Below are 72089 nucleotides of genomic sequence, written 5' to 3'. Positions count from 1 at the left end.
TACTGATAACAATGCAGCCTTCTAAAGGGCTAGTATTTGGCTGGGTGCAGTGGCTCACACCTGCAATCCCAGCATTTTGGGAGGCCAAAGTGGGTGGATCACATGAGGCCAGGAGTTCAAGATCAGCCTGGCCAACATGGTGGAACCCTGTCTCTACTAAAAGTACAAAAATTAGCCAGGTGTGGTGGTGATTGTCTGTAATCCCAGCTACTCAGGTGGCTGAGGCACAAGAATTTCTTGAACCCAGGAGGCAGTGAGCCAAGATTGTGCCACTGCCCTTCAAGCTAGGCAACAGAGCAAGACCATGTCTCAAAAAAAAATTAAATTAAAATAAAAGGCTAGGATTCATCCAGCTAGAATGGGGACATGGGAGTGAGGGTTTCTGCAGCACAACTGAAGTCCAGTGACTCAGTAGCACTGGGTTGGTATAAAAGTGCTCATTGCCTTGATTTATTGAGTGTCAGACAGGGTGGTACCTGCCTTCATACAGTATTGCTAGTTGTCACAACAGCCATGCAGACTGCTAATTCCTTATCCTGTGATCTTAGGGTATGTAGGAAGTTTCCAGATCTCTAACCCTGCTACCAGTGAGAGCCCACAATGTGCCACCTCCTGTACCAGCTGTTAACAAGTGGTACTTCTAATATTGCCCAATCTCATGGCTGCCAAACTGTAGTCTTACAAATGAGGAGAATAAAATGGAGCCGATATTAACTGTGTTGCTAATGAATGGCTACTGTAGAGGAAAGTGGACCCTTCTATTTTTTCAAATCAGTAATTACAGGGCACACATTTTAAAGGAAATAAACTAATATGAATGACTTCCAAATATGATTGGTAAAATAGACAATTCTTTCTAAGAAAATATGTATTTTGTAATCTTGGCTTTTTAAAACAGCTTTAGCAATATATGTATGCTATACTTTAGCAAAGTATATTTTACATATAAAATTTATACATTTCTGGTGTATAATTCAGTGCATTTTTAGTAAATTTATAGAGTTGTACAACAATCACCATAAAGCAATTTTACGAGGTTTTCAATATGATCCCTTGTGCCAACTTAAAATTAATCTCCATTCCCACCCCAGCCCCAGGCAGCTACCAATATATTTTCTTTCTCTATAAATTTGAATCTTGGCTGTTCTTTAATGCAGTTCTTGGCCTCTGTGTTTTCATTTGTCCAACTGAAGATTAGACAAGAGACAGCATGGGGTGGTGGATAAATCATGGACCAGGAACAAAGCAAAGACCTGCTCACCTGGGACACTCACCAGGTAAGTGAGATTGAGAAGGGACTCCTTTTGGACCTTTGTTTCTTCACTGACTAGCAGGCATTGCAAGACCAGTTTTGCAAGGCTGCTGAGAGTCAACTGTGCAAATATGCTGTGAACTAGGTAAGTGGCATCATCCTTACTTACAGACAAGGCAACCAAGGCTTAGCAGGTTAAGTAATAGTCCCAATGTCACTCAAGTAGAAAGTGATGGTGTTCATGGAATACTATGCAGGCATAAAAAAGGATGAGTTTGTGTCCTTTGTAGGGACATGGATGCAGCTGGAAACCATCATTCTCAGCAAACTATCGCAAGAACAGAAAACCAAACACCGCATGTTCTCACTCACAGGTGGGAACTGAACAATGAGATCACTTGGACTCGGGAAGGGAAACATCACACACCAGGGCCTATCACGGGGAGGGGGGAGGAGAGAGGGATTGCACTGGGAGTTATACCTGATGTAAATGACGAGTTGATGGATGCTGACGAGTTGATGGGTGCAGCACACCAACATGGCACAAGTATACATATGTAACAAACCTGCACGTTATGCACATGTACCCTAGAACTCAAAGTATAATAATAATAAAAAAAAAAAAAAGAAAGAAAGTGATGCTGTTGGGATACACACTCAGTCTTTCTAGCCTTGAAGCTCATGTGTTTTCTAGTATACCTCACTGGTCCCCAAAACTCAATCCAATATTGAGCTGAGTGAGTTTTCTCAAGTCTCGCAGCTGTATGCAGTAATTCTCCCTGAGCTTACTTACAGTCAATTTTCAGTATGAACCAGAGGCTTCTGCCTCCTCAGCAGCTCTCATTGGCATTACCCCTGGAGATGCACGTATGCAGACAGCAAGCGCTTTGAGTCTCTTCCAGGTTTACAGCTTCATCTGTGGGTTCTCTAGGGTCCTAGGTGTGTAGCTGCAGACCAGGCATCCAAGCTGCCTCTCATTCAGCGTGTTTCTTCCCATCACTTGGAATTTCCATTTCAAAGTGGGTTCATGGCAACTGTTCCTAATCAAGGAGTGTCACTATTCTCATCTTTGACTCTCCAGCTCTGTTATCCAAACATACAGGACTCACCTTCCCACAAGCACAGGCAACTCTCCTAAGAGACAGACTCACAGCCTGAATTCTGACCTTGATAATCAGACTCTAAAGTTGTTCTGCTAATAGTCATTTGCCAAGGAGTCAATCAACAGATTCTGCCCTAGGAAACAAAGGGGCATGGATTTGAAACCTCCAAAATGACTATTTGGCTCAGTTCATTTTCCAAAATAGTTACCTGAAAAATATTAAAAGCCCTAGACTCAAGGTCTCCGTGAAATTCTGAACTTGCCTGCAAGGAGTAAGGTAGGAGGTGCTGAATTCTGCTGTTGGTTCTATACTAATGCACACTTCCTTGCAAAATAAGTTTGGTCAGGTCGGTTTTTGTTATTTTGCTTTGTTTAAGTTATTTTCCATAGCAATTCACCCTCCACCCACCAACCCACACTTACCAAGTTCTGTTTTTATGCATTTTATATATTTGGGTTTTATGTAAGACTTTATTCAAAAAAGAATTCCACTACAGAAAAGAATGGAAAAACACTGGGTTTGTTGCCTCCAGCTCTAACAAATAATTTAAGACTTTGTAAAAGATTTCTTTCAAAACTCAGAGCCATCCCTATGATTGATGTGAAGTAGCACTTAGTTGACAAGCATTCTATTTCAGCTTTCTTTACAGACAGTGTTTTAAGAATTCACCAATCTGTGATCCTTCAGGCATTTTACTTGGAACAACAGATAAAGTAACAAACACCATGGACATCTGTGCAGGACATTCAGCCATCATATTTGTTAATTTGTTTTGGTCCTGTCTCTTATGTCCAGGTTATTGAAAAAGGACTCAATAACAAGAGAGTCTTAAGAAAGCCAGTGGAAGGGATATAGCACAAAAAGCAGAAGACGCTTCGATAAAGCTGCACTCATGTTTAAGCTAGGGACCTTGTTTATTTCTTCAGCTCCAAGTTCATACACTTTCAGCCACAGGTGTGTGCAGGACTCCCTTACAGGATATCCTGGCTGTGCATGTATATGTGTGTGTGTGCGCGCGCATGTGAGACCCAAAGACAGACAGGACTTGGGAAGGAGGGAGAGAGAAAAAGAGAGAGAGAGAGGAGAGTAAGATACAGATAAAGGCACAGACAGACAGAAAAATATTCACAGAGAGATAAAGTTACATAGAAACAGACCTAGACAGACAGAAACCAAGCCTGCAGAAACCAAGATGTTTATGGAAGGGAAGACAGAAAAATAGAAAGACACAGAGAAACAGAAAGAGATGTGGTCAGCCAAAAAATATTTGGTGACGATAGCCTAACAAGACTTATTAAAACAACACAATGTATGAATCTTATTTAGATGCTCATCTGAATGAACAAACTGTAAAAAAAAAAAAAAAAAAAAAAGAAGTGGAGTCAGTTGAATAAATCTGAAGCACTGATTCAGTGTTTGATAATAGCAAGAAATTACTCCTAACTATTGAGTGTGTTAATGGTATTGTTATGTTTTAATCGAGCCATTATCTTTTAGAGACACTTTCTGAAATGTTTAGGGGTAAAATGATACAATGCCTGAGCCTGGTTCAAAATAACATGCAGGGAGGGGTGGGTGAGGATGTCAATGAAAGAATATTAAAACTGGGTGATGGGAACATGGTGGTTCCTTATATTATTCCATAACTTTTGTGTATGTTTGAAATTTTCCATAATATGAAGTTTAAAAAATTGTTAAATGCCTACCATGAGTCAGGCAATAGTGTAGGGAATGGGAAATAGGGTGAACAGGATAGAGGCAGGGATGAGAGGGACAGACAACGGAGATGGAGGGATGGTGACAGAGGCAGACAAAAATCCAAAGAGATAAAGGAGAGAGGGAGGGAGGGGGTGGGGAGGATGAAGGCGTGAGTGCTGTGCTCACAGCCATGTACAGAAAAGAGGCTTCATCCCAATGATATTAGGGTAGTGACAAATATTTCGGCATTCCAGGAACCCCAGGGTTAAAAATGAGACTTCAGCAGAAATCACTCCACCTACCACCAGCCATGACAGGAGTTCAGCTCCTGTCAAAGCCTCCCCATATTATATTTATTGGTGCCTTTTGGGAGCTCGAGCCCAAGTCCATTCAGCTGCCACACAACGTTCCCCCAGGCTCCTTTGTCTCTTTCTCTGGCTTATGGTCCAGGCTGGGCCTCTGCAGGGCACTGCTCTTCTTTCCTCTCACTGGTCACTGGGGTTTTCCTGGTCACCACTCTCACTTCCAGTGGGTCCTTCTCTGCATAGTGGGCACCTTCTTCCTTCCCTCCTACTGGGCACTGCAGCCTGTCCTGTGCACTGCCATGCTTGCTGGGCATGGCCACCTCTTCCAGGTTTTGCTTCTGCCCCACACGGATAGCTGCCACCCTAGCCAGAGAAAGTGCTAGAGCCTTCCATATGACAAAATGCATAATGGCCTATGGCAACATGGAGAAGATGAAGGCACTTCTCCACTCTGCCTCACATGGAGACCAAGGACAGCCAGAGCTGGGCTGCTCATGCTCCAGTGCTTCGCCACTCTTCATTTGACAGCCCTTTCCATTTTCCCACATAGCACTCTTTCTTCCAGCGATCACATGAATCCATGGGGCTGGGTGGGGCCAGACCCAGGGCCAGCCACTACACTGTACTTCGCATCACTCTGCTTCTAATAATCACTCCACATCATCCTGCTTCTAATAATCAAGGCCAAGCATGACCCATCATGCAGATGGAGTAGTAGTCAGGGTTCTCTAGAGAACTAGGACCAATGGACTATATCTAGATATACAGAAAAAGACATATTAGGAAGGATTGTCTCATGCCATTATGAAGGCTGAGGAGTTCCACAATCTGCTATTTGCAAACTAGAAGCCCAGGTCACATAGGTCCAGTCCAGACTCAAAGGCCTGAGAACCAAGAGAGCCAGTGGCATACGTCCCAGTCTGAGTGAGAAGACTCAAAAACTAGGGGCACTGATGTCTGAGGGAAGGAGAAGATGGAAGTCTCAGCCTAAGCGAAGAGCAAATTCAGACTTCCTCTGCCTTTCTGTCCTAGCAGGGCCCTCAATGGATTGGATGATGGCACATTGGTGAGGGGAATCTTCTTTACTCAGTCTACTGATAAAAATGCTCATTTCTTCCTAAAACACTCACAGGCAAACCCCAAAGTGATGTTCTTCCAGCTATCTGGGCATTCCTTAACCAAGTCAGATTGAGATAAAATGAGCCATCACAGATGCTTTCCTCCCATGTGGTTTTGTGGTCTTCAGAAGGCCTGCCCCACTACTTGCCATCCCCAAATGTCTCCAGACATGCAGAGACCATGCTTGGCAGAAAGCAGATCCCTCCTACACACGGTTATCAGGAAGGAGAATTCCAAGAGGGAACACTGCAATTCCTTGTGCCCTGTTCCAGAGCCATGGCTCCTGCCTAGCTCCAACCTTTCCATAGACGTCTTCCTTTGTATTTAAATTCAGAGAGACACTCTGAGCCTACTGGACTCACTCCTCGAGACTTAATCCTCCAAGACTTAAGAGGGAAAGATGTGTTTTCCAACAAAGGCAGAAACTTTCAGTGATGAAGAAATGATTCCTCAAACCATACTCTGAGAGCATGGATGTACGCAGAGTGTTACCATGCAAAGGGAGGTATTTCCGCTTAAGAAGATGCTGCCCCTTCCTTTGTATGTAAGGAGGAAAGGACTCTGGCATTGACTGAGGTAATGTCTATAAAGCACCTGGTATTGTGCTCTTCAATTACAGGGTCTCTGTAAATAAGAGCTCCTTTCCCAAGTCCTATCCTTTCCTCCTCCCCCCGCCCCTACCAGGAAGATCTCTTTTCTGTAAAGCAGGCAGTTGTCACACTTCTTCCAGGGGGAATTTGCATTCTAAACCTTCTCTGCATTTGCAGGGTGATTAAAGAAGGGGCAGGAAGATGGAAACCAACTAAAGGCTGATAGATACCCTAAGAAAGCAAAAGGGAGCATAAAAGGAAAACTTATCTTTGGCTTAGATTTTGCAAGTGTTTATTGCACATTTTCTATGTGCTAAGCATTATGCTAGCTTTCACATTCTATGAGATGAATATTCTTTTAATAATAATAATAATAATAGCAGCTAGCATTTATTGAGCATTTACTATTTACCAACTGTTGTGCAATGTGCTTTACACACACTATTTAATTTTCATATAATCTGAAAAGGTATATACTTTTGTGACGCCCATCTTACCAATGAGAAAATGAGGCTTGGGGAGAACTATGAGTCCCAAATCCCACCTGTGTCAGTGCCTTATTGCTTTGGTCCTTCAGACCAGAGGGTTTGTTATTGTGGCTCAAAGGCTCTGGATGTTGTGGCTGTGTAACTCTGAGAAACCTGTTATGAGGCTCTGATGTTATTTGTATTTTTGAAGGCACTGACTAGCTCTGAATCAGAAAGGAAATAGGCAACAAAAAGGATTTCCCTGTTGTAGGCAGAGCACGTCAGCTGTATGTGAAACACGGAGACACCCTGAGAGAAGGAACCACCTTTGCCTCATCCCCCTCATTGCCTGAGCTCCCTGAGATCCCATGGCCCTCTTCAGGCCAGATGGTTTTTGACAATCCCAAATAGGGCTTTATGTCACTCAGTGTGTCAGCGTAAGACCGTCACTACCCTTAGCGTCAGGCCAAGAGCTGGAAGGCAGGAGGTGATTTCCTCCCATGTCATTTCTCTCATCCAAGCTTTGAAGGGTGAAGTTTATATTTTACTCTATCCTGAATTCAGACACAATCCCACTGACCACCATTGAAGAGATTTCCCAAATGCATGGATGTGACTTCTATCTCAGCAATCGCTTCAAGACCTACAAGTCCACAAGTCCTCTATAGACCCTCCCATCCGATCTACTTGTTGTTTCTGCCCATTCAACCAGGGAGAGGTACAGGGTATCATTAAAGACTCTTAGGCTTGGCTACTTGAAGTGTGATCCATAGACCAGCGGAGTCAGCACTCCTTGTTAGGCCTCCAGAATCTCAGGCTGAATCAGAACTTAGTTTTTTAACAAGATCCCAGGTGGTTCACATATATATTAGAGTTTGAGAAGGACTGTTAAGCCAGTGGTTCTCAAACTTGGCTGCATGCTGGAACCATCTGGGGAGTTTTTTAAAATACGAGTGCCTGGTCCTACCCCCTGGAGGTTCTTATTTTCTCGGTTTGGAGGTTGCTTGGGTAAAGAAGTAGTGAAAGGTCCCCAGTGATCCCGGTGTGCTGCTGGGGTTGAGAACCACTGGCTTAGAGAATTGGATAACACCTACTTTAACTACACTGATGAAATCTAAACGAGCGACCCCCTCGTGCGCGTCCTATCACTTAGAGTGCCGAGGGTGACTCCCCTCCAGGACTCTGATTCCAGAGTCAGCTCTGCCTCCTCTCTCCCTGGCAAGGAGGAGCGGGGACCTCTCTCTTCTGCAACAAAGGGGGCTTCTTTGGCTTGTTTCATGGGAAGATGGGAGGTGAGGGAGCAGTAGTTTCCAGCCGGAGTGCTTTCACTGCTCTGTGGCCAGGTAGCCACAGGCCCTGTCGGGAAAGAAGGCATTACTGGCCAGTGCATCGGAAGGTCAAAAGTACCTGAACACCTTTCCTGAAGGATGGAAAAGCAGTGAAAGGAGTCAGACTTGGCTGCTGCCTGGCCGTGCTTTTATGGGAAAAACAGAAGTTATGGGATGGGAGGAGCATGAAGAGTGGGTGTTGCCGGCCCTCCTGGCATCACAGCTTGTGAACTGTAGCAGTGATAGGCAGTCTGCTCTCTTCACTGGCCCTACCAGGTCCAGAGATCCCTGCAGAGGCGCTAAGAATTCACCCACTGCAGAGGCTCCACCTCGAGGCAGTTTCCTGTGGGCAGTTATTTTGGGAACAGGAACTGGATGTTTGGGAGGAAGAGGGGTAGCCAAGGGCCTGGAGGCAGGCGATGGAGAGGTGAGGCCCAGCAGCTCAGCAACACTGAAAGGGCTCCAATGTCCAGACACCCAGGTAGCTTCGACTTGCCTCCACTCCCGGGACAAAGGCGCAGTCACGTGGCCGCTGGGGCTGCGACTTGAAAGAGCTCCCATTGTCCACGCTGCCTCAGGTTTCAGGGAACCAGACGCTGGGAGGACGGACTTTTTTTTCTTTTTTCTTTTTCCTTTTTTTTTTTTTTTTAAGTAACAAGGGCGAAGGCCAACAGCATTTTCGACTCCGGAAGTGGGGTCTACACATGCACACACGCCAAACAGACTTCTCCAAGTTTGTTTTTCTAACACATTGGAAACCACACAGTTCAGGAGAAAATTCATCTCACATGCTGTAGCCTGCTTTCCCGGAACGTGTCCAGAGACTGCTGTGTCAACACTGCCAAACTCAGCAAGCCGCCCTCCCAACGGAATGGTGTGATTTGCCAAGGAAAAAACTCAACCCAGAGCCTGGGAGGAGGGAGCAGGAGGCAGGCAGCTGGGGGGGACTGCGCATAGTTCAAAGGGAGGGTGGGCTTCCAATTGGACAAGGTGCTTCCCCGATTACACAGCTGTCACTGACCCCTCCAAAGGCCACCAATGCATCCCCTTGGACTCCCTGTTCCCAGACAGGGCTGCATTTGTGTGCTCAGCTGCTGACTGTCCTACTCTTAAAGCACTCAGGGCGGGAGTGTGCGGAGGGAGGAATGAGGCTGGGGTTGAGGATGTTTCTCAGCCTAAGTTCTGCCCTGAGGCAGCTTGGCGGAAGAGGAAAGGGCTTTGGCATCACTGAGACCGATGTAAATGTAGCTCTTAGGTCCTAGCTGCATTTCCCTAAAACAAAGATGAGCGCTTCCTCTTTGCAGAGACATTACAGATAGAAACGACGCGAAGGATGGCGAAGGTGTTTACTACAGGGCGGGGACATAACAGGTGCTTACTGAATATTCGTTTCCTCCTACCGGTTTGTCCCTGGAGGTTGAGTGTGGGGTTCTGCCTCTCTTACTTGATTTTCAGGAAATAGAGGACTGCTCCCCCATAAAGGACTGTCTTGGATATGGAATTTCGCAGTTAAAGCAGCCCCCCAGACACCAAGTACAGTGACAAAACTCCTTTTCTTTCTCCCCATGGAATATAAGCCCCAGTTCTACTGGGTGGCAGGAAACATCATCCAGTTTGTGTAATGAGTCCAGTCATTGTTAGGGTTAACTTAGGATCTGCAATTTGCAATTTGGTCACAGTCTAGCCCAAAAGGACTGTGGGATTTCTTGCCTCTCCCCCTGTTTTGTCCTAACTTAGTCTCTGAGGAGCAGGTGGTGACTGGAGGTCTTGGTGACTGGATGTGTGGGAGGGAGCAGCCACCTTGACCTCTTCTACTTTGGGCGTCTGCATGCAGGGTGGTAACCACCTTCTCCGTGCGGGTGGACTGGACGTGGGCAGTCTGCTGAGGAGTGTTGCTCATGTAATTCACACTCTGGGTGTGGCAAGTGGGTGGTCTGGTTTCCAAAAAGTTCTCTTAGAATCAAATCAGTCATGCTTCCCTTCCTCTACCTATCCCAACCACCATATAAGCTGCACCCTTTTTTGGTGTTTGTCTTCCTGAATTTACCTCACTCATCTGGCAAGTTTCAAGAGCATGCTGACTCTTTCTGCTGGCTATGTGGGACCTGCAGAGTCTCCTCTACACCACTTGGGGGCTGAAGATAGCCTGATGCCTGCCTCCTGTGCCTCTCCTGTACTAGCTCTCTAACATTCTGCTGGCTCCAAATGAGGTAGTTCTATGAGATTGCCACTGTCAGAAACCTCTGGAAGAGAAGCAAAGGCCTTCCTCTTCTCTCTCAGCTGTCCCCAACTCTCATGAGGAACCCTCTCCCATTTCTTGCTCCTTCCTTTGATGATGATGATAATGATGATGATGATGATGATGATGATGACAACTTCTGTGTGTGTATGATGGAATGTATCACTCCTCATTCTTGATCTTTAAACTCTTCTCTCCTCAGGCAGAGGGAAAACCTGTCTCTTGCTACCTCTTTGCATCAAGTCTGTCTAGTGTCAAACTCAGAGCTGTGTTCTTCAGCAACTTTAGGGTTAGGAGTCTGCTCTCAGTGCTGGGGGGATGTCTGCAGCAATGGATGATCCTGACTTTAGTTTCCATTTGATGGAGAGTCCCAACAAGAAGCCACCAGGGGTCATGAAGGAGCACATTTAATTAATATCTCACATATCAACCTGTCAGTTATGTCACTTTAAAATTGACTGGTTTCAGGTCTCCTCTCAAGTTGTTCACTAACTACTGGCAACCATCTCATGGTATGACCTTGAGCACATTGCTTCAGATTTCTGAGCTTCGATTTTCCAAGGCTGGATCATCTCTAAGTCCCCTTCCAGCTCCAAACTTCTAACATGTATGTGTTTGAGATTCTGGACAAGCCTCTATGTGCTGAGCTCTGGCATCCATATGAAATACAGAGAGTCCCCATCAGACTTCAATTTCTCTAGTAATGGAGGGGAGGTCTGGTATAGATTAAATATAATCCACTGATAATCCAAAACCCCACGTTAGCCTTTGGTTTTGATCTCATGTATTAGAGCAGCGAACAAGCTACAAAATTGACCAATTTGAATTCTACCTGTCCCTTCCCCTTCTATCCTCTCAAAGACATGCTAATTTGATCTGTAATGTGGCCAAAGGGCAGACAGTAGATGGGAGGAGAAGCCAGAGGCATGAAAAATCCCCAAACTGGATCATCCACCCCCTGGATAATGGGCAGCTGCCTGAACAGAATGCTCAATGAGGGCTCATCTTTTTTCAAGCCAGCCCTGTCCCCATGCTGCAATAGCTGTAATCTCCATGGCAAAATGCATTAAACCGTTGAGTTCCTTAGACAAATTCCACCATTCCTCACTCAATTCACAGGCAGGCTAGATTTTTGAAATTGAGAAACTGGTTAATTGTCATTTGGAAGTAGCAGGATATTTAAAAGACCTAACCAAAATGCCCGTCTGGGGACCCAGGAACCCAGTTTTCTGCTATCTGGATAAGTAAAAGCAAACAGAAACTTGCATAAATTTTTCATGATTGCCTCCATAATTATAAATGTTTTTCTATGAATACCCCTTAAGCTATAAATGTACCCGACTTGTAAATATTGCTGTGACCTCCTCTGGTCCCTCTCTGCACCATAATCTCTTTGGAGTGCTGGGAGTATCCATTTTTGCTAACCATAATCTCTATATATATATCTCAGTTCATATCTTTGAAGAAGGAAATTTGATTGGCTCTTGGCTTGACAATGGATAGGCTGCCTTTGGGTCAGAGGAGGATGTTTGCTCTACCCACAGTCCCTGCCTGGACAAGGCTGCTCCATGTACCTTAAAACTATGACAACAAGTACTTAGACTAGGAGTGGACATCTGAACTGGTCTGCGCTTACAAAATTCTTGACTCTATGGTAAGAGACTAAACCAGCATGTAGCAAGGTCCTTCCCCGCTGTGAATAACAAGTTAGACTACGTGAGACTCTGAAGGTCCCTCAAGTTCGAATGTTCTGTAATTTCTTTCCTAAGCCTAAAGATTCTTACAGTCTCTTGAAACCAGATCCCAGCAGAGATGAGGACTCACCAGGATATAGTACCTGCCATAGAGCAGACTGGAGGCCAAGAGACTCTAAGCCAAGGTTAAGGTGGTAGAGAGGACTGGGAGTTAACAGGAATGCATAAAAGTCAGGGCCAGAACTGTGATGACTGTGGCCATCAGGAAGGGGGAACAATCAAAGATCAGGTCTAAAACTGGTGTCACAGGTGTCTTGTGAGGGCTGGACACCTGTGTGCTTCTGGCATATGGAATTGGATACCCCTTGTCTCTACCCTCTGATTTATCTTGAGGCTGAGGAACCTCCTTGGAAAAGATTCAAACTCTGCTCACAGTTGGAGTGAGACCCCACTCAGATTTCCTTTACCTGCTTTCGCACTCCTCCCCCAGCTCCTGTGAGTGGCTCAAGAGAATTGCCTTTGGCTGAACCTGAGGTTTTGCATCGCAGTCCCAGAAGGCAGTGTAACTAACTTCTATAGGGCTACAAAAGGCTAGCTCCCATCCCATTTTTGGGACAAGACTGAGGCTGGTATCCATCTGAGACCACATCCTTGATTAGCTGCTTTCTCATTCCAGCCTGTTCCCCTTCTCCTGAAGAGCTTCCTTCAATAAATTGTGTACCTTGAAATTCCTGTCTCAGGTTCTATTTCTAGAAATCCTGACCTGAGTGACGTTTTGTTGTTTAATACTGGGGAAAACTTGTATTTGATTCTAAGGAGACCACGTTTTTAATACCTGCTTCTTTCACGTCTTTGGGATCTTTCATTCTAATAAGGGGAAAATGTGTTAATTCACCAACATGGTGGATTTGTTGACTGTTACGGAATAAGATAACCACTGCTCTACAAAGGTAATTTATTTAAAGCAGAAAGGTACCTTTTTTTGTGGTGTTAAGAGATGTTTTAATTTAGTATGCTGTGACAAAAATTTGTATACTAGCAATTGGGTTTAACAAAAGGTATTTGTGTTATTTTGAATTGCTTCCCAAACACACAAATTAATAGAAATTGCTTAAAGACTTCGATACAGGCTTTTATTTTTATTTATTTATTTTTTAAGATGGAGTCTCACTCTGTGAACCGGGCTGGAGTGCAGTGGTGCGACCTCGGCTCACTGCAACCTCCGCCTGCCAGGTTCAAGCGACTCTCCTGCCTCAGCCTCCCGAGTAGCTGGGACTACAGGCATGTACCACTACGCCCAGCTAATTTTTGTATTTTTAGTAGAGATGGGGTTTCAACATGTTGGTTGGCCAGGATGGTCTCGATCTCTTGACCTTGTGATCCGCCTGCCTCGACCTCCCAAAGTGCTGGGATTATAGGCATGAGCCACCATGCCTGGCCCTGTATAGGCATTTTTATTGTGGATATTTCTTTCTTTTTTGTTTTCCTTATAGCCCTCTTTCCCTCTCCTTCTTCTCCTCCTCCCCTTCTTTATCTTTCTCTCCTTTAGGTTAGCTATTACCTTCTTATTGCTATACTCATCTCAAAAATTTCAGCTCCTTGAGTCATCTCAGTTGTATATTTTCTCACAAAGGCCTGTATTCACGTCTCTTCCTTCAAACAGTGATCTCAAGCATAGTTCCTGCTCTTAAGAAAGAAGCCCCCTTTCCTGACTCACCCCACCAGGCTGCTGCAAGCTTTCCCATGACTGCTTTGGGTTCCGAGTGGTTCCTCTGCTCGTGCAGCTGTTTCATCCAATTAGCCAGTGCAGCCTTACTGTGCCTCCCCTTTCTCTTGGTTTCAATCCCCTAATCCTGCCTCATACCCAAGGCTTTTCTTCCTGCTTGGTTCTCCTTATAGTGGTAATGGCTGCTCCATGATAGTCATTGGTGACCATTGGTGAGAACAAGCGCAAACAGGTCTAGAATTGCTTTATGGGTCAGTGTATCAGTTTTCTATGGCTGCATAACAAATTACCACAAACTGAAGGATTTAAAATATTTACGTTGGTGAAAAAGTGATTGCAGTTCTTGCCATTACTTTTAATGGCAAAAACCGCCATCAATTTGTACTAACCTAGTAATATCCATTTGTTAGCTCATGGTTCTGTAGGTCAAAATTCCTGGCCCATCTTGACAGAGTTCCCTGCTCAGGTCCCACATTTAAGGGATCCTTCTTATCTGGAGGTTTTGGGGCCAGGGGGAGGGGTGGGCAGAAATCCAAGCTCATTCTCATTGAACTCATTGGCAGAGTCTAGTTCCTCAGTTACAGGACTGAGGTCTCCATCTTCTTGCTAGCTGTTGACCAGGACTTGTTCTCAGCTCCCAGAGGCCAGCTGCCCACTGCATGCCATATGACCCCTTCATCTTCAGGTAGGCAGTGGAGACTGTCCCTTGCAATGATTCCCTCTTATATTAACATATTGGGTCTGTTATATCCCCTGTCTCTAATCTCAAGACCCAGATTTAAAAGACCCATGAGATTAGGTCAGGCCCACTTGAATAATCTTCCTTTCTTAGAGTCAACCATGGCATATAATGCAACTTAATCACATGAACAATACCTGCAACTCTTTGCCTGAGGACTTCGATCAGTCCATGTGGGAACAAGAAAGAAGTGTTAGGGACCCCCAAGAGCAGTCATCAACCAATAACAGATGAAAACTCCAGCTTTCCTGCCCTTCAGTTCCTAACAGGCCATGGACTGGTACTGGTTTGTGGCCTATGGGTGGGGACCCCTGACCTAGGGTATCAGGTGGAAGAAATTGCTAAACAGCAAAGGATTCAAGATGTGATCTGGCTGCTTCTAATGGCCTACAAGCAGACAGAGGAGCAAATAAATGAGTTAAAGTTGAACTTAAAGTTAAAAGAGAAGGAGAATATAAAAATTTGGAAAATTTGCAGACTGGCCATGTGATAGAGAAGGAAAAATCATTTTTAGGAGAGGAATTCAAGCAGTCTGTGGAGCAACCACTTGCTGGAGAGATCAGTGTAACTAAAAGGGAGCCAAGTGCTAATATCCAAGACAGTGAGGAAAAGGCCTCAAAGGCATTTCAGAAATCTTGGAGGCAGCCCTTCCCATCATAGGCCCAGAGGCTTAGGTGGACTGAATGGCTTCCAAGGGCCAGGCCCTGGGTGCCGTTGCCCTGAGCCACTTTAGGAGGCTTCCCTCCCTATCCCTGCTGCTCCAGCTGCAGTTCAAAGGGCCTTAGGCACAGCTCAGGGTGCCACTTTGAAGAGTAATCCTTGGTGGATTCCATGTGGTGGTAAGTTTATAGGTGCATAGAATACAAGAATGAAGTAGGGTTGGCAGTTTTTATGTAAATTCCAGAGTATGTATGAGAAAGCCTGGCTGCCCAGGAAGAAGCCTACAGTAGGGTTGGAGCCCCCACACAGAATCCTCACCAGGGCACTGCCTAGTGGAGCTGCGGGAAGGGAGCCATTGTCCTGCAGACTCAAAAATGGTAGAGCCACCAGCAGCTTTTATTCTGATCCTGGAAAAGCCACAGGCACTCAACTCCAACCTGTGAGAGCAACCACGGTCTCTGCACCCGGCAACTACAGAGGCAGGGCTGCCCAAGGCTTTGGGAGCTCACCTTTTGCACCAGTGTGCCCCAGATGCAGGACATGGAGTCAAGGGAGATTATTTGGGAGCTTTAAGGTTTAATGTTTGCCCTGCTGAGTTTTGGACTTGTATGGGTCTTATTGCCCCTTTTATTTGGCCAACTTCTCCAGTTTAAAATGGGAATATTTACCCGATTTCTGTTCCACCATTGTATCTTGAAAGTAAATAGTTTGTTTTTACTTTACAAGCTCATAGGTAGAAGGAACTTACCTTGATTCTCAGATGAGACTTTAGACCTTAGATATCCAGCATTTGATGCTGGAAAAAGTTGTCTTTGGAAAACTATTGAGAAGGGATGATTGTATTTTGCAAAGTGAGAAGAATATAAGATTTGGGGCCCCAGGGGAAGAATGATATAGTTTGATTTGGATGTTTGTACCCTCCAAATGTCATGTTGAAATATGATCCCCAATGTTGGAAGTGGGGCCTAGTGGGAAGTGTCTGAGTCATGGGGGCAGATCCCTCATGAATGTCTTGGTGCCCTCCTTGTGGAAATGAGTGAGTTCTTGCAAAATCTGGTTGTTTACAAAGGGTGCGACACTCCCCACTCTCTCTCTGTCTTGCTACGTGGTTCGCTGGCTCCCCCTTCACCTTCCACCACGATTGTAAGGTTCCTGAGGTCCTCACCAGAAGCCAAGCAGATGTTGGTGCCATGCCTGTAACAGCCTGCAGAACTCTGAGCCAAATAAACCTCTTTTCTTTATAAATTATGTGGCCTTGGGTATTCTTTTATAGTGATGCAAAATAGATTAAGATACCTGCTGAGCCACCAGCTTGAGCAATGTGTATGGCCAAGCTCTATTTTCCAAAGGAAGCACTTCATTATAAGACAGCCTTACATGCCAGAAAATCCTTCCTTGGAATGATCTGAAAGCTACCTTCCAGCAATTTCCACTTGTTAGTACCAGTTCTGTGCCCTGGACCAGAGAGAGGAGTAAATCTGTGTCCTCTGCCACACAGTCACTAGAGAAGACCCTGGAATGCCAAGGGGAACAATCTATTTAATCTGGGTAGCATCCCTTCCCATGCATGTAGATCCTGACTGAATCTCTATTCTTCCATGCCATGTGATTAGCTGCACATAAGTCCCGATGGCTTTAAGTTCCTGACTCAGATAATGAAGTTAATTCCTCCCTGGAAGGAGAGACAAGAGGTCATCTGATCAGGAAGAGGGAATTGTCTTTGGGTCCTCTGGAGAGGCAGCTGCAGAACAGAGTGTGGTAATTAGACAGGAAATCTCAGTATCCCTAAAATGGCTAATTGAGGCAAAGATGTATTTACTGAGCCTTAAATTATATACTTAATTTTTTTTTACCACTACATAATAAGTGTAGACTTAGTCAAAATAATATATAACCTCAAGAGACAAAAATAATTTAATGAGGAATTTTAACTTTGTTATCTCATTTAAACCTTTTAACACCCGAGGAAGATAGATTGAAATATTTTCATTTTATAGGTGGGAAAACCAGCCCTCAGAAGACAAGTGTAATTAGCATACTCTCAGCAAGCGAGGCTAGCCTTATTCCGGGCAAGCTGGAATACAGTGCCCACTTGCCCCTTGTGGAGAGGAATTTGGGAGAAGACCTGGATCTGGGGTACTAATCCACGTTCCACATGGACCATGCAGAGTAAATGCTGGCAATAGATCCAGTTTCACAGTTGTAATTTGGACCTTTGAATATCGTTGATAGCAAAATATCAACCCTTCCCCCCAAATCCATGTCCTAATTCCTGAAATCTGAGAATATATTATCTTCTATGGCAAAGGGGACTTTACAGTTATGATTAATTTAAGCATCTCTGAATAGGAAAATTATCCGGGATTATCTGGATGAGCCCAACATGATCACAACAGTCCTTATAAGAAGGAGGCAAGAGCAACAAAGAATATGCTATACTGCTGACTTTGAAGAAGGGGTAAGGGATCACAAGCCAAGGAATGCATGTGGCCCCTAAAAGCTGGAAAAGGCAAGGACATGCATTCTTCCCTTAGGCCTCCAGGAACAAAAACAGCCCTGCCAATACTTTGAGTTTAGCCCAGTGAGAACTCTGAGCTACAGAACAATAAATTTATGTTGTTTTAAGCCAATTAGTTTATGGTAATTTGTTATAGCAGCAATAGGAAATTAATACAGTATACAACCATGGTTCCAACTTTCTTGCTATGAACCAAGGCACACATGAAGAGATAACACATGCCAGCTTGTGTCTTTGTCTGGGTTCTGCAGAAGCAGACCCTCAAACTTATGTGAATGCAGTTGTTTATTTGGGAGTGTAAAGAAGCAAAGAAGACAGAGAGGCAAGGAAAATTATTCTTGCTGAGCAAGTTACCACTGTGGTTAATTGGGGGTGAGGCTGACGGAGGGTCTTTGGGAAACAGTGTGGGATAGGCTGCCGAAATGTGCCACCTGAAGGGCAGGAAAGTTGGAGTTTTCATCTGTTATTGGTTGAGAGCTGCTCTTGGGGGTCCCTAACACTTCTTGCTTGTTCCCACATGGACTGATCAAAGTTCTCAGGCAAAGACTTATAGGTGCTCACATTAAGAAGCCATTGGTGTACAGGGGAATGTTGAATGCTGAGGCAATATGTGGGCCCATTAACATCTGCTGAGGCTGATTTCATTGAGAGTTTGCCAGAAAAAACAAGCTGCTCCTCGTTCTGCAGATTCACGTGGATCCTTTCGGAGTTGACTTGGAATGTTGCCTTGGGGTCTGAAATCTCAGTTAAAGAACTGAAGGGCTTGGCCAGGGGCCATGGTTCATGCCTGTAATCCTAGTACTTTGGGAGGACAAGGCGGGCAGATCAAGAGGTCAAGCGATTGAGACCATCCTGGCAAACATGGTGAAACCCTGTTTTTACTAAAAATACAAAAATTAGCTGGGCGTGGTGGCACGAGCCTGTAGTCCCAGCTACTCAGGAGGCTGAGGCAGGAGAATCACTTGAACCCGTGAGGTGGAGGTTGCAGTGAGCTAAGATCATGCCACTGCACTCCAGCCTGGCAACAGAGTGAGACTCCGTCAAAAAAAAAAAAAAAAAAAGAAAAGAAAAAAAAAAAAGGAACTGAAGGGCTTGAAAACTCAGCACTTTTACTTCTTCCACCTGTCATACCTAAGGAATAACTGGATCATGTGGGCTGTGAACAGCTGACTCCAGCCACCAGCAAGAAGAAGGCATTTTATTTTTTTCCTGGACTGTGACCTTTGACGACACAGCAGGGATTCCTGGCTGGGGATGGAGGGCATTTCATGAAGAAAAAGAGAAAAGTGTTTCATAAGGGACTTGCTTAAAGAGGGAGCTAGACTGTGCCTTGACCAAGGCAGGGAGGAATAAAACTCAGGGAAAATCAAGATGACCTAAAATTTTAATGTAAAGAGGGAACAAGAGTCTCATAAAATACACTCAGCTCTGGTAAATAAATCAACTGAAATACAACTAGAAAGACGCTGTGTTCAGAAGAAAGACAGACAGAATCACACTATAGAAGATGACCCAGAAACTTATGGATCCATGTGGAGAAACACAGTGGAGACTATTCTGGTGAGACTAAAATGTGGGAAGAACAATTGTTTTCGGAGTTTTAGCAGTGGGACTGGGGCTGGGGCTGGGGCTGGGGCTAGAGTGTCAGCTCTCTAGCATTTTGCACGAGCCTCATTCTGCTGAAAACAGGGCATATTCCTACAGTGCCCTGCTGACAACTTCCACTCCTAGCCAGGCAGGGGAAGCCACAAAGGAAGAAAGATTATTCTGGAATTGATTATGACCACCACCAACAAAAAAACACTAATTGGTAAAATGAAAGCGATAAAAGCTTTGCATAAAGTGACTGTTTTACCCCAGGATTCATAAACGAAATCTTAAGGGTGGTAAGAAAATGGGTTCTAGACTTTGGAAGGCAGATTTCCAAAACATTCCCCAAAAATGGATACAATCCTGTGGCTAGAAAATCTAACTGGTGATATGACATAAGAAAACATGGAGACTTTAAAGCTAAAATTATTACAATCCAAGAATATGTCACCTCCAGAAAGAAATGTGCCTGTACATGACGCTTTCAGATAAATTCTACTCTAGAGTATATAAGGAAAAGCTAGAAGAAGGGGCACAGCCAAGGTATATGACAGAAGTAAGACATGGGCCACGAAGGCTTCAGGAAGACTAACTTCCGGGAAAACCATTGACTACCCCAAATGCTCAAAATAGTAATAACAACTGAACATTTATTGATCTCCTCCTATATTCCAATGACTGTGCAAAGCATATTATCCTATTTTATCCTCATATCAATCCTCTGAGGTAGGAAGAGGACACTGAGGCTCCGAGTGACCAAGTGGCTGGTTCAAGTCACACAGCTAGTAAGCAGATTAAACAAAAATGTTGACAAGTAAGATGGACTGACAGCTAGTTCAACCTGGCTCAAAGAGCACTGCTTCCTGCCTCCAAATGAACCTGGAGAAAGGTTTGTAGTAGTTGCCAACTGGCTCTGTATTTGGCATCGTGGGTAACATTTGAGTAAATGACCCTGATCTACATTTCATAAAGCCAGGAGGCACAAAGAAGATGTGTTGATAGATAAAGATTCAAAATTATTGCAAGCTGGACTTCTTAGACAAAAGGAAACTGGTGCTCATGCATAGGTTGAAGGGCCTTCTGAGGACATTTCTGGGGTAGTTTCCCGTGGGGGCCTGATAACCACAAACCTCACACGAGACAGGGTGTTGTGACCAGTCTCATGAAGGTCTGGTGGTCTGACCATCTGCTTGGAGCTCCTGCACTCACATTTGTAACGGGGTTGCTTAAGACTAGGGGTGGTGAGGAATGTCTGGGGTACCCCGTGTGGTAGCTCGATGGCAGTATCCCAGCTAAGGGTACCGCTTCTTGCTCCTGGATTCCACTATGTTGGGCCTCATTCTGCCTTCCCTTTCTGTGGCCTCACTGTCTTGTATACCCACCCTCCTGTCTTCCTTTTCAGTGTGATCCTGTACTTTCTGTTGTTGGTGTGTTTCTCATAGCTTTTTGTCCATTGCAAGCCCCTCTTCTTATTTTTTAATGTGTTTATGTAGATATGTAATATATTATTTTTATGTTTTCTATCCTTTCTAGGATTTGGCCTAGGAGGGGCAAAATGTAATGTTTGCCCAGTCATTGAAAGCAGAAGTTGTTGCCTAAAATACACTGTTGAAACTATCTCTGAAGCATCTGTTTGAGAGCCATGGAAAATGGGAACATTAAGTGATTTAATTTCAAATCCAACTCAAAAAGCACAGAGAGCTGCTTATGCTCATTGCTCAAGTGACAGCCTTTTTCACAGACCCACATAGGTGCCTGCCTAGTCAAAGACTGAAAAGACAGTCACTATAATACTTCATCAAACACCTTCTAGACTTGGGGCAATTTTTTTCTTCATGAGGTCTCGCAGGAAGCCTTGGACTATCTCAAAAATATCCAGTGAAATTATAATAACTGGAGGCTGCAAAACCTAATCACTTATTTTCATGATTACATAATGTTTTTATTTTTAAACATAGATTACAAGAGCCAAAACTTAATTTTTTCTGCACACTTATTTGAGCTATTAAAACTTATTATAAATGCCTTCTTTTCCTTCCTTCATTCCTTTTTTCTTTCATTCCTTCTTTTCTCTTTTCCTTTCTTGTATTTACAAGAAAAAATAAGAAAAGGGAAATTAAATCAAGTCTTCCTTATCTCATCTTATTATCAAGAATATGTTCTACAAATATAATGTGGCATAGTATCCAAATGTGGTTTTGCAGTTAGCAGAACTAGCAAGATTCCCAGGGTCCAATTTCATCCTTTGATATAAATTTCAAGAGATTTTTTTAAGAAGACAAAAACACCTTGGAGAGCTAAATTCATCAGAATCGACCATGAAAGATAGGTAAGGAAATGTGGATAATACAGTGAGGGCCAGAACTCTTATCATGCATACAAGAGTTTGAGAACGTCTTATAGTGTAGAGAGGCCTCTTGTTGCCTGCCCAGGATTTAAGGTTCTTGATGAGCCAGCATCAGTCTTCCCTTCCAGGCTTATCTCTCATTATTTTCTCTTGCTCTCACTTTTTCTCACACACTTTCTTTTTCTCTCTACTTACGTACACACACACGCGCGCGCACGCGCACACACACACAGAGACAAAGGGGAAGTTAAACAATTCAGAGAACAGTCCTACAAATTAGGACCATATCTGCATCATGAGTATTAATATTCTATGACTGTCATTAACCTTATTTATTTCAGGGATAAGCTGAAGTTCACCAAGATTCCCAAAATATTTTCATAGTTGATGGCAAGGCTAGGGTTGCCAGATAAAAATACGAGGTGCCCAGTTAAATCTGAGTTTCAGATAAACAGTGAATATTGGGAAATTTTTATACTAAAAAAAATTATTGTTTATCTGAAATTCAGTTATAACTGGGTATCCTGTCTTTTGATTTTGCTAAATTTGACAATCCTAATAGGGGTGGGTATCAATCAGGGTCTTGCCGGAAAACAGATGACACACTTACACGGGGTAGTTTAAGGAGGGTTTTGAAAAGAGATTATTTACAAAGTTGTAGTCAGCCCTAGGAAAACAAGGGATGATGCAGTACCTGGAGTTAGAAACAGCAGCTTCAGTTTCTGTCCCCACAGGAGCAAGGAGAGGGAGAGGCTTTCAGAACTGGAAGACAGGGAGGCTCTATGGGGATGGCTGCCTGAAGAGCAACGACCTCTGCATGAGAGGCTGGACCCAACTGGTGGCCAGCTGGAAGTTAGAAAACCCTGTGATGTGGCTCACAGAGATCAGTGTCTTGGCCAGAGTGCTGGTAAAGGCAGGTGGATATTGGATCTAAAGAGGCAAATAAAACACTTCCAGCATGAGACATCTTGGGGGCTCTGGACATCCAGATGACATGGATCCAGCGTATAATTAGGCCATAACACTGGGGGTAGAACCCACTTGACTGTGAAATGCCTGCTTGGGAAGGGTCCCTTTGCCCTGGGACAGCCTCAGGGTCCCACTCCATGGGTCTGTGTGTGTTTCTTGGGTTTTCCTTTTCTCTCTCTCTCTCTCTCTCTCTCTGTGTGTGTGTGTGTGTGTGTGTATCTGGAGTCTGGCAAATGTAAAATCTGCAGGGTGGGCTAGAAGGCTGTAGATCCAGGAAGAGCTGATGTTTCAGTTCAAGACTGAAGCCTGTCTGCTGACAGACTTTCTTCTTGCTGAGGGGAGGTCAGTCTTTTGTTTTATTGAGCCCTTAAACTCCTTGGAGGTTCACCTACATTTGGAGGGCAATCCATTTTACTCAAAGTCCACCAATTTAAATGTTAATCTCATCCAAAAACACCTTCACAGAAACATAAAAAGTAATGCTTTACCAAATATTTGGGCACTGTGGCCAAGCCAAGTTGACACATTGTGTTAGTCCATTCTCACACTGCTACAAAGAACTGCTTGAGACGAAAAGATGCTTCATTGACTCACAGTTCCACATGACTGGGGAGGCCTCAGGAAACTTACAATCATGGCAGAAGGGGAAGCGGGCATATCTTACATGGTGGCAGGTGAGAAAGAGCAAGCAAGAGCAGGGAAAACTGCCTTATAAAACCAACAAATCTCATGAGAACTCACTACCATAAGAACTGCATGGGGAAACCACCCCCATGATCCAATCACCTCCCGCCAGGTGTCTCCCTCAACACCCGTGGATTACAATTCAAGATGAGATTTGGGTGGGGACATAAAGCCTAACAATATCACACATAAAACCATCACAGTCGACTTTTAGTGTAGCCTTGGTCAGATGCACAAAGGTTGTCCTTGTCATCCTCTTGTGGTCCAGCTCAGCCAGCAAGGTTAGACTCTTTCTATATGGTTTTGGGGACAAAGCAAGAGAAAACTTGCATTTTTCTCACCCTGGCCTCTTTCTTATCTCTCCTCTAGGAACCTGAAGTAGGTGCAAGCAAGTGGCAAAGGAGTGGGAGATTAGGAGTCTTGGTCCTCTCTTCCTCAATTTTAAATAAATTAGAGGAATTTTGAATAAGAATCTGCCATGGTCAAAAAGCTGTTTATTTGAAATGGTTGTTATGAGTTCTTGATAAGAGAACATATTAGATGCCAGTGTCATAAGTCCACTGGCATAAGATATATCCCCTGTAAGTGTTTGCAATATTGGGATTAATAATGGGGCATCAAGTGTAGGGTTTCTCCAAACTTTCTTGTGGACATTTCCTAGAAGGACCACTTGTATGATGGTTAGACTAACATGGTGAGTGCCTTTTGGAGAAAATGTGATACTTCAGGGGCAGTATAAACTGGTCCTAATATTTAAGAACGACTCAAATCCTTTGTATTAGAAATAATATTCAAGTGACATTATGAACCAATTTTGGATTTCACGGAATTAACTGTGCAAAATGATCACCCTGAGAATATCTAAATCTGGGACATGCTGTGACATTCAAAGTTTTATATTAGGAATTCCTCCTCTAGGTGTGTCACTAAGTCAAAGGACTTCAGCATTGCATAGATTAGAGCAAAAATTAAAACTATGGCATTTTCTTTGGATAAAAACTTGTGGTCAGTGCCACCTGTAGTGGTCCGGTTGTCCCAGGAGCTACAGACGTTTTTAACTACTGAGATGAAAAGGAAGGTCTACACTATGTTCCTGAAGAATGAATAATGGGAGCTACATTGTCATTCTTACATTTTGTGACTGGAACTTCCTGCCAGTTTGCCATGAACTAATTATTGGTTTACCTCATGAATGGGCAAAGACAGTTAATACATCCCCAAAAGATAGCACCCTCCACCCCCTGGGTGGATTGTAGATGGCAGGATGTTCATAAAGTATGAGAAAGTCCCGAGGTCAATAAAATTCCAAATCGATAACTCATAATGTAGTATGTTGAGTCTGATTGTGCTTTTGCTGTAATGTCATTAATAATCAGCTGTTGATAAGCTTAGCCAAGTCACATTTTATGAAGATTTTAATTCCCCAACAAGATCAGCAAGAAGTTCAATGACTCTCAGTAAAGGTAATGTGTAAATGTCTCAGTTAAATTGTATTTTCAGTCTCTATAGAGTCTTACCTCACTCAGACTAGAGTGCTGGAATAAAGTATGTGTTACCAGTTCAAGGGCATCTTGTTTGATTAAATGTTCAATCAATCTCTTATACAAAGCAAGAGCTCCATTGATAGATTTCAAGGGAATTGGCAAAATCATTATTGAAGGCTTTAAGCAGAGGATTGACATGTTAGATTTGTATTTTAGAAAGGTCTTTCTGACTGTGGTGTGGAAAAAGGCTTGGAGAGATAAACATTAGCAACAGGGAGACCAGTTGGGGTTCTCCAGAGAATAGAAGGGTCTGAACTGGGCCAGGAGTTGTAGAGTTGATGAGGAGCTATGTGCCTGGGCATCAGTCTAGACTCCCCAATTACAGGGCACATAATGGACCACGGGCACTATTGCTGTGATCTGAATCCAACCTCACGTTTGTGTTGAAGCCATGCTTCCCATGAACCAATGTCAGCCAGTTACCAAGGGTGGCAGTAATACAACTGCTCCCAAACAAGGGATGTTTCTGGGAGACCCGGAGCTCCCCTAATGGTGTTTGTGGCTTAAAACTCCCCAGTGGCTTTGTGGAACCTTCCTTGCACTGCACAACAGTGTGACACTTCCACCCAACCTTCTCTCCCTCTTTCCTTCATTCGAGGTCACACTCATCATGAACTTCTACTGGCTTCCTTCACATTTTCTCTCATAGATATTTTCCTTAACAAAAATCCTTGCATGTTTAACCTCACCTTGGTGTCTGCTTCTTAACAAACCTGGAACAACACAAGGGCAATTTCAAAAAAATTTTTTGTGTGTGACAGAATCTTGCAATATTGGCCAGTCCTCAAGTGATTCTCTTGCCTCGGCCTCCCAAAGTGTTGGGATTACAGGCATGAGACATTGTGCCCAGCCAAAAATATTTTAAAAATAGAATTTGCAAAGGAATGAGGGAGAAATGAGTATACTACCACTCCCTTGCTTCTGAGTAGCAGGAGGGTGGATGGTAGAACCCAAGAGAGGAGCAGGTTTAGAGTTGAGGGTTTCTTTATATCTCTATGGTTTCTGTGATGACAGGGGAGACACTAATGCCTGAGAGATCACTCTTTGCCTTTTCTTACTTCTAAAATGTATAAAAATGTTGCTGTTGCTGCTGCTTCTTTATCTGAGGTTTGACTGTAATGGTGCGAGTATTACACTACTGTTATTAATTAACTTCATTCCACCCTTCAATTGTGGTACTCCCTGCACTCTTCCAAGAACATGACCATTTAGGTCTCCATGCTTTTTCTCTTGCTGTCCTCCATACTTTTTCTAGGCTGTCCTCAACCTGGAAAAGCTCATCCAGAATTGCCTTCTGAAATATTTAACTTGCTGGAAGTGGCTGTGTAGGAGAATGGGAAAGCATAGGGTTTCAGTCGCAAGCTGGGCTCTTCGGCTCCAGCTCTGCTGCTAAGAGAGGCAGCCGTGTTGGTCCTGGAGAGGACTACAGGGAGTCAAATTCTTGTTCTGTCACCCATGAGCTATATGACCTTGGACAAGTTATGTCATCTCTCTATACCTTGGTTTCTTCATCCATAAAATGGTGATGGCAAGAATATCTTGTAGGGTTCCTGTGAGGTTTAAGAAGTCAAGCTTAGAAGGTCAGGAGATTAAGACAATCCTGGCTAACACAGTGAAACCCCGTCTCCACTAAAAATACAAAAATTAGCTGGGCGTGGTGGCAGGTGCCTGTAGTCCCAGCTACATGGGAGGCTGAGACAGGAGAATGGCGTGAACCCAGCAGGTGGAGCTTGCAGTGAGCTGAGATTCGGCCACTGCACTCCAGCCTGGGCGACAGAGCGAGACTCTGTCAAAAAAAAAAAAAAAAAGAAAGAAAGAAAGAAAAGAAAATGAAGTCAAGCTTAAAAAAATGGCAGTATGTGAGTGGAGAATTTTAAAACTTTTTTAACCTGTCTGGGTCCTTAGTTGTAAAGCAAAGGTGTTAGACTAGATGACCTTATCAGATCATAAAACCTAATTTACATGCTCCCTGACCCACTCCCCTACTCTCACTCTGAGAGCTCATCATTCCTTCCTAGGCCTTCCCACAATGTGCTGGGACACCTCTAGTTGATACTCATGCTAGTTTTGCTTGATGTTTTACTTGGTTGTGTGCAAATCTCTCTACTCACCTGGATGAGAGGCTGTTTGAGTGCAGGGAATATTTTTCCTTGTAACCCTAGAGTGACCAGCATGACAGGAACACAAAAATTCTTGTGATTAATTAAATGATTAAGAACAGCTTCTAGAGAGAGATGGTGGTAAAAGTGGGATTCATTTTAATAACAGATAAGTTGATTAAATTCTCACTTGTACCAGTCACTGTGCTTAAGTACTTTTTAAACATTATTTCACTTAATTCTCATCAGCCCTAATGATAGGCATTATTATTCTCATTTTGCCAGTGAGGAAAGAGGCTCACAGAGATTTAGGAACTCGCTAAGTAAGTGGCAAAACTGGGATAGAAACCCAGCTTTACTGGCTTCTAAAGACCATGTTTTTCATGCTACGTTGCCAGAGTCTTTGATGCTAAACATTCCTCAAACTCTTGCAGACTAATTTGTGTTTGTTATGGTCCGAAGGTTTGTGTCCTCCCAAAATTCATGTGTTAAAGTCCTAATCCCCAGTGCGATGCTATTTGAGAGTAAGGCCTTTGGGAGGTAATTAGGGTTAGAATAGGTCATGAGGCTGGGGCTCTTATGATGGGATTAGTGCCCTTGCAAGAAGAGAAAGAATCTTTCTCTCTTTCCATGCTCATACATGGAGGAAAGAACATGTGATGACACAGTAAGAAGGTGGCTGTCTATAAGTCAGGAAGAAAGTCTCACTAGGAACCTAATCCACCCGCACCTTCTTAGACTTCCCAGCCTCCAGAAGTGTATGAAATGTCTATTGTTTAAGCCACCCAGTCTATGATAATTTGTTATAGTAGCCCAAGCTAAGACAGTGTTGTATTTCACTTCTACCTTGACCACACACTCAATAAATACTATGTTGTCACCTGCCTGCCCATTGCACACCTCCCCATACATCCCTGGCAACTTTGGTTGTCATTCCAGGCTGGCTGTCTCCAGTGGTCCATGCACTAGACCTCTCCCTCCTCATCAGAAACATCCTGTCTGCTTAGAACTTTGCCAGTTGGATGGGTTAGTGCACATCAAGGTGTTAAACACTTCAAAGGGTTGTTTCTTTGGGACAAGACTCTTGCCCAGGCTGTTGATACTTTGAACCCCACATAGGAGCACTTTGAGTTCAAGGCAGGCTGGTGGGGAGATACAGGGGGAGCAGAAGGGTCTTTTGGTCCCTCCTGAATAAGATCTCAGCTCTCAGGCACTGTTACTTACACAATTCCATCAGTTTCTTGAGAGAGAGGTATGATCCTGGGGGGGAATCTGTTAATAGAAGCATAAATATAGGAAGCCCTCAGAGTCTCTCATTTCAGAGTCAGGTAACTAAAGCCCAGCAAGGTTACTCACAACGACACATCCAAAGTGTCAAAGCCAAGGCCAGAAGGAAAGCACCATCAAGGAAGGCACATCCTTCTTAGAGCAGGGCTTACTCATGCATGCGTTCCCTGCTTCCCTTTCTTTCTCCTCCTCTCACACACTTCCTTGTTGCTTTTGCTGAGCAGGAGGGCTAAATCACAGCCAGTTTTCAGAGGTCAGTTTCCAGGGTAGGCAGGTGCTGAGATTATGCAACTACATGGTGAATCATTCTGGAAAGACAGCTCAAGCACATTCTCATGTGGTCAGCTCCACAGGATGTGGCATTTTTCTACAGCTGCAGAGAAGCTGGAACAATCCTATCTGCAGGATAAAACCCCTCTTAAGAGTTTTAACTGTTTTAACCAAGCCTTTGAGGAGCTCTCCGTGCAGCAACTACAACAATCCTATGGGCAGCCATGGGGGATGCAAAAACCTTTTACAAAGACGATTTAACTCCCAAGTTTGGGTGAATAAAATGTGGATCTACCAGGAGAAAATAAATATCCAGGAAAGGAGCCATTCCTTAGAAAATTATGTGACCAAAATTGGCTCAAAATTAGAAAACCTGTTCAGACCAATAATTATGGAGGACCCAAAAACATTGTCCAAGAATTAACTGAAAGAAAAGTCACCAGTTTCCAGTAGGAATATAATTGAGTAATTAGAAAAAACTTTTAAGGAATCTTTTTTTTATTGTATAAATTATTTTAGGATATAAAAATATGAAAAGCTCCTCTGATTCATTTCACAAAGCAAATTTAACCCTAGTACTAAACTATGACAACTGATATTCCCAAAAGAAAATGCTGAACCAATCATCTCATTTATAAGTATAGATATAAAAATTCCAAATAGAGAGGTTACCACTCAAAAGTATAGTGAAAAGAATATGCAGGTATGCAAGTAGGGTTCAGGGTACTAGGAATGCAAGAATGCTTCAAAATCAGGAAAGCTATAAATAGAGTTAATCACGTAAATAGACCACAGAGCACAGAGCATAACACAGTCTACCTCTATTCCTGATGTTTAAATACGAGTAGAATGATATTTACTTGAGGTGCTGGTTATTCCCAGTTTTTGCTCCCAGATCTGTTTTTCTCCTCCCTTTTCAATTCTTGTTTTGTGTCCTTCTGTGGCTGACCTCCACAGACCGCATCTTTCAGGCTCTCAGATCCTCTGTCTTCAGACTGTGCTCCGCCATCGGGTATGGGCAGAGGAAGGAAGGCGAAGGGAAGGATGCTTGGAATGTTTGTCTCCTCTATCCCTTTCACCCCCTGCAGTTTCAGCAGTGGAAGTGTTCAGCAGTGGATGTGCTCCTCCTCAACTACAGCTCGTCTAGGCAGACCTTCTGGCATGGCTCTGACTCTCACAGGCTCCAGTGATAATTTTCCCTCCCTTTATTCCTTCATGTTTACGGGTATTCACAGATTCCCACTGTTGCTAGTCCCTGGACACCTCACCATCTTTGTGTGGTTCCCTTAACCCCGCTCACATCTCTATGCTTAGTTTCTTTGTTCAATTCTCTTTAGTTAAATATTTTTCGGCATATTGTCTTACTGCCAGGATCTTGACTAATACATCCAGCATGATGAATACTATTTATTATAGATCAGTAAACAATCTTATATTTATTAGAGTAATTAAATTGTCTTGTAATGTAATAATAGATGGAAAACCCTGAATTTTCCTCTTTGACAATTTTTGGGTCAATGAGAAAATTGAAGCTGAAATTTCAAACTCTAAGGCTTAGCAATAATAAAATACTGCATGTCAAAATTAATGAAAGATGGCCAAAGCTGACTTTACAGGAAAATAAAGCCATAAACACATATATTAGATACTACAAATAAAAAATTTTAAAAATGTGCTCCGAAGTTAGGAAAAAAAATCACAAGTAACATATGGAAAGCATAAATAATAAAGTAAAAGCAGAAATTAATGAATTACAAGACTGAAAAAGAAGAAACAAATTTTTAAAATTTGACAAAAATCATATTAGAAATAAAAAACAACAAAGTAGAAAGAAGAATTAATTTGAAACATACAGAAGACACTCAAAAAACTTTCAGGGAATGTTTGGCAAACCTGGGTACAAATTAAATTGAAATTTGGATAAAATAATTGAGTGCCTTAGAAAACACAGAAATTATCAAAATTCACCCTAAAGAAAATAAGAACTCTAAATGGACTAATAATCAAAAATTGAGACCAAAACACCCCCTAATCACCAGGCTCAGATAGTTTCTCAGGTAAATAATTTCAAATGTTCAAGGAACAAAGAATTCCAATACTTAAATTGTCTCAAAGCACAGCAAGATAAGAAGAGCTTCCATGGGAAGCCAAAACTACCACCACCACTCAAATCAGAGTACAAGGAAGATGACCAAACTCATTTATGAATATTGCTGTTAAAAATGTATTAATAATAAAAATTAGCAAATAGACTGAACAGGTAAAAAAAAGAAGAGATCTGTCATGAAAGCAAAAAAGAAAATGGGATACCTTGGGAATAAAATTCTGCAAGTTACTGGGATCCAAGCAGTTCATTTTGATGACCAGAGATTTGCAACAGCTTAAAACAACTTGCAGATGAATCATATAGCCTACAAATATGGAAAAAAATTAAGAAAATTTAGGTATGTAATGAATGCATAAAATATATATAGATGGTAGTCTATTTTTATCATTTACTATCATAAATTATGCTCATCTATTATTAAAAGTTTAAATTTATCAAAAATTATACATACACATACAGGCCATACATGGTGCCTTTTGCAGTTAAGAGAAATGTAAAGAAATGTAAAGATGCAATATTAAATCATAACTGCATAACATTAATTATAATACATACGGTACTACTGTAATAATTTTGTATTTACCTTTTGTTACTGTTGGGTCAGCTCCAGTGTTGGGAGTATCTGCTTAAAACACCATGTGCTGCTAATCATCTCCTTGTGAACAGTTTGTCTCTCCAGTAAATTGCATATCACATTAAAAAATGATCTCTTGTGGTTCACATGTATTTTTCATCATGTAATACTATAAACCTTGAATAACATCATGAGACACATACAAACTTGCCAGTACTTGAAGTGCTCCCAAGCATCAGAGAAAAGTCATGACATTACAAGAAAAGACTGAGTTGCTTGATATGCACCATCAACTGAGGTCAGTGGTTGCAGTTGTCCACCATTTCAAGATAAATGAAACCAGTGTAAGGATCATAGAAAGAAGAAAACAAGAAAGCAAGAAAGAAAGAAGAAAGAGAGAGAAAGAGAAAGGAAGAAGAAGGAAAGAAAGAAAGAGAGAAAAAGAGAGGGAGGGAAGGAGGGAAGGAGGGAAGGAAGGAAGGAAGGAAGGAAGGAAGGAAGGAAGGAAGGAAGGAAGGAAGGAAAGAAGGAAAGAAGGAAGAACAATTTCATGAAGCCATCACTGCATTAAAAAAAAAGTGCATGAAACCTTGCACTTTTTGTGAAGTACTTTTTATCTCACATTGAAAATGTGGCTTTTCTGTGGGTGCAGGATTGATATAAGAAAGGCATACATTTATACTCTAATATGATTCAAGAAAAAGTGAAGTTATTACATGAAAACCTAAAGCAAATGGAAGGCAAAGAATCTAAAGCCCAAGAATTTAATGCCAGAAAAGGATGGTTTGATAATTTTAGAAAAAGGCGTAACTTAAAAAATGTCAAAGTAACAGGAGAAGCAGCTTCTGCCAACCAAAAGGCAGCAGACAAGTTCCCAGACACCTTCAAAAAAATCACCAAGGAGAAAGGACATTTGCCTGAACAGATTTTTAATGCAGATGAAAGTGCCTTATTCTAGGGGAAAATGCCACAAAAGAAATTTATGAGTAAGGAAGAGAAGTAAGCACCAAGATTTAAGGCAAAAAGAGATAAGCTAACTCTATGTTGTACAAATGCCATCGGGTTTATGATCAGGACTGCTTTTATCTACAAAGCTGCTAATCCCTGGGCCTTGAATTGAAAGGACAAACATGAGCTGCTTGTCTTTTGGTTACACAATAAAAATGCATAAAAAATAAGAACCCATTTTCTGGATTACTTCCACTGATGTTTTGTCCCTGAAATAAAGAAGTACCTTGCCAGTAAGAGACTGCCTTTTAAAGTTCTTTTGATATTGGACAATGCCTCTGTCCAACCAGAATTCCACAAGTTCAATACCAAGGGCATTAAAGTGGATTATTTGCCCCCAGACACAATGTCTCTAATTCAGCCTCCAGATCAGGGCATCATAAGGACTTTTACGAAATCATTACACATGGTACCTTATGGAAAGAGTTGTCAATGCTATGGAAGAGAACCCCATTAGGGAGAACATCATAAAAGTGTGGGAAGATTACACCACTGAAAATGCCATCATTGTCATTGGAAAAATCCATGAAAGCCATCAAGCATAAAATAACTTTCTGCTGGAGAGAACTGTGTTCACATGTTGTGCATGACTTCACAGAATTTACAACAGAGTCAAGCAAGGAATTCATGAAAGAGATTGTGGATAATGGCAAAAAAAAAAAAAAAAAAAAAAGTGGTAGGTGAAGGGTTTCAAGATATGGATTTTGGAGGAATTCAAGAACTAGTAGACACCACACCATAGGAATTAACAGATGATGACTTTATAAAGATGAGTGCATCTGAACCAGTGCCAGATGATGAGGAAGAAGATGTGGAAGCACCAGTGCCAAAAACTTTAGACAATCTGGCAGAAAAGTTTTAATTATTCAAGAGTACTTACAACTTCTTTTGTGACACTGGCTCTTCTATGATATAGGCACTGAAGCTAAAGCAAATGGTGGAAGAATAATTGGTACCATATAGAAACATTTTTGGAGGAATGATAAAGCAAAATGTCAGACAGAAATTATCATGTATTTCCACAGTTACACTAAGTGTGCCTGCCTCTCCTGCTTCCCCTTCCACCTCCTTCATTTTGTCTGCCTCTGCCACACCTGAGACAGCAAGACCAGTCTTTCCTCTTTCTCCTCCTCAGTCTGTGTAACCTGAAGACATCAAGGATGGAGACCCTTAGGATGATTCACTTCAACTTAAATGAGTAGTTAATATATTTTCTCTTTCTTACTATTTTCTTAACATTTTTTTCTCTAGCTTTATTGTGGGAATACAATATGTAATACGTATAACATACAAAAATACACGTTAATCAACTGTTTATGTAATCAGTAAGGCTTCTGATCAATAGAAGTCTATTTGTAGTTAAGTTTTGGGGTAGTAAAGAGTTATAAGCAGATATTCAATTGCATGGAAGGTCAGTTCATCTACCTCCTGCATTGTTCAAGAGTCAACTATATATTAGTAGAATAAGTATCTAATTTTGGAACACTTGCATCACCCCAAAAGAAAACCTATACTCATTAGAAGTCACTTTCTCCATCCCATTCCCACATACCCTAAGCAATCACTAATTTACTTTCTATCTCTGTAGATTTGCCAATTCTGGACATTTCATATAAACTGAATTATACAATATACGACTTTTGTGACTGGCTTATTTCTTTTAGCATCATGTTTTCAAGGTTCATCCATGCTGTAGCACCTATCAATACTTTATTTCTTTTAGTGTTGAACAATATTCCATTGTATGAATATACCATATTTTATTTATCCATTTATCAGTTGATGGACTTTTGGGTTGTTTCCACTTTTTGTCTATTATGACCAAGGCTGCTATGAAAATTGCTATTTGTGTACAAATTTGTGGGTAGAAATATGCTTTAATTCTCTTGGGTATATACTTATGAGTGCAACTGCCTGGTCATTTGGCAACATTGTATTTAAACTTTTAAGGGAATGCCTGACCATTTTTCAAAGCAGATGCAATATTTCATATTCCCAACAGCATTGTATGAGTATCCTGATTCTTCTACATTTTTGCCAACATTTGCTATTTTCTGATTTTTGTTTTATTTATTTATTTATTTATTTTGCAGTTGCAAGATTTAATAGAGTGAAGACAGAGCTCCCATACAAAGGTAGGGGACCCAAAGAGGGTAGCCATTGTTGGCTTGAATGCCTGGGTTTATATTGTGATCATTGTTCCTCCCACTGTGCTCTCAGGCAATAGATGATTGACTATTTCTTTACCTCCTGTTTTTGCCCAATTCGCATTTTAGTGAGCTCTCTTTACTATCTGATTAGTCGGGTGTGAGCTAAGTTGCAAGCCCCGTATTTAAAGATGGAAGCAGTCACCTTCCCAGATAGGCTTAGGGATTCTTAGTTGGCCTAGGAAATCCAGCTAGTCCTGTGTCTCAGTCCCTCTGTCAACAGAAAAACCCAAATGCTGTTGGGGAGGTCGGCCGACGACCGCTTTAACTGCTTCCTGCTGAATTTGGGGATAGTAGGGGTTGTGCAGTTCAGATTTTCTTGGAAGGGGTGCCTTCGATGTCATTAACATTGGATCATGGGCTAGCAGGCTGATCTAGGGGTTTGTGGTAGCTCTTAGTCATGGACTGCATCTAGGGCTCCATTTGAAGAATCATTTGTAGCTTTACAGCTTTCATTCTGGAAGAGACAACTTAACAAGGTTAAAGATACAGGGTCCAAAGAGGAGTAGAAACATTATAGCTGCTAGAGGTCCTAAGAAGGGGAGAATCCAGGACATCCATTGGCTGAGGAGGCCCCAGGGTCTACTGTTTTGAAGCTCCTCTGCTCTACATTGTATTCGATCTCAAACTTCTTTAACTTTCTTGGTGACGATTCTGGATTGATTAACATAATAACAGCATTCTTCCCCTAAAAATAAACAGGATCCCCCTCTTTCAGTGGTTAGCAAGTCTAAAGCTCTTCGATTTTAAAGGACTACTGTTGCTAGGGAGTTAAGTTGATCTTGCAAGGTGACTAGTGAGTCAGCGACTCATTCCATGTCACCATTTAGTTCTTCAGATAGTTTGTAGTAGAACTGAGTAGAGGTTGTGATACCGCCAATGGCAGTACCTAGTCTGCCTAGCACTCCTAGTCCAATAACAAAAGGAAGAATGGGTGCTCTTTTGTTGCAGGGCTTAGGTACGATATGATTGCATAAATCTTGTTCAGTGTAGATGGTCGTAGGGGCATTAAGAAGAGAGGAAGTACATAGATTCTGAAGAGCCATTCAAACAACGATAGGCTGAGGTACCACAGACAAAAAATATTCCTGAGAGTAGGCAGACTGTTTGTGTGGGAGGAGTTACCCACCTGATGCATTGGGAGTTGGTTGTATCTATAGTATTGCTAAATTTTACATAGGTGAGGTTTGAGGTTTGGGTTATTTCCAGATTGGAAACAAGAGGTCCTACTAAAACGGAAGTGGTGTTTATTTCTGTGCTGAAGTTGTTCCATTGTTCAGGTACAGGGATTGAAATATATGGCCTGAAGTGCAGGGGGAGGCACATCCAACAGTTAGTAGCGTTTTGGGCTGAGACCTCATGGAGCCCAGTGAGGGTGGTGTTAAATAGGCTTCCCAGGTGAGTATGGGTATAGAGGGTTTCATGTAGTTTCGAGAGATCTAGTCCTTTATAGGGGCTAGGGGTGCTATGTACCTGGGTCAGTTGGGAGATTACTTCCTTTACATGTTTTTCTCTTGCCTAATCTTGAACTCCACCCTCATCAGACATACCAGTATGGGTGAAGTAAGTCCAACAGACAGTGGCTCCAAGTCCTCCAGGACAACTAGGATTAATCATTTTCCCTGTCCAATAATGATTATTTGCATGCATGCAAAAAGTGGCAGTTATAGCAGTTTCTGGGTATATGGGTGTGGGCAGTGAAGGTGGGGGTTCCCTTAGATAAACTCCTATATGATGGGGCATCAATATTTCCGGGATACCACATTCTCCACAGAAACTCTTGGTAAGGGGAGCTACTGATCGTACAGCAGCATGGAGGGGGTTCAGTGAGAGTGAAAGGGGGTAAGAGAATAGTAAAGAGAAATATATGATAAGGGAGGGCCATGGGGATTTACGATTTTGTTACTTTCCTCCTGGTTGCCATTGGAAGAGCAGGCACAGATCCTCTAGAGGTTCACAGGATTAGCTAGCATTCTCTCCTGGATTTTCGGGTTCCTTTGGCAGTATCCAGGGTTTGACTCGAGTGTGATGTATCCAAGACTCCACTTCAGTCACTGTAACCGCGATTGGGGTAGACAAAATGACTGGGTAGTGTCCTTCCCAGGATGTGTCTAAGGATGGGGAATTAGAGGGAAGGGACTTGACTAATACCATGTCACCAGGGTGGAATAGTTCCTTTTCCTCTTCTTGGGGACAGGTTCCTTGTAATGTTTTAAGAACTTGTTGATATTTGGCTAAGGAGGTGATGTCTGCAACTAAGTTGGCCATCTCTCAGTCAACTGCAAGGTCATTGGCTAGGAAGGGCCATTCATACAGCATTTCATATGGGCTAAGTCCTTCTTTTTGGGGAGAGTTTTGGATTCTTAGTAAGGCTATAGGCAACAGAGCAGGCCATGTGAGGTGGGTTTCCTGGGTTAGCTTTTTTAGATGTCATTTGAGTGTTTCGTTCATTTTCTCGACCTTCCCTGTGGACTGTGGCCTCCACACGCAGCATAAGTGATATTGTATACCTAACCCTAGGATACTCCCTGGGTTACTGTAGCCTTGAAAGCAGGGCCATTGTCACTCTGTAAGCCTTGGGGAAGTCCGAATCTGGGAATTATTTCATGAACTACTATCTTCATTACCTCTTGGGCCTTTTCTGTCCTACAGGGAAAAACCTCTGTCCAACCGGTGAAAGTATCTACCCAAACTAGTAGATACTGAAATCCCTGAGATTTGGGCATGTGGGTAAAATCTTGTTGCCAGTCTTCTCCTGGGTAATGGCCTGTTCTTTGTTCTCCTGAAGGAGTTTGGCAATAAGGCAGGGGATTATTTCTTTGGCACACTTCACAAGCCCTGATTATCTGCTTGATAGTTTTGAAGAGGCCTGGTCTGGTAAATAATAATTTGGCCATCTGATGGGTGCTATCAACGCCTAAGTGAAAGGTTTGGTGAAGAGTTTTAAGTAATTTCCATTGGCTAGTTGCAGGCAAAAGTATTTTTCCTTCTTCGGTGGCTAGCCATCCTGAGGGAAGGAAACTATGTCCTTGTGAAGTTCCCTATTCTATTTCTCCTGTTGAGTACTGGGGCTTGGTTTTTCAGAGGGGATTACCCCATACTAGCGGTCCTTCTATAAGCATTTCTAATGGAGGGTCCCGCATGCGCCTCTTTTGGCTTCAATATCTGCTTGGTGGTTCCCTTCTATTTCCTTTTCCTTTCCTTTCTGATGACCCAGGCAGTGGAAGACTGCCACCTCTTTAGGTTTCTGTACAGTCAATAATAATCTCCTAATGGCTTCCTGATGTTTGATAGGTGTTCCCTCAGAAGTTACAAATTCCCTTTCTCTCCGTATTGCCGCATGGGCATGGAGGACGAGGTAAGCATACTTACAGTCTGTATATAGATTTACCTTTTTTTCCTTCTCCTAATTCCAGTGCCCAAGTGAGGGCTATTAGTTCTGCCAGCTGAGCACTAGTTCCTGGAGTGAGGGGATTACTTTTAAGTATTCCATTGTCATTGACCACTGCATACCCCGCTTTTTGAAGTCCTCTTTCTACAAAGGAACTTCCATCAGTATACAGGTTGAGGTCGGGATCAGTCAAGGGAACCTCTAAAAGGTCCCCTCGAGCAGCATAAGTTTGAGCAATCACCTGTTGACAGTTATGTTCTATCTTTTCTTCATTGTCTGGAAGAAATGTGACTGGATTAAGATTTGCAAAAGTGTGCAGTCGCAGCACTGGCCTTTCAAGTAATAGAGCCTGATATTTAAGTAAACGGTTGTCTAACAGCCACAAGTCTCCTTTAGCAGTGAGTACGCCGTTCACATCATCAGATGTCCACACAGTAAGATCTCTTCCTTATATTATTTTAACTGCTTCAGATACTAAGATTGCTACTGCCACCACTACCCATAAACAATGAGGCCAACCCTTTGCCACTACATCAATTTCCTTACTCAGGTATGCCACGAGATGCAAGCTGGTCCCTCGGACCTGTGTAAGGACTCCTACAGCTATTCCTGTTTTTTTCTGTGACGTATTAAGAAAAATCTTGCCCCGTGGGCAAGCTTAACACTGGGGCTTGGGTAGTGCCTTCTTTAGGGCCTGGAAAGCTGCTTCTGCTTCAGGTGTCCATCTTACTAAATGGGTTTTGGTTTTCTGAGTTTCCTTAATTAGTGTATATAATGGTCTGGCTATTTCACCGTACCTGGGAATCCATATTCGGCAGAAACTTGTTATGCCAAGGAACCCTCTTAGTTGCTTTAGGGTTTGGGGATGAGGATAAGCCAGTATAGGCTGGATACGTTTCTCACTGAGGGCCCTGGTGCCTTTGGATAATTCTAGCCCTAAGTATTTAACGTGCTGTGAGCAGAGCTAAGCCTTTGGCTTGGAAACCTTGTAGCCACAGGTAGCGAGGAAATTTAAGAGTGTTTGGGTGGCTTGATGGCACAAGGTTTCTGAACAGGCGGCTAAAAGTAAATCATCCATGTGCTGAAGGACAAGAGCATCCAGGTATGAGAACTGGCTCAAGTCTTGGGCTAATGCCTGGCCAAATAGATGGGGGCTATCCCTGAACCCTTGGGGTAAAACAGTCCAGGTAAGTTGGGATGTTGGGTTTGAAGGATCTTCAAAGGCAAGCAAGAATTGAGAGTCAGGACGTACAGGGATGCAGAAAAAGGCATCCTTAAGGTCTAGGACTGTAAACCACTCTGCTTCCTCTGGTATTTGGGAAAGCAGAGTGTAAGGGTTAGGTACAGCTGGGTATAGGGGGACAACAGCCTCATTGATAATCCTGAGATCCTGCACTAACCTCCACTGTCCGTTGGGTTTCTGTACTCCTAACTAGTATCTATCCAATTGGAGTATTGCAGGGGCTATTGCATGGTTTTACTAAGCCTTGGACTTTTAAGTCCTTAACAATCTTTTGGAGTCCTTGTTGGGCCTCGGTTCTAAGGGGGTACTGCTTTGGTGGGGAAAGGAGGCGGAATCCTTTAGTTTAACTTGGACAGGATGGGCATTCTTTGCTCGTCCATATTGTCCTTCTCTTGCCCAGACTTCAGGATTAATTCCTTCCACAAGCAGGGGACAACAAACGGGTGTTCCTTCTTCTATGTTCAGGTGTATAATGGCCCCCGCTTTTGCTAGAATGTCTCTCCCTAATAAGGGAGTGAGGCTTTCAGGCATAATTAGAAAAGCATGTGAAAAGAGTAAAGTTTCACAGTCACAACTTAGTGGCTGGGAGAAGCATCTAGTGACTGGCTGTCCTAGGACCCCTCGGATAGTAACAGATCTGGAGGACAGTTGTCCAGGACAGAGGAGTAAGACTCAGAAGGCCGTGCCAGTGTCCGGGAGACAGTTAACCTCCTGGCCCTCAATGGTCAAGCATACCTGGGGCTCTGAGGGTGATGGCATGGGCTGGCGCTTGCCCCAGGCACCCTCAGTCCTGCTGCCGGATCATCTGGTTAGTGGTTCTGACTTAGAGGACCTTCATCCCCTGGTGCAGTGGGCCTTCCAGTGATTCCCTTGACATAAGGGGCATGGACGAGGGGGCAGCTTATTTCTACTTGGACAATTTTTTTTAAAGTCTCCTTGTAGATTGCACTGGAAGCAAGACCTATTAGGTGTTTGATTTGCCCAGTTTTTCCCTTTTCCAGAGCCTCCAAAGTCTGCTTGCCTGAGGGCCATGACTAAAGCAGTGGCCTTTTTTTATCCCGTTTGTCCCATTCTGCCTGCTCCTCCTGATCTCTATTATAAAAAACCGAGGTTGCCAAGTTCAATAGGGTTTCTAAGTTTTGCTCTGGGCCTAAGGCAGACTTTTGAAGTTTTTTTCTAATGTCTGCAGCTGACTGAGTGATAAACTTATCCTTTAAGATTAGTTGGCCTTCAATAGAGTCAGGTGACAGGGAGGTATGCTTCCTCAATGCCTCCCTTAGTCTCTCCAGAAAGGCAGTGGGATTTTCTTCCTTTCCCTGTGTTATATTGGACATCACTGAATAATTCATAGGCTTCTTCCTAGTTTTCTTTAGTCCTTCTAGCACGCAAGTTAGCAAATGTCTGCAGCACCAATCTCCATGTTCTGATTCTGTGTCCCAATGAGAGTCTACAGTGGTAACTGCCTGCTGGCCTGTGGGGAATCGTTCTCTTCCCTCTGTTGTCATCCTGTCATTGACCTGACTGAGATACCAGAGATCGCCAAACTCTCGGGCTGCAGTTATGGCGGCACTTCTCTCATTTGGGGTTAGTGTCTGATTTAGCAGCAACATTATATCTCTCCATGTCAGATCAAAGGATTGTCCTAACCCTTGTAAAACATCAATATAGCCATCAGGGTTATCTTAGAATTTACCTAGGTCTACTTTAATTTGCTTTAAGTCTGAGAGAGAAAAAGGTACATGCGCTCTGGCTGGGCTAAATTCTCCTCCTACTGCTTGGATGGGGCATAATCGGGGAATACTGGCACTCTTTGGTTCATTGTTTATCCCTTTGTCTACCTCCTTTTGGACCGTTTGGGTTGAAGGGGGGTCCTTATTAGTTGGAGGAGTCGGGGGGATGCTGGAGTAGGGAAGTAGACTCTGAGGGCTTCCTGTAGGGCATAAATCACACTTTTTACATAATTGTGAATTGTCTCTTAATGAAAGGAAAGTTTGTACATATCGCACTTCACTCCATTTGCCTCTTTTCTACAAAAGAGGTCTAGCTGTAAGGTGGTGTTATAATTTATACTTCCCTCAGGAGGCCAGGTTTCTCCCCCTTGAAGAGGATATCGTGGCCAGGCGGTACTGCAGAAGAATGTAAGTCGTTTCTTTCTTAGTGTCTGAGGGTCAAATTGGTCCCAATTCTCTAGAATGCATCTTAGGGGCGTTTTTGCCTTCGGGAGGGAATGTTTTCCATCTGAAAAAAGAACTTAGGGATGCAAGCACCTCTAGTCATTTTCTGATGGGCATTAGTCCTAGAGCATACTCTATGGTCCTAATACTTATTCCTTTCCAGGGTGTGTAACCACCCATGGACCTCTGCTTATCAGATTAGTTACGCTCACCGATGTTGCAGTCCTGCACCCCTTCTCCCACCTTTCTTAACCACAAAGAAAGGCATCCGGGCTGCTGGATTCTAGCGGTTCTTTACCAGCATGCCCAACATTGCCTTTGTGCTCAGGGGTGAGTCCTAGAGGTGGGCTGGGTTCCTGAGTATTTCATAACAACCCAGCTGCCTCATCAAGATGCATTCCCATAACAATAGTTTTTTATGCAAATTCATTTCAGAGAGGGTGTAGGTAACCTTTTGAGTCAGGATTGAGGTAGTCCTTTTTTGATTCTGTAAGTACTTTAAGACTTGACTGAGTGCAAAGAGCTCGCATGTTTGAGGAGACCAATTACTAGGCAATTTTTCTAACTCTGCTTCCACAAGAGTCTCCCTATCAATTACTGAATACCCATTGTGGTTTTTTCCTCAATCACCTATGAGGAACCATCCATCCTCCTGTCCTGAAGGGAGTTCCTCCTAGGTCTGGTCGGACCTTTGTATGGTAATTAAGATTTAAATTCCCTGTAAGGAAATCTGCTGGGCTAAGGGAATTATCAGTGGTTAGTGTTAAATTACCTTTTTTTTTTTTTTTAACAGAATAACCCCATACTTTAAGATTTTTGAGTTAGTAAGTTACCTTTTTGTTTTTTTGACTTAGAATAATTTTGAACTGGTGAGGTGTGCTCACAATGAAGTTTCCTCTAAAAGTTACTTTTCTACTTTCTGCTTTAGCAAAGCAGTTGCCGCTACAGATTGAATGCATCCGCGGGTTACTGGGTTAAGAATTTTTGATAGGAAATCTATAGGTTGTCAGTGGTCTCAGTGTTTTCAGTCTACGCCTTTGTTTACACTGACAACAAGGTAGGATTGGAGTGTTATAGGGTCACAGAGAAGACCTTCAATTATCAATTATAGGTTTTAAATTTACCCTGGCTTTTAAAGGAATAGGGCACACTGTGTGTGTGTGTGTGTGTGTGTGTGTGTGTGTGTGTGTTTTCTATTTCTATCTTTCTCTTTCTTTTTCTCTTTGACTCCCTCTTTGTCTCTCTCTCCATCTCTCTCTCTCTCTCTCCATCTCTCTCTCTCTCCCCATCTCTCTCTGTCTCTCTCTTTCTCCATCTGTCTCCATCTCTCTCTCTCTGTCTCTCTCTCTCTCTCCATCTCTCTCTCTCTCTCTCTCTCTCTTAGCCATTACAAACTTGGGGCCCTAGCAAAGGTGGTGGGGAACATGTCCCACACAACTGCCCATGTCAAGAGCTGTATACCTAAATTGGGAGGGACACAAGGGATAAGACTCCCTGGGTTTATAGCCTAGATGCCTAAGGATACAGTGTAGAGCTTCCTTAGATCCCTTTGGAGATACAACTTGCTAGAGGAAATGGAAGTCTGAACCATTATTACCTAGGAGGCAGGAATCAGAGGAAGTAGATTCAGAGGTAAGGAGAATTTTGGGGCTACATTTTCAAGAAAGTCGTGGTCGGGACCCAGGAGGTATGGGTCAGAAGGAAAGGTAGGGCGCACGCATGGGCGACTGTTGAGTAGAAATTTCTGGCTGTGCCATGATCTCAACCGGCTAATGCTGGGAGTTCAGAACAACAGCTTTCTGTCTCTAGTTGGCCCTTGGCTTCCCCAAGAAAATTGAAAGTGGAAGCTGGCTCCAGGCAGACCAACATTCCCAACTCAGAAGGATTGGGGGTTGTTAGAAAGCCCTTCCCCAGATAGCCTCACACCTGAGTCTTAAGTCCAGTGACAATGCTAATCGTTTTTAACTGGCCAACAGGTGCCTGGTATTTTCCTCCAATTCTAAGGAAGGATAGGACAGAATAGCAAGTGAAAGTGGTTCAATATTACTCACCACTTTGGAGGTCCCTTTGTGTCACCAAAATATTACCGGGGGGTTCCTTGCTCCCAGAGCTCCCAAGATGGTGGTGGGCTGCTTCCAAAATGGCAGCGGGCCACTTCCAAGATGGTGGCAAGCCTCGTGTTCTCTGATCTGGGGTTCTTGGCCTCATGGATTCCAAGGAATGGAATCTTGGGCCATGTGGTGAGTGTTATAGCTCTATTAGAAGCTGTGGGTCATGGAAGAAAACCTTGGAACCCAGTGACTAGTGTTCAGCTCAATTAGGACGAACCCAGGCACTTAGCTGTGCAGGAACAATGGCAAGCCTTTAGCCTGATCGGGAACAGCAATGGGCACCTCGCTGGATCAGGAGCACAGCAGACACCCTGCCAGGTCTGGAGGGATGGAAGTCAGCGGCAGGTCTGCGATGGCAGCAAACAGCAGTGGTGGACGGCGAGCGAAAGCTCAGCTTGAGCTGCAACTCAGCTTGAGCTGAACCGAGAGAGAGTGCAGTTGCAAGATTTAACAGAGTGAAGACAGAGCTCCCATACAAAGGGAGGGGACCCAAAGAGGGTAGACCTGATTTTTTAAATTGTAGCAGTCCTAGTGAGTGTAAAATAGTATCTCATTATAGTTTGATTCACATTTCCTTGAAGGATAATGGTTCTGAGCATCTTTTCATATGCTTATTGGCTATTTTTTGCATATTTTTGTTAGGTAGATGTTTATCTAGATCCTTTGTCCCTTTTTAAATTGGGTTATTTGTCTTTTTATTACTGAGTAATGAAGGTTCTTTATATGTTTTGGATACAAGTAACTTAGGAACTTAGATGTGTGAGTTGCAAAAATGTTGTCTTAATTTATAGATTGCCTTGTTTTACTTTCTTGATGATATTCTTTGTAAAAAGTATTTAATTTTGAGGAAGCCCAATTTATCTTTTCTTGTTGTTTGTGCTTTTAGTGTCATATCTAAGAAATCTTTGTTTAACTCAGGACACAAAGATTTACTTCTATTTTTCTTGTAAGAATTTTATAGTTTTAACTCTTACATTTACGTTTGTGATCCATTTTGAGTCAACTTTTGTGTATGATATGAGGTAGAAACTCAATATCATTTTTCAAATGTGAATAACCAATTGTTCCAGTATTATTTGTTGAAAAGATTTTCTTTCCTTATTGAAATGTCTTGGCACCCTTGTTTAAAATTGATTGTAAATGTCAGAATTTCTTTATAGACTCTCAATTCTATTCCATTGATCTGTATGTCTATTGTTATACCACTACCAATCTGTCTTAATTACTGTAGCTTTATAGTAAGTTTTGAAATAAAAATGTGAAGTCTTCAACTTTGTCTTTCCTTTTCAAGATTGTTTTGGCTATTATGAATACATCATATTTTCCTGTGAATTTTTGAATCAGCTTGCAAATTTCTGCAAAAAAGTAACTGGGATTTTAATAGGGGTTACACTAAATCTGTAGATCAATTTGGCAAGTATTGCCTGACTAACAATGTTAAGTCTTCTGCCACATAACTTGAATGCATTTCCATGTACTTAGTCCTTTATAGATTTATTTCAACAGTATTTCACAGTTTTCACTGGACAAGTTTTGCACTTTTTATATTTAATTCTAAGTTTTTAATTCTTTTTGATGCTATTGTAAATAGAATTGTTTTCTTAATTTCATTTTCAGATTTTTTATAAAATTGACTTTTGTACATTGTTCTTGTATCCTCCAATCTTGCTGAACTTATTTATTTGCTCTAGTAGTGTTTTGTGGATTCCTTGGCATTTTCTATATAAAAGATAATGTCATCTACAGATAGACATAGTTTAGGTTCTTCCTTTCTAGTCTGGATAAGAACTAGACTTATCCAGTTCTAGTTTAATTTAATTTCATTTTTTTGCCTAATTGCCCTGGCTGGAACTTTTAGTACAATGTTGATTGAAAAGTAATGACAGTGGATATCATTGTCTTGTTCTTGATCTTAGGTGGAAATAATTTAGTCTTTTACCATTAAGTATGATGTTAACTGTGGGTTTTTCATAGGTAATCTTTATCAGGTTGAGGAAGTTCCCTTTTATTCATAAATGTTGTTGTTATCTACTTAATCATCAAATGGTATTGGATTTTGTCAGATACTTTCTCTGCATTTATTAAGAAGATCAAGTAGGAGGGTTTTTGGTCCTTCATTCTATAATGTACATATTAATTGATTACACTGATAGAGTTTTGGATGTCAAAACAACTTTGTATTCCTGAGATAAATTCCACTTGGGCACTTTTACATGTTGCAGGATTCTGCCTGCTAATATTTTGTTAAGAAATTTTGTATCTATATTTATGAAGAATATTGGTCTGTAGTGTTATTTTCTTGTGATACTTATTTTGTTTTGGTATCAGTGAAATATTGCCCCATAGAATGCTTTAGCAAGTGTTCCCTCCTCTTTTTGGTAGAGTTTGTAAAAAATTAGTATTATTTCTTCTTCAAATGTGTGTTAGAATTCACTAATGAAGCCATTTGGGTCTTGACTTCCCTTTGGGGATAATTTTTAAACTAGTAAATCCATCTTGTTATTTGTTATAGGGCTATTCAGATTTTCTATTTCTTCTTGAGTCAGTTTTGGTGTTTTGTGTCTTTCTATAAATTTGTTCATTTTATCCAGGCTATCTAATTTGTTGGTATACAATGGTACATAATATTTCCTTATAATTCTTTATATTACTCTAAGGTCAGTAGTAATATCCTCTCTCTCATTTTTTTAGAGACAGAGCTTCTCTCTGTTGCCAGGCTGTAGTGCAATGGCACAATCATAGCTTACTGCAGTCTCAAACTCCTGGGCTCAAGCTATCCTCCCACCTCAGCCTTTCTTATTCCCAATTTTGGTAATTTGAGTTTCCTCTCTTTTTCCTTGGTCAAGCTAGTTAAAGATTTGTCTATTTTATTGACTTTTTCAAAAAGCCAACTTTTTGTTTCATTGATTCTCTCTGTTGTTTTTCTATTGTCTATTTCATTTATTTCTGCTTCAATATTTCCTTGCTTTCAGTTAAGTTTGCTCTTTCCTTTTCCATTTCTTAAGGTGGAAGGTAAGGTTATTGATTTGAGATTCTTCTTCTTTTTTAATGTAGCTGTTCATAGCTGTAGATTTCCCTCTGAGCACTGCTTTTGCTGCATTACAAAAGTTTTCATTTGTTGTGTTTAGTTACATGTATGTCAAAGTATTTGCTAATTTTCCTGTTATTTACTTTTTGATCCATTGGTTATTTTGAAGCATGTTTAATTTTCACATATTAGTACATTTTCAAGTTTCCTTCTGTTATGATTTCCAATTTTATTTTATTGTGGTTAGATAATATACCTTGTATGATTTCTTGAAAATTTATTGAGGTTTGCTTTATGTTTATTGTTTATTCTGGAAAATGTTCCATGTGTGCTTGAGAAGAATGTGTATTCTGCTGTTGTTGGGTGGATTACTTTCTATATACATCTCTTAGATCTAGTTGGTTTATAGTTTGTTCACATCTTTTTTTTATTGAACTGCTGTCTATTGTTGCATCCATTATTGAAGATGGGGTACTGAAATCTCTGTTATAGTAGAATTGTCTATTTCTCCTTTTTATTCTGTCAGTTTTTCTTTCATATATTTTTGGGCTCTGTTGTTAGGTGCACATATGTTTATAATTGTTATGTCTACCAGATATATTGAAAATTTATCATTATAAAATTTCCTGCTTTGTTTCTGGTAAAAATTTTTGTTTTAAAATGGATTTTGTCTCATATTAATGCAAACATGTCTGCTTTCTTTTTGCCATTATGTGCATGATGCATTTTTTTGTTTTTGTTTTTGTTTTTTTTTTACTTCTAACCTATTTGTGTTTTGAATCTACAGTGGAACCTTATAGCCAACAGACTGATGAATCATATTTGTTTAAAATCCATTTTTCCAACCTCTGACTTTTAATTGGAGGGTTTAATCCATTTACATTTAATATAATTGTTAAAATAGGATTTATGGCTATCATTTTGCTATTTGTTTTCTATATGCCTTATGACTTTTTGTTCCTCTATTCTTCCATTATTGCCTTCTTTTGTTTTAAAAGGATATTTTCTAATATATAATTATAATTCCATTTTAACCATATTTTTTGAGTTATTTTCTTAGTGGTTGCACTGAGAATTATAATTAGCATCTTAAAACATCCTACTTTGGACACCAGCAACCAGGAAAAGCAAGCAGGAGTGCTGTAGCTAATGCCATAGAGCGCAGAGCCACTGCTCTAAAAGCCAAAAGGATAGAACTCTTTTCAACCATTTTTGCAGCAGAATGAAAGCCTACCTTCAGCAAGTACCTGGCTTCAAGCTGCTAAACTACCTCCTGTTATGCAGATGTGAAAAGATTTTTTGTCATTGAATATAAACAATTAGCATACACAGATAGCCTCTTCAATCTCCATGTGAATTTGGGATGAATTATGTATGACATGGTGCTGTAAATTCTTCCACTTGTGGACTAATTTTGGTGACCATCTTTCTGTCTCTGCAGTCTCTTAAGCAGATTGACTATGATGCATGTCACATTCAAGTTTGATTTTGTAATAAAACAGTTTTCTTTTTGTTCTAAAAAAATCCTACTTTGGATTAATATTAATTTTATTAATATCTAGAAGCTTAGTATCAGTATTGCTTGATTCCATCTGTACTCTTTTGTGTTTTAATCACATATTAAATCTTGATATGTTATAAGCCCACCCATACCATTTTATAATTGCTTTGTGAAACTCACTTTTAAATCAGATAGCAGAAGAAAATATTACAAAAAGTACATTTGTACTGTGATTTACATTTGTCTATGTAATTACCTTTACTGGTGCTCATTATTTCTTTATGTGAATTAGAGTTACCATCTAATATCCTTTCATTTCAGCCTGAAGAACTTCTTTGTTATTTCTTGTAAAGCAGATTTACTATTGATAAATTTTCTCTCTTTTAGGTTGTCTGAGAATGTTTTAAATTCCTTTCTAAGGGTAATTTTGCTGTATGCAGAATACTTGGTTAACAGACATTCTCTTCCCCTCACCTTCTAGTACTTTAAGTATGTCATTCCACTATCTTCTGGCCTCCATGAATTCTGTTGAGAAGTCAGCTACTAATCTTATTAAGGATTTCTTTTATGTAATGGATTGTTTTTCTCTTGCTATTTTCAAGATTCTATATTTGACTTTGGCTTCCAACAGTTTGATTATAGTATCTCCTTGAGATTACATTACTTAGTGTTTGTTCAGCTTCTTGAATGTGTTGATTAAAGATTTTTGTTTCTCCTCTCTTTCTGAAATTCCCATTGTACACATCTTAATGTGTTGGACAGTGTCTTGCAAGTCTCTAAGGCTCTGTTCATTTTCTTCCATCTTTTTCTTACTATTCTTCAGACTAGATAATCTTTGTTGAATGATTTTCAAGTTTGTTGCTTCTTCTGCCCACTCAAGTCTGCTGTTGAAACCTGATAGTATTTTTTTGTTCAAATAATTGTATTTCGGCTCTTTATTAAAAATAATTTCTATTCATGTCTTGATATTTTCTACATAATGAGTCACTGCTGTCATACTTTATTTAATTGTTTGGCTGTAATCCCTTTAGTTCTTTGAATATATTGATAAAATTTAACATCTTAGTCTGGTAATTTCAACATCCAGTCCCCCTTCAGGGATAATTTTCATTAACTGCTTTCTTTTCTTTGTATAGGTCACACCTTCCTATTTCTCTGTGTGTTTCAGAATTTTCATTGAAAATTGGGTACTTTAGATAATATTATGTGGTAATTTTGGGAATAATTTTCTTCCTTTCCTGAGGGTTTGTTGTTGTTCATACTTTTGTTGCTATTGTCTGTATTCTTTGTGGTTTGTGAAGCTTCTGCTCAGTCAGTTTAGTGATTAGATGATGTTTGGTCAGAGATTTTTTTTTTTTTTTTTCGAGATGGAGTCTTGCTCTTGTCGCCCAGGCTAGAGTGCAATGGCATGATTTTGGCTCACTGCAACCTCCACCTCCTGGGTTCAAGCGATTCTCTTGCCTCAGCCTCCCGAGTAGCTGGGATTACAGGTGCCTGCCACCACACTGGGCTAATTTTTGTATTTTTGGTAGAGATGGGATTTCACTATGTTGGCCAGGTTGGTCTTGAACTCCTGACCTTGTGCTCTGCTCTCAGCCTCCCAAAGTGCTGGGATTACAGGCGTGAGCCACTGTGCCTGGCCGGTCAGAGTTTTTTTTTTAATGCTTTGAGCCAATACATATTCCAGTTTTTGCTGAGGGACTCTGTGTAAAATCATGTCTTTCAACACTTAGACAGTTTACACCTTTACCTTAGACTTTACTTTCTAATAGCTCAGGGCCTCAAGGTCAGCCAGTGAGGAGTGATTGGGGTATTCTCAGGTCTTTTCTTCAATGCATATAGCATTGCATGGCATGCATCCTTCTAGGTCCCCAGGAATATGTTAGAGATTTTCAAGGTCCTTTATGGCATATTGCTCCCTAGATCTCCCTTTTAATTATTGGTCAGGTTCTTGTTTACCTCAACTGGTATTACAGGTTTGGGAAGCTGTGATGTTAAATAATCGACACTGATTTTTTAAAAAACTTTTTCATTAAAAACTTTTTAACTAAAAATAACTGTACATATTCATAGGGTACATAGCAATGCTTTCATCTGTATAATGAAGAATATTTGAATCAGGATAATTAGCATATTCATCTCAAGCATTTATCATTTCTCTGGGATCATTCAATATTATCCTTCTAGCTATTTGAAACTATGTATTATTGTTACTATTGCCACTGATTATTTTGACAAATCTTCTGGAGTAAGGGCTTTTCCTATAGGGTGAGCTCTGAGTTAAGTAACGACAGCATATTGCACATGGGGTTTCTCCAGGGAACTATGAGGTAGATAGCATAGTGACAACGCCCTAGGGTGGGGCTTTTTGAGAAGCTCCAAATGCAGTACATGTTGACTAAATGGCTGCTGATTTTCAAGGCTACTGTAGAGTTAGAAAGATGGGAATGAGAGTAGGTCAAATTAAAGTGCCATGAACCCTGCCGTTCTTACTGAGGGTAATCAGTTTTCATCAAATGAATGGTCTTCGTGTTGTTGCAAGGCTTTGGTTAATCTTAGAGTTCTGAAAAGTGTGATTAAAACATTTTTGGGACTGTTTTATTTCTTTTTGGAAGAGCAGATTTATGGAGGCCTTTCTTTTAACAATTTGGATGTCCAATCTTATTTAATTTTTTAATATTGTGAATAGTGTGATTACATTTTCTAAGAGTTTATGTAATAAAAATGAGAACAACTACAATACAAATGCCAGCATAACCTTGACATCACTGGGAAAACAAAAGGCTCATTGACTGTGTAATTTTAATGAAAGATGTAAGGACACATACAACTGGATTAAGGAGATAAAGAATCAAAACATAGCATACTATGTGATATGTGAAAAAAAATGTTGAATTGTGCCTGATGGGGAAGGAGATATGAAAACAGATGGACACTGAATCCCTCAAGTCCAGAAAGAGACAGATACGTACTTCTAAATCAATCAAATAGTTTTTCATCTCTAAACAATACAATAAAGCTTAGCTGAAAACAGCACCTGCTGAATTAACTCGAGATAACCACACAAACATGCATTATCATGTAATTCCTCTGTTACCTGAAATTGAGTGAAATTTCCTTTCTTGATTAAAATAGCAATTAAACACAATTATAATGTCCTGTGAGTAAACCAAATGGAAAATTTTGATAATAGATGTTGGTGTTAACACATTACAGTGTAGCACAGATTTTTTTCAGCTCTTACCAATGGTCATACTTTCTATCAAAAATGCATTTGTATCAAAAAATGCATCTTATCCTGAAAACCAACAACAGCTTGTAGGAATTACTTTCCAGATCTCCACAAATGTCCATCCATTTGGTAAATACGGGCTTGTTTTAAAGAGCTAGAAACTAATTCCTATCAATCTAAAAACCTGCTGCTGCTAGTAAGCAAAATATTTTTATTATATTAAGTAACCCGTGCCAAACACTTTCACTGAGACTTGAAGGTATATTTAGCTTGATGTCATCACATTGAACCTATATCAGAATCCGTATAGCATACATTTGATAAGAACAGAACTACAAGTCAAAGTAACTCTTATGTTTGACTATATTCAGTTTTACCCCTACATAAAAGAAAAGAAAAAATATCCTAAAGGTTCCAGGGAGTTCAGAAAAGTATTATTGGCAAAGAAAAATCAAGGATAAAAATACCCTATTGTATCATGGAACCAAAAGAAAAATTTCATTGCTATTTTTTATTAAATACAGGTAATGTCTCTTTAATAACTATCATTATATTATCTGTTTCTTTTCAGAAGTCCTACATTTATGTATGTTAAGAATACACAATATAGCCTATAAAATTTGAATATTGATTTCAAAGCTTTTTAAAAAAAAAGAGTTTAAATAAGTTGCCCTATCAGAAGATAGAAAAAAATTATAAAAATGTTATATTTTATTACATATTTATTTTATTGGTCTTACGATTATTTGCTCAATGCTGCTGTTAGCTAGTCCTGCTGTTGTTTTGTTTAAACAATAGCCTTTTGTTGTAGAAAAGTAAATAATACAAAATAATATCAGTTTCATGTAAATATTGTTCATATTTTATATTAAAATAGTAAAACGTGTATGATGATTACATACATTATTGTTATTATTTTATTTCACATGACTGTGTTCTGAGTTGGTTCTCTACAAAGTGGATACTATCCACAAGCTACAAAAAATCCTGGTCATTTTAGGGGCTCAGGTGCCCCAGGGTTCTTAGTGAAACAGAGAGAGGAACCCTGCCAATCTGTGCCAAGAGCCTGCAGTGTCCATCTAGAGGCTCAGACAGCAGCAGAAGTTGGTGGGAAACTGTTGTGCCCAGGGAGAGATTTGAGGGCTGTACAGTACCTACAGGAAACAAGCCCATGTGATACTCCCTGTGACTCTCAGAAATACTGGGTGGGTAGGAGCCTTTGGAGAGGAAACTAAGGTCTTCCACAAATATGTATGGTCAAGTGCTGATAAATTTGGGTTATTAATGTTAATGTAACTGTATTAGATAGCTTGGGCTGCAATAACAAAATATTGTAGGCCAGAAGGCTTAAATGACAGAAATTCATTTTCTCACAATTCTGGAAGCTGGAAGTTCAAGACTAAGGTGCCAGAAGGGTTGGTTTCTCCAGAGGCTTCTCTCTTTGGCTTGCAAATGGCCACCTCCTCACTGTGTCCTCACATGGTTTTTCCTCTGCACACATGTGAAGAGAGAGCACTGGTGTCTCTTCCTTTTCTTATAAAACCACAGTCCTACTGGATTAGAGGCCTATCCTTATGACTTCATTTACCTTATTACTTCCTTACAGGCCTTATCTCCAAATTATAGTCACATGGAGTTTTAAGGCCTCAGTATATAAATTTGGGGTAACACAATTCAGTCCATAACAATGACCCTCATTGACACCCATAGGCAGGCAGAGCCCATAAAGCAGAAAATAGAAGTGAGATCAAAGAAGAAAGGAGATCAACTGAAGAAATATCAGTGGTTACACTCTCCTATTTAATTATACAGGCTCTATCTGAGTCTTTGAAAGATTATGCAAACCATTAATTATGATAGAGGATTTGAATAATAAATCAATAAAAATTATTAAATAAGCGTCCAAGGATCTTTGTGTTCTCTAAATAGAGAATATATATTCTTTTTTATTGCATATAGAATACCCACAGACACAGAGACACACACACACTATTCCACACTCTTTGTTCATAATGCCACAAGATTTAAAGTAATAACAAAAACCTCTAAATACATGGAAATTTTTAAAATGCTATCCTTTAAAACTCTTGGGTCAAAGAGAAAATTCAAACTATAATTAGAATAATAGGAATAATTAATAACATAGCAACATTTGTGGAATGGGCCCCAAAGCATTACCAAATGGGAAATCAGTAGCCCTAAATGCTGCCATTAATAAACAGACAGAATGAAAATAAATGAGCTCCTGATTCCATTCAATAAGCTCTAAAAAGAACATCAAATAAAGAAAAGAAAAGAAATTAATGATGATAAAATGCAGACATTAATTAATTAGAAAGCAGAAAAGCAGAAGAACTGATAAATACCTTTAAAAGCTGGTTCTCTGAAAAAGGCAAAACAATAAAACAGAAAATATTCTGACCAGTTTAACAAAACAAAAGATAGAAAACACAAATCAATGAAATTGTGAATGAATAAGTGATGCAACCAAAATGGATTGTAACAATTTGATTCTAAAACTTGTTAGAAAGGCTGTGACTCTCAATCTGCGTGGAAATCTAGTTTGTTCATTTAAATTGCAGAATTCTTTCCCAGCATGTGACTATATCACAGTATATTTATCTGCTCTGTCAATGAATATTTACATTGTTTTCTGGTATTTTTTTGCTGCAACAAATGTTACTACAATGGACATGGTTGTACATAAACCTTGTGCATATGCGTAAGAGTTCTGTAAGGGCATTGATTTTCAAAGTGTGGTTCCTGGACCAGTAGCATCATCTGGGAACTGGTTAGCAATGCAAATTCTCAGGCCCCACCCCAGACATACTGAATCAGAAACTCTAGGGTTAGGTCCCAGGACTCTGTGTTTTAACAGGCCCTTCAGGTGATTCTTATGCATGCTCTAGTTTGCAAAGCTCTAGAGTGTATACCTAGAAGTAGAATTGTTAATTGCAGGGTTAAGTGCAACTCACTTTTTATAGGACTTTGCCAATGACCTTCCTAAAGGCTGTGCCAATTTATACTTTGATAAGCAGTTAATAAGATGTTTGGTAAGCTGTAGTCTTGCAAACACTTGGTATTATAAGACTTAAAATGTCAAAGTGATAGGTGCAAAATAGTGCTTCATGGCTTTTGTTTGTATTTCTTTGATAACTGGTGAAGTTAAGCACCTTATCCTAGGTTTTTTTGATCCATTGGTTTTCTCCTATGTTCATTGCCTGCTCATATTTTTTGCCCATTTTTCTGTTGGGTTCATGATCTCTTTCTAAATGACATGCAGAAGTTCTTTATGTATGTCAGGCATGCATATTGCAAATATCTTTTCCCACTCTCTGGTTTGTCTTTTTACTTTAATTAGGGAGATTATAATTAAACAGAAGTTTGACTTTCTATGTGATAATAAAATTCATCACTTTTTCCTAATTTGTACTTTGTGGGAGGTCTTGGTCAAGAAATCCTGTCTGACTCCAGTGCCATAAAGAACTTCTCCACGTTTCTCATAAAACAGAGATAGCCTGAGAGTAGTGCATAAGCATACACTTAATGAATATGCCAGAGTTCCAGAGCCATTGCCCACTGGCCTTCTTGAGGGCTTCTCCATGAAACAAGAACAATTATCTTCTTTTTGTAACTTTGTATTTCCATCCCTCTCCTCTGTCCCCACCTTGCTTCTGTTACCTTGTCTTTCCACTTCTAGGCAGAGACTGCGAATCCCAGACACTAACTACACCTGAAACATTGATGGTTGCTTATGATGGTAGTGATGAAATTTATAACGGAAATGAGGTAACCAATTCTGAGAGGTGTAACCACCAGAGAAACACCACTGGCTGTACAGAGAACAGAAAATAAACCTAATAAAAGTCTACCTATAGATAGGGTGGAGCAAGATGGCCGAATAGGAACAGCTCCAGTCTCCAACTCCCAGCGCGAGCGACACAGAAGACAGGTGATTTCTGCATTTTCAACTGAGGTACTGGGTTTATCTCACTAGGGAGTGCTGGACAATCAGTGCTGGCCAGCTGCTGCAGCCCGATAAGTGAGAGCTGAAGCAGGGCGAGGCATCGCCTCACCTGGGAAGCGCAAGGGGGAAGAGAATCCCTTTTCCTAGCCAGGGGAACTGAGACACACAACACCTGGAAAATCGGGTAACTCCCACCCCAATACTGCGCTCTACCAAGGATCTTAGCAAACGCGCACACCAGGAGACTATATCCCACACCTGGCCGGGAGGGTCCCACACCCACAGAGCCTCCCTCATTGCTAGCACAGCAGTCTGCAATCTTGCAGCAAGGCAGCAGTGAGGCTGAAGGAGGGGCGCCCGCCATTGCTGAGGCTTAAGTAGATAAACAAAGTGGCTGGGAAGCTCCAACTGGGTGGAGCTCACAGCAGCTCAAGGAGTCCTGCCTGTCTCTGTAGACTCCACCTCTGGGGACAGGGCACAGCTAAACAACAACAACAACAACAACAACAAAAAGCAGCTGAAACCTCTGCAGAGGCAAACGACTCTGTCTGACAGCTTTGAAGAGAGCAGTGGATCTCCCAACATGGAGGTTGAGATCTGAGAACGGACAGACTGCCTGCTCAAGTGGGTCCCTGACCCCCTGAGTAGCCTAACTGGGAGACATCCTCCACTAGGGGCAGACTGACACCCGACACCTCACACGGTGGAGTACACCCCTGAGAGGAAGCTTCCAAAGCAAGAATCAGACAGGTACACTCGCTGTTCAGCAATATTCTATCTTCTGCAGCCTCTGCTGCTGATACCCAGGCAAACAGGGTCTGGAGTGGACCTCAAGCAATCTCCAACAGACCTACAGCTGAGGGTCCTGACTGTTAGAAGGAAAACTAACAAACCGGAAGGACACCCACACCAAAACCCCATCAGTATGTCACCATCATCAAAGACCAGAGGCAGATAAAACCACAAAGATGGGGAAAAAGCAGGGCAGAAAAGCTGGAAATTCAAAAAATAAGAGTGCATCGCCCCCTGCAAAGGAATGCAGCTCATCTCCAGCAATGGATCAAAGCTGGATGGAGAATGACTTTGACGAGATGAGAGAAGAAGGCTCTAGTCCATCAAACTTCTCAGAGCTAAAGGAGGAATTACGTACCCAGCGCAAAGAAACTAAAAATCTTGAAAAAAGAGTGGAAGAATTGATAACTAGAATAATTAATGCAGAGAAGGCCATAAACGAATGGACAGAGATGAAAACTATGACAAGAGAAATACCTGACAAATGCACAAGCTTCAGTAACCAACTCGATCAACTGGAAGAAAGAGTATCAGCCATTGAGGATCAAATGAATGAAATGAAGTGAGAAGAGAAACCTAAAGAAAAAAGAAGAAAAAGAAATGAACAAAGCCTGCAAGAAGTATAGGATTATGTAAAAAGACCAAATCTACGTCTGATTGGAGTGCCTGAAAGTGAGGGGGAAAATGAAACCTAGTTGGAAAACACTCTTCAGGGTATCATCCAGGAGAACTTCCCCAACCTAGTAGGGCAGGCCAACATTCAAATTCAGGTAATACAGAGAACGCTACAAAGATACTCCTCGAGAAGAGCAACTCCAAGACACATAATTGCCAGATTCACCAATGTTGAAATGAAGGAAAAAATCTTAAGGGCAGCCAGAGAGAAAGGTCAAGTTACACACAAAGGGAAGCCCATCAGACTAACAGCAGATCTCTCAGCAGAAACTCTACAAGCCAGAAGAGAGTGGGGGCCAATATTCAACATTCTTAAAGAAAAGAATTTTAAACCCAGAATTTCATATCCAGCCAAACTAAGTTTCATAAGTGAAGGAGAAATAAAATCCTTTACAGATAAGCAAATGCTTAGAGATTTTGTCACCACCAGGCCTGCCTTACAAGAGACCCTGAAGGAAGCACTAAACATGGAAAGGAACAACCGGTACCAGCCATTGCAAAAACATGAGGAAATGTAAAGACCATCGAGGCTAGGAAGAAACTGCATCAACTAACGAGCAAAATAACCAGTTAATATCATCATGGCAGGATCAAGTTCACACATAACAATCTTAACCTTAAATGTAAATGGACTAAATGCTCCAATTAAAAGACACAGACTGGCAAACTGGATGAAGAGTCAAGACCCATCAGTCTGCTGTATTCAGGAGACCCATCTCACATGCAGAGACATACATAGACTCAAAATAAAGGGATAGAGGAAGATCTACCAAGCAAATGGAAAACAAAAAAAAGCAGGGGTTGCAATCCTAGTCTCTGATAAAACAGACTTTAAACCATCAAAGATCAAAAGAGACAAAGAAGGCCATTACATAATGGTAAAGGGATCAATTCAACAGGAAGAGCTAACTGTCCTAAATATATATGCACCCAATACAGGAGCACCCAGATTCATAAAGCAAGTCCTTAAAGACTTACAAAGAGACTTAGACTCCCATACAATAATAATGGGAGACTTCAACACTCCACTGTCAACATTAGACAGATCAACGAGACAGAAAGTTAACAAGGATATCCAGGAATTGAACTCATCTCTGCAGCAAGCAGACCTAATAGACGTCTACAGAACTCTCCACCCCAAATCAACAGAATATACATTCTACTCAACACCACATCACACTTATTCCAAAACTGACCACATAATTGGAAGTAAAGCACTCCTCAGCAAATGTACAAGAACAGAAATTATAACAGTCTCTCAGAACACAGTGCAATCAAACTAGAACTCAGGACTAAGAAACTCAATCAAAACCGCTCAGCTACATGGAAACTGAATAACCTGCTCCTGAATGACTACTGGGTACATAATGAAATGAAGGCAGAAATAAAGATGTTCTTTGAAACCAATGAGAACAAAGATACAACATACCAGAATCTCTGGGACACATTTAAAGCAGTGTGTAGAGGGAAATTTATAGCACTAAATGCCCACAAGAGAAAGCAGGAAAGATCTAAAATTGACACTCTAACATCACAACTAAAAGAACTAGAGAAGCAAGAGCAAACACATTCAAAAGCTAGCAGAAGGCCAGAAATAACTAAGATCAGAGCAGAACTGAAGGAGATAGAGACACAAAAAACCCTCCAAAAAATCAATGAATCCAGGAGTTGGTTTTTTGAAAAGATCAACAAAATTGATAGACCACTAGCAAGACTAATAAAGAAGAAAAGAGAGAAGAATCAAATAGATGCAATAAAAAATGATAAAGGGGATATCACCACCGACCCCACAGAAATACAAACTACCATCAGAGAATACTATAAACACCTCTACGCAAATAAACTAGAAAATCTAGAAGAAATGGATAATTTCCTGGACACTTACACTCTCCCAAGACTAAACCAGGAAGAAGGTGAATTCCTGAATAGACCAATAGCAGGCTCTGAAATTGAGGCAATAATTAATAGCCTACCAACCAAAAAAAGTCCAGGACCAGATGGATTCACAGCTGAATTCTACCAGAGGTACAAGGAGGAGCTGGTACCATTCCTTCTGAAACTATTCCAATCAATAGAAAAAGAGGGAATCCTCCCTAACTCATTTTATGAGGCCAACATCATCCTGATACCAAAGCCTGGCAGAGACACAACAAAAAAAGAGAATTTTAGACCAATATCCCTGATGAACATCGATGCAAAAATCCTCAATAAAATACTGGCAAACCGGATCCAGCAGCACATCAAAAAGCTTATCCACCATGATCAAGTGGGCTTCATCCGTGGGATGCAAGGCTGGTTCAACATACGCAAATCAATCAACGTAATCCAGCATATAAACAGAACCAAAGACAAAAACCACATGATTATCTCAATAGATGCAGAAAAGGCTTTTGACAAAATTCAACAGCCCTTCATGCTAAAAACACTCTATAAATTCGGTATTGATGGAACGTATCTCAAAATAATAAGAGCTATTTATGACAAACCCGCAGCCAATATCATACTCAATGGGCAAAAACTGGAAAAATTCCCTTTGAAAACTGGTACAAGACAGGGATGCCCTCTCTCACCACTCCTATTCAACATAGTGTTGGAAGTTCTGGCTAGGGCAATCAGGCAAGAGAAAGAAATCAAGGGTATTCAGTTAGGAAAAGAAGAAGTCAAATTGTCCCTCTTTGCAGATGACATGATTGTATATTTAGAAAACCCCATTGTCTCAGCCCAAAATCTCCTTAAGCTGGTAAGAAACTTCAGCAAAGTCTCAGGATACAAAATTAATGTGCAAAAATCACAAGCATTCTTATACACCAGTAACAGACAAACAGAGAGCCAAATCAGGAATGAACTTCCATTCACAATTGCTTCAAAGAGAATGAAATACCTAGGAATCCAACTTACTAGGGATGTAAACGACCTCTTCAAGGAGAACTACAAACCACTGCTCAGTGAAATAAAAGAGGACACAAACAAATGGAAGAACATATCATGCTCATGGATAGGAAGAATCAATATCGTGAAAATGGCCATACTGCCCAAGGTAATTTATAGATTCAATGACATCCCCATCAAGCTACTGATGACTTTCTTCACAGAATTGGAAAAAACTGCTTTAAAGTTCATACGGAACCGAAAAAGAGCCCGCATCTCCAAGACAATCCTAAGTCAAAAGAACAAAGCTGGAGGCATCACGCTACCTGACTTCAAACTATACTACAAGGCCACAGTAACCAAAACAGCATGGTACTGGTACCAAAACAGAGATATAGACCAATGGAACAGAACAGAGTCCTCAGAAATAATACCACACATCTACAGTCATCTGATCTTTGACAAACCTGAGAGAAACAAGAAATGGGGAAAGGATTCCCTATTTAATAAATGGTGCTGGGAAAATTGGCTAGCCATAAGTAGAAAGCTGAAACTGGATCATTTCCTTACTCCTTATATGAAAATTAATTCAAGATGGATTAGAGACTTAAATGTTAGACCTAATACCATAAAAACCCTAGAAGAAAACCTAGGTAATACCATTCAGGACATAGGCATGGGCAAGGACTTCATGTCTAAAACACCAAAAGCAACGGCAACAAAAGCCCAAATTGACAAATGGGATCTAATTAGACTAAAGAGCTTCTGCACAGCAAAAGAAACTACCATCAGAATGAACAGGCAACCTATAGAATGGGAGAAAATTTTTGCAATCTACTCATCTGACAAAGGGCTAATATCCAGAACCTACGAAGTACTCAAACAAATTTACAAGAAAAAAACAACCCCATCGAAAAGTGGGCAAAGGATATGAACAGACAGTTCTTAAAAGAAGACATTCATACAGCCAACAGACAGATGAAAAAATGCTCATCATCACTGGCCATCAGAGAAATGCAAATCAAAACCACAATGAGATACCATCTCACACCAGTTAGAATGGCAATCATTAAAAAGTCAGGAAGCAACAGGTGCTGGAGAGGATGTGGAGAAATAGGAACACTTTTACACTGTTGGTGGTATTGTAAACTAGTTCAACCATTATGGAAAACAGTATGGCGATTCCTCAAGGATCTAGAACTAGATGTACCATATGACCCAGCCATCCCATTACTGGGGATATACCCAAAGGATTATAAATCATGCTGCTATAAAGACACATGCACATGTATGTATATTGCGGCACTATTCACAATAGGAAAGACTTGGAATCAACCCAAATGTCCATCAGTGACAGACTGGATTAAGAAAATGTGGCACATATACACCATGGAATACTATGCAGCCATAAAAAAGGATGAGTTTGTGTCCTTTGTAGGGACATGGATGCAGCTGGAAACCATCATTCTCAGCAAACTATCGCAAGAACAGAAAACCAAACACTGCATGTTCTCACTCATAGGTGGGAATTGAACAATGAGATCACTTGGACTCGGGAAGGGGAACATCATACACTGGCGCCTATCATGGGGAGCGGGGAGTGGGGAGGGATTGCATTGGGAGTTATACCTGATGTAAATGACAAGTTGATGGGTGCAGCACGCCAACATGGCACAAGTATACATATGTAACAAACCTGCATGTTATTCACATGTACCCTAGAACTCAAAGTATAATTAAAAAAAAAAAAAAAGTCTACCTATAGAATTACTGTTTTCATGTGATACATGATTTAGAACACAGATAACTAGGCAGGTAGAGTGTTTCACAAAAGGCTTCCTAAAACTGGCACTGGCTGTTGCTGACCTTAACATGTCCTTCAGACAGAGATTTGAAAAAAAAAAATTGGTAGAAACCAAGGAAATCTATTCACCCTCATATTTATGGATCTACCCTGTTTGAGGATAGAGAGAAAAATACCAACTTCTGGGTTTTTCAAAAAATACTGAAGGAAAAGGAAATGGAATTACATCTAGAAGATTCAAGGGATGAGCACGCTTCTGAAAATGATCTGTTATAGGACCCAGAGGGGAAAAAAACTGAGAAATTAGTCAGCATTCTTAATAGAGTGCTAAGTATGGAGTCTGATATGATTTGGATGTTTGCCTCCTTCAAATCTCATGTTGAAGGGTGATTACCAATGTTGGAGGTGGGGCCTGCTGAGAGGTGACTGAATCATGGGGACAGATCCCTCCTATATGCTTTAGCACCATCCCCTTCATGAGAAGCTTGCTCTTGCTCAGTTAGTTCATGCAAGATCTGGCTATTTAAAAGAGTCTGGGACCTCTCCCTTCTCTCACTTGCTCCGGCCTTGCTATGTGATGTGCCTGCTCCCACTTCACCTTCCACCATGATTGTAAGCTTCCTGACACTCTTATCAGAAGCCAAGCAAATAGTGGTGCCATGCTTGTATAGCTTGCAGAACTGTGAGCCTATTAAACCTCTTTTCCTTATAAATTACTCAGCCTAAGGAATTTCTTTGTAGCAGTGTAAGAAAGGACTAACACAGAGTCTCTAGGAATCAATAGCATAAAGTCATAGAGAGCAGGCTAAGGTGATAAGGCAACAAAAAGAGAAGAAAAGAAAGTGAAATAAAAGAAATGAATGAGAAGGAAGTATTGCATGGAAACTAAAATCTCAGCAACAAAACCAATTATCTCCATTGAAATCGGAACTTATGTTATGTATTGTTTTATATTGTTATATACTTCTATAAATATGTTCTATACTTCTTTATATTGTTGGTATAGGGAAGTTATGTCAAGGGAAATATAAATAGTAACATGTTAAACTAAAGATACTCTCCCAGAATGCAAAGAAATATACTAAAAAGTGACACTGAAGGAAAAAAAAATCATAAATATAGAACAATGAATACAAAGATAATTGGTTTGCTTGAAGAAGGCAAGACATAATGAAACAAAACCAATACTAGTTCACCCATACATTCAACACGTATTTATTGAGCTATCTACCATGTGCTGTGCACTGTGCTATGTGCTGCATAGGCTGCAATGAGCGTATTAAATGTGATTACTTCCTTCAATTAAGTTTCTATCTAATTAGATAGTACAGAAGCAAATACACAAATAAATATGTACTTGCAGATTTTGGTAAGCATTACAGAAGAATGCAGACCAATAATTAACAACATAACAGAATAAAACATTAGTGAGTTAAGGAAAGACTTCTGCATGCAGCTTTAAAGTAAGCTTTCCCTGTCAGGCAAAACCAATAAAACAGAACTGTACCAGCTAGATAAAGACAGTATCTAAATTGTCATTTTTTAATTGTAAGAGAAAAAATTCATAAGGGGTCATGCAGAACAATAACAACAAATTACCCTAACAGGACTCATCTCTTCAATGCTAAATGTCAGAATCTTCTGGATCATCTTACCTAGAGACTTTGGAAAAAGATCGTGAATTTCATACCCAATAAAGTGTCTTCCATGTGCAAAGGCACATGACTTTATCAGATAAACTCTTCAAAATATCTCTGATCCATGTAGTCTTCTTGTAGAAACTATTAGTTCAACCAAACAAGAGGGGGTGAAAAAGTAAGAGCTTAAGTATGAAACTAGTTTAAAATGAGGTAAAACTAAATTACTGATGCACAAAAATTAGAAAACTGAAACTTTGGGGAACCAAAAGGCAGCCAATGTGGGTGGAGTGAGATGGAAAACATGGAGGGCATAGGCTGCACACGTGTACTTGGGCCAGGTCCTACAGACCTTACAGGTCGTGCACTTTTGTTTTCCTAACCTGTTCCTCTTTGAAAGAAGTATGTCTAACTTCCTGTAAAACATATTACCCTGATAATTGAAAATAGGTCTCTGCCTCAAATTATACAAAGCTTTCCCATTTCTATAAAATAAAGGTGAATACTCCAATAGAAAATTTCTAAAAAATGAAAAGACTGGATCAAAAAGGAAGACAAAAATGTAATTAAAAATGCAAAATTAAAAAAAATTTAACATATCAGAATAAAAATAGCTGAAAAAAAGATACTCTGTAGTATTGGCAAGGGTAGGAGGAAATATACATTGCTTATACAATGTTTGTAGAAATGTAAATTGGAATGATTTTCCTGGAGGGCAATTTGGCAACATACGCCAAACGCCTTGCAAATACGCTACTCTTTGACTCAGTAATTTCACTTCTAGGAATTTGTTCTTGTGACTTTCCTTCATAGCATTTTCCTCAGATTTTTAAAAATAAGTTTTTAATTGTATTTTTTTGTATGATCATATGATTAATGCCTGTTTCTGTAAAGGCAGAGATTAGTCTTTTTTGCTTATCATTGTAACCTAGCATGCAGTATCTTCTTGAATACATGAATTAGAATGTTTTGAGAAAATATACACATACGTATGTACATGTTAATGGAAAATTTTCAAGAATTGGGGCATACTAGAGCTGTCTTCTACCAAATATCCTGAATCTTGATTGTGATGATGGTTACACATATTTATACATGTGTTAAAGTTTATTAAGCTGTTGATTATAGGGTATATAATATTTTAAAAAATAATAAAAAAGGAAAAATGTAATATATACTCAAAATTAATTACTTATTATGTTTTACTATTTCTATGCTTTTGAGGTGATTTATGTGAACTTATGGTGAACATGTTGCATGATTGTGTGCTACGGCATTTTTATTTCCAACACTTTGTTCAGTGACTTCACTATGTTAGCTTAAAACTGATCACATGGGAGTATTTACACCACAGAAAGTGACAAATGCTTACAACTTAAGGTTTTTCTCTTTGGAGAGCCAGTTGTTAAATATTTATCAGCTCTCCCTTCTTATGAAGCTGGGCTTTGTAAGCAAATGTACCATGAGCATTTGGAACTTGGATACTGCTGATGAGAGGAGATAAGAGGGTGGGTAGGCATAGAGCCTCCATTTGCTTATTTTTCTGGGATCCTAAATGTATACAAGAATGGAGGAACTCTCTGGGGAAATGTGAAGGAGGTATAACATTTTCCCTTTTTAGGCAAAGTTACTAAACTATGTTTGAAACACAGGGATCATTGTGATGGAAGCCACCTGTTAGGAGAGGGAGCAAGACCCCTGTAGTGAATATTGTTGGAACACCCATATCCACCTGCTGAGAGTATTGGGCTGCTAATGGCTCACAGTTACACCTTTCTTGAGAGAATTGCCCTTGACTGACTGGAAGCTGCCTTGCCTGGAAGGTTATGCTTCCCACTCCTCCTCTGGGGATAGCCCATAGCCAATGGCTAGCTTGCATGAGGTATAAAAGGCTGGATCCTTGAACCTCTAGGTGGGACAACTCTGTGGTGCAATTGACTCGTGCTGAGACCACATCCTTGCTTAGCTCCTTCTCCTCCCCTGCCCTGCTTCCCTTATTCCCTTCCCCTGAGAATCATCTTCAATAAATTAACTTATCATAAATCTCCAATTTCAAGCTCTGTTTCTATCTGGCCTCAGATAGAACAAAGAATGATTTCAATAGGAGAGTAGGTGAAGACTTGACCAAGAACAGAGGCATGTTGACTCTGTTGGCTGTCCTAGTCCTGTCCCAACAGTCGTTCTGTTTGCAAATGATGCTCTCAAAAAGTAGACATGTGGATGAAACTAAGATCAGAAGGTTGAATGACCATGCACTTCCAATCATGAAGTACCCTTATCTATACAACACACTGAGGTGGGAGCATCCTCACCACCACTCTAGGACCCATGCAGCTTGGGCAGAGACTAGGAAATGCAGGATGAGCAGGATTTCTATCTCTATAGATTCCTTGGATTCAGTAAGCAGTGATAATAAGCCTCAAGATTTGTAAAGACTAGTGGAGGCAGGATCCAGAGACACGCAGAAATGGTGGCCAAGTTGGGATCTTGTCTCTGGCCACTGTTATGTTAGGCTGTTAACAAGAACTGGATGAGGCTCCTGGCTTCATCAAGAATAGAGGAGACAATAATGGGAAGACATTGCAATAGTGTTGATGGTTGCACGACTGACTCCTGACTTCCCGGGGACCCAGTGGAGTTTCTGTTTCATTGCTGAAGAGTTAAAGCAGCAAGAATGAAGAAAGAGCCCCTAGGGAGTTCTGCATGTATTCATTCAACAAATATTATTGAGCTAACCACTTGTCAAGCACAGTTCTACATTATCTTAGATTATGCTCCCTGGAAACAAGCTGTGTGGCAGAAGTTAGCCTGCAGGAGGTTTACTGGGGAGTAATTTCAGAATAACATCAGTAGGGGAGTTAGCGAAGGAGGACATTATAGGCCCCAGCCAATTCCACAGAAAGCTCTAGATTTGGAATGGCCCTTTGGAGTTGTTCCAAGTTGTGGTGAGGGGCCTGGGCCTTTAGGTACCTCCAAACCCATAGCTCATTGGATGTGGGCTACCTCTGGAGATGTAACTTTGGCAGAGCAGCTCCCTTGGCTGAAGGTTCTTCTGAGAGAAGAATTCATATACAAGCCAGCCCTTGGAGCAGGTTGGGTAATAAGTACCTTGGTCCTGAGCATGTGATCTGGAGAGTGAACCTTGCCATCCATTAGCGATACTGGGATGCAACAGTGATAAAAAGAAATAAACTCTTGCTTTATGGAGATTACATTCTAATGGAGACAGATAATACGTAAATGATATTCTCACAAAAATGCTACCACAGTGATCATTTTTGGTTGGGATTTTAATTTTTCCTATTCTTACTTGTGTACATTTCCTAAGTAGCCAATAAGAAGTATGTATTACTTGGATAATTAAAACATAAACATTATTTTAAAAATCTTCTAGAAGATGGGCTGGGTGCAGTGGCTCACACCTGTAATCCCAGCACTTTGGGAGGCTGAGGCGGGCAGATCACCTGAGGTCAGGAGTTCGAGACCAGCCTGACCAATATGGAGAAACCCCATCTCTACTAAAAATACAAAATAAGCCAGGCATGGTGGTCCATGCCTGTAATCCCAGCTACTCAGAAGGCTGAGGCAGGAGACTCATTTGAACCAAGAAGGCAGAGGTTGCGGTGAGCCGAGATCAAACCATTTGCACTCCAGCCTGGGCAACAAGAGCAAAACTCCATCAAAAAAAAAAAATCTTCTAGAAGAATGTATGGGTAACAATGGTCAAGATTAATTTTGATTATGTAGAATCATCAGAGGCATTTGTCCTATCAGCTGTTTAAATAATAAGATGCAAGTCTGTACTAACAGATCAATGGAACCAAACAAAAATTTCAGAAAGGAATCACGCTTGACGTAACAACTTGGTCTGTGATGCAAGTGGCATCATAGTAAGGTGTTTAAGGGAATGGGCTGTTGGGAATCAGAGTGTGTGTTGCTGGCTGTGTCCCTGCTGGACCTTTCTGAGGCTCAGTCCCCAGATCTGCATAGTGTTGTGAGATTTAAAGCAAATGATGTATGCTAATGTGTGTAAAAAGATTTAGCACAATTCCAGGCATGTAGCAAGTACTGATAAGTGGTAGTGGATATGATTATTAATAAAATCATTAATATTCACTCTAGATATATTAAAGATTTTACATTAAAAAAAGGAAGTACATTCCAGGAGAATTAAATAATTAAATGTAAAAAACTCTCACTACATTCCAAATGAGTTTACAAATTTTTAAAAACCCCATACATTAACATTTAAATGTACCCAAATCAAAAGTCCTAAAATTATAGCTTTAAATGCAATTCAAGCAAAAAGAATTTTTTTTTTTGAGGAAAGGAATTTGGGTGTCATTAGAAGTCTCCTCACGATGGCCGGACTTTTCCCTTGCAGAATCAATTTTCTTCCCTCTACTCTGATAGAAGTAGGAACTATGCTGCTTGTTTGGAAATTCCTTCTAAGTATCTATTTAGAATTCTGCTCTTGCAGCCCACCATTTTCTCTCCATCCTCTGCCTTGTATTTTACATCATCCAAAGCTCTACTAATAGGAGCCATCTCCAGAGACATTATCTGACCTCCTCTCCCTGAGATCTAATAACTCTGAGAGTTTTCAGATGTTTAAAGTGTCAGGCACACCATTATCCAAGGAAATATTTTACCTAGCCATTTACCAAGTTTCACAAAATCATTTTCCCAAACACTGACAGTGCTTTGTGAGGGATAAATAAGTATAGAAAATTGCGAGGATGAACCAAACACCCAGTGATTTTGTAGATGGATCATTGCCAGAGCCTCCTGAAACCTTGTTTATCTTATTAAAGATAAATTAGTTAGAAATGAACAAAATGGTTTTGACAAAATAACTGTATTTGGCATATGTTTACTCTGACCTTCAAAACTACTCCAAGTGTTTCACATTTTAATATTCTATTTTTTTCACTAGTTCTTCCTGCTCAAGTAACATTAAAAATAATTTTCTATATTACTATTATTTTATTTATTGTTTGTCACTTTTTAAATTATGATACTTGTATATTATAGAGAATTAGGAAAATAGAGAAAAGTAGAAAGAGATGGAAAGTCAATATTAACCTCATGAAACAGATATAACCATAACTAACATTGTAAGATATCTCTTTCATGTTATTTTTCAGGTATATACAGAGATATAGCAAAATTGGGATTACACAGCATAAAAAGTTTTATCTCCTTTTAAAAATTAAAGATTATGTAGTAAATTTATTTTCACATTTTAAATGATATTCAGAAACCTTATTTTTAGAGATTATCAAGCGTATGTTTATATTGAATTACTATAATTTACCTAAGTGATTTCTTCTTTTTGGACATATAGGTTATTTTTAATGTTCACTATTATATGTAACTTCTTTATATATATCTATCAATAAATCTATTTTTGGATTTTTTATTTTGTCAAGCTAAATTTCTGGAAATGTAGTTACTAGTCATATGGCATGAACATTTTAAAGATTTTTCACATGTTAATTTACCCTCTCTGTATCTCAGTTTCCATATTGTAAAATGGGATAATATTGATGCAAACCTCACAGGACTGTTGAAAGGATCTAGTGAGATAATTTATTGTCAGTTTTTTTAGCAAATTATAAAGTAGTATACAGTTTATTATCATTAGTCATTCCATTCCACCCCATTCTAATCCATGCCAGTTGGTTCCCAGGCAGGCTAATTAGCTGCATCCTATTGCAAGCTTGCTGAACACAAAGGCAGACTATTAATAAATTCCTGGGTAGCCAGTGGCTGCTGGAACCAGATACCAGCATTTTATTCTCTTGAAAAGTCACCAGTGCTTTTTGCTCCATTTCCCTACCTGTAGTTATATGCTTTGTATATAACACATATAACTATATGGGAAATGCATGGGCTAAAACAGAGCAGTATGAGGCGTGGTAAAAAGCTTACCCATTTTTTGCCATTCCATATTCAGCCCAGCTCCAAGAAGTTTGATCCCAAAGCTTCACTGTTTTGTGGAATCATGAAGAGTAACTGATAAATATAGCATTTTATTTTGTAATGGAAAAAGGTAACTTCCTAAATGTGTTCCTAGAATCCATATTTATAGTCATAGGTACAAACACACACACACACACACACTCCACACACACGCATCATATGCATCATTACCAGGTTCAACATCCAATTTTAGGGAAATCGTCAGGGACAAGGCCAGCACATCCAGGTTCATTCGGGGTGGCAGCCTGAGTCTGTGCTAGGGAGAATGAGAAAACTAACCCAAGAAAGCACTAGCTGAGTCCCTCTGAAGGCCCAGAGCTCTCTGACCATAAGCTGTCAAAGGGATAATGAGCTTCAAGTCACAAAGTGAAGCAAAATGGAAGAGAAATTCAGGCCAGTTAAATAAAGTTGAAGTGACTGGTATGCTGAGGGACAGCAATGGCTCACAAGGAGAATCTCATTTCATCGTTAATTTGCATATGGTGAAGATTGATTTTCTATGGCTAATCCAAATTTATGACACATCAGGTGATATTTAAAGGACTCAATGGAGCATTTAATAGCCAAACATTTTTCCTGATTAGCACCCACTTGACCTGGTGGCCCAGAGATGAATGCTGATTACCCTGTCCCCCTCCTCCTTCCAAGTGGCTCTAAGCAGAATGGCTGCCAATCAGGCAGCAGAAAAACACAGCCAGACTGTAGTCAGAACATCCTGACACTTAGAAGTTAGGAACTCTCGAAGTGTGGAAGGGGGTTGGTGGAGGGGAACTGATGGGTTTGTCTCTTTTCAAAAATTACACTTGTCAGGGACTTTATAGCTTTCACATCCCAGCCTCATTTATGCAGAACACACTTATAGGGCAGTCATTAGATGCTATCATTTTTCTGATAAATAATCTCAACAATCTTGATAGATAAGGATTCTTAATCCCAATTGGCAAATCAGAAGACTGAGTCTCAGAGAAGTTAGGTAATCTATTTTTCCAATCACCTAGCTAATGAATGAGTGGTGGGGGTCAGGATTGAAACTTGGTTCAGGGTGACTCCAAAGCTTAGACGCTTTCCAGTTCTGCACTGCTCATTGAAGACTCCTGGATCACTTCTTCGGTTGGTGTTGGATCTGAGCAGAAACTATTAGGAGTCTAGGTCAAGGCACGGGGGTGAGAGTAGGCAGAGCCAGGCCAGAGGTCTCTGCATAAATCTAGACATCAGATATCAGAAAATTTTGATCATGGCTTTCATTTCTTTGCAACAGTCATCCAGAGGTTCTGAAAAGAACTCACTGGTTGTAGAGTCTGTGTTAATCACCCAGCATTAATATTTCCATTGCTCCATCATCACGTGTAAGCCTATCAACAGCGTTTCTTCTCCAGAAGTAAACTTGCCCAAGCTTTAGTTTCACATCAGTGAAGGCAGATTCTTTCACCAAGATGGACTTGTTTGTTCTCAGGAAATCCATACAACCCTGGTTGAAGAGTTCAGAAATGCATTATTTATCTATTGATGCATAAAAAGCACCTATACAATCTGATGGTTTAATACAACGAGTTTTTCCTCATAATTCTGTGGGTCAGCAGTTTGGGCTAGGATCAGCTGGGCTGTTCCTCTGTTGGTTTTCCTGAGGACACTCATGTGGCTGTTATCATCAGGAAGTTCCACTGGGGCTGGGTGATCCAACATGACTCACTTACATGCCTGGCTATGGGTGACAGCTCTTCTCTGGGCCTTACTCTCCACAAGGTTTCTCATCCTCCAGCCAGCTGGACTGGGTTTCTTCACACAGTGTTCTCAGGGTCTCAAGAGAGCAAGAGCAGAAGCTGCCAGGTCGCTTGAGGTCCAGACTTGGCACTCTAACACCATCACTTCTACTGCAATTCATTGTTCAAAGCAGGACATTAAGCACCCCTATTCAAGGGGGTAGAGAAATAGACTCTACCACTTAAGGGGGGAAGCAAAGGCACATGAAAACAGAAGTGGGAGAAATCTGTGACCATTTTTTGCAGTCTTTCACAAGGAGAAAATAATCTTACCTAGACAAAGAGGCTTCACCCCAGTGTTCTTTCAACTTTAACATGCATATGAATCACTTTAGGAACTTGTAACAATGCAGGTTCTGATTCATTCAGTCTGGTGTAGGACTGAAGGTAATTCTAACAAGCTCTCAGGTGATGCTGATGCAACTGGTTCACAGACTACAGTTGAACCAAGGTTCTAATCACCGACATGGGGTAAGTCCATTCCCTTTTCTCTACTTAGTGGGGTGAGTGCTGGCCTGCCCAATAATGTACTGGTTCTTCCAAGGGTAGAGAGCCACCCAACCTATGCTATAATTTAAGATATGCAGCCAGTGAACTCAGTGAATGGAGTATGTATATTATAGGTCTACTTTAAGAACCACAGTGGCCTGACACGGATCACATACCTGCTGGAATTACTTGATTCTCTGTTAGCTCTGTGTCTGTGTTTTCCGGTGTGGTTTTGTGACCACACTGGGAAAGATCCACAAATGTCAATATTAAAATGTTCACTTTGACTTTAAAAAATGCCATCATTGCCTTCTATAGGATTTTAAAATTAGATTTTAAATAGTTTCACATTTCAAGCATTATTATAACAGATTGCTTAGGCCAGACGGATGGTTCTCTGAGTTCTTTACCAGGACTGGTAAAGCTTGTCTAATTACATTCAATCACAACTTTCTCACATTTTAATTCCTCTTCCATCAGAGGCGGTGCATACCATCATGTCAGGAAGGGGCCCCAAGCTTGGAGACAGATACCCAGATAACAGAAACGTGGGTTAAAGTCGTTAAAGCCTGGGGCTCTGGTCACCAGGAGCCCAGAGTATCTTTCTCTTTCTGATATGAACTGATGATGCAGTTTGTAATACAGCTAAGTTGAATGTCCTGAGTGTGTGTCTGTTTCCGGCTGATGTGGGAGCAATAAGGCATTTATACACAAGATTGGCCAATAATTATATTTGTTCACTTGTTTTATTTTTTGATGTCACCAAGCCATTTTATTTTTGTCCTCCCAAATGCTGATCACCTGGGGGAAACTGAGGCAATGCTTGCAGTTCTTCTTCTGATAGTATGGTGCTGCAAATTTGAAAAAAAATTATAAGAAACACAGACATAGATGACGGGCCACAAACATAGTTATCTTTCTCTCTGAATGAAAACAAACAAAAATCAGGTATCGGGTCAACACCAAGAGACAGTTGTTTGTTTTTAACGGTTGCCCAGTTTCCTTTCAAAATGGAGGGCTGAAGTATGATACAGTTAGATAAGGAGAAAAAAAAGGTCTAGTTATAAATTGATAGAATGATAGCATTCCAAAGAACCACAGAAATCAATGAATACAAGCCTCTTACTTTACAAATAGGAAAACTGGGGCCCAGACTGGTGACATGACTTCCATGAAGCCATGGAGCTTCCCCTCGTCATCCACATTCACTCTACAGACTCCAGCAAATCATGAAGGAGATTTTACACTCTGAAGTTGATGTCGTGCTATTGGTCCTGCTTCTACGATTTCTTGCACCTTTACTAGAAA

General features: G+C 40.8%; 1 pseudogene; it reads right to left on the bottom strand.

Moving 5' to 3' along the window:
• Window positions 1-39908: 39908 nt before the first annotated feature.
• LOC140709760 (uncharacterized) lies at window positions 39909-71084 on the bottom strand (annotated as a pseudogene).
• Between the last annotated feature and the right edge of the window lie 1005 nt (window positions 71085-72089).

The sequence above is a fragment of the Chlorocebus sabaeus genome, chromosome 22 (genome assembly GCF_047675955.1).
Source record: "Chlorocebus sabaeus isolate Y175 chromosome 22, mChlSab1.0.hap1, whole genome shotgun sequence".
Taxonomy (NCBI): domain Eukaryota; kingdom Metazoa; phylum Chordata; class Mammalia; order Primates; family Cercopithecidae; genus Chlorocebus; species Chlorocebus sabaeus.
This window is presented reverse-complemented; position numbering and strand designations above follow the sequence as displayed.